The sequence below is a fragment of the Chiloscyllium plagiosum genome, unplaced genomic scaffold (genome assembly GCF_037043375.1).
Source record: "Chiloscyllium plagiosum isolate Xiang-an unplaced genomic scaffold, Cpla_swu_hap1 HiC_scaffold_27, whole genome shotgun sequence".
Classification (NCBI taxonomy): domain Eukaryota; kingdom Metazoa; phylum Chordata; class Chondrichthyes; order Orectolobiformes; family Hemiscylliidae; genus Chiloscyllium; species Chiloscyllium plagiosum.
Genome location: NW_028270165.1, coordinates 77,569,030 through 77,640,427, shown reverse-complemented (window position 1 = coordinate 77,640,427; position 71,398 = coordinate 77,569,030). Strand labels below are relative to the sequence as shown.

At 46.7% G+C, this 71,398-nt stretch overlaps 3 protein-coding genes, 1 long non-coding RNA gene and 1 pseudogene across 4 annotated transcripts; 1 reads left to right on the top strand and 4 right to left on the bottom strand.

Moving 5' to 3' along the window:
- The first annotated feature begins 5,814 nt into the window (after positions 1-5,814).
- LOC148144618 (uncharacterized) lies at positions 5,815-6,963 on the top strand. The gene has a single exon (XM_087974962.1). The coding sequence runs from the start codon at positions 5,815-5,817 to the stop codon at positions 6,961-6,963; it is 1,149 nt and encodes a 382-aa protein (XP_087831088.1).
- A 6,510-nt stretch (positions 6,964-13,473) lies between these two features.
- LOC148144615 (uncharacterized) lies at positions 13,474-55,775 on the bottom strand. Its single transcript, XM_087975424.1, has 4 exons — positions 55,731-55,775; positions 43,965-44,013; positions 43,521-43,894; positions 13,474-14,058 (listed from the first exon to the last, which is right to left on the bottom strand). The coding sequence occupies exons 1-4, from the start codon at positions 55,773-55,775 to the stop codon at positions 13,474-13,476; spliced, it is 1,053 nt and encodes a 350-aa protein (XP_087831550.1).
- On the bottom strand, positions 14,217-25,648 carry LOC148144617 (uncharacterized). The gene is made up of 3 exons (XR_015751555.1): positions 25,471-25,648; positions 20,949-21,018; positions 14,217-14,519 (listed from the first exon to the last, which is right to left on the bottom strand). It is a non-coding gene; the product is annotated as an uncharacterized LOC148144617 (long non-coding RNA).
- On the bottom strand, positions 39,584-41,309 carry LOC148144616 (uncharacterized; annotated as a pseudogene).
- Positions 55,776-56,433: 658 nt separating the features above from the next.
- On the bottom strand, positions 56,434-69,291 carry LOC122543540 (uncharacterized). Its single transcript, XM_043682343.2, has 2 exons — positions 69,077-69,291; positions 56,434-57,958 (listed from the first exon to the last, which is right to left on the bottom strand). Exon 2 carries the CDS (start codon positions 57,630-57,632, stop codon positions 56,943-56,945), a length of 690 nt encoding a protein of 229 aa, XP_043538278.1. The 5' UTR covers positions 57,633-57,958; positions 69,077-69,291; the 3' UTR covers positions 56,434-56,942.
- Between the last annotated feature and the right edge of the window lie 2,107 nt (positions 69,292-71,398).

The window sequence follows — 71,398 nt, the reverse complement described above, 5'->3', positions numbered from 1 at the left end:
TCATGAGGTTATGGATAAGATAAACAGACAAGGTCTTTTTCCTGGGTGGAGAGTCCAGAACTAGGGGGCATAGGTTTAGAGTGAGAGGGAAAAAATTTAAAAGGGACCTCGGGCAAATTTCTCATGCAGAGGGTGGTGCGTGCATGGAATGAGCTGTCAGAGGAAGTGGTGGAGAATGGTAAAATTACAACATTTAAAAGGCACCTGGATGGATATATGAATAGGAAGGGTCAAGAGGGATATGGGCCAAGTCCTGGCAAATGGGTTAAGATTAGGTTAGGATAACTGGTCGGCATGGACCAGTTGGACCGAAGGGTCTGTTTCCGTGTTGTACACCTCTCTGACCATACTTCAGGACTCTGACATTGTTCGTGAAAACCACTTCGGTAATCTGCCCAATTTTAAAACTATAATACACAGGAGCAGAATGAGGCCATTTGGCCCATTGAGTCTGTTCCACCAGTCAATCATGTCTGATGCCTTTCTCAAGGAGAAAGTGAGGACTGCAGATGCTGGAGATCAGAGCTGAAAATGTGTTGCTGGAAAAGCGCAGCAGGTCAGGCAGCATCCAAGGAGCAGGAGATCGACGTTTCGGGCATGAGCCCTTCTTCAGGAATGAGCATTCCTGAAGAAGGGCTCATGCCTGACACGTCGATTCTCCTGCTCCTTGGATGCTGCCTGATATGTTTCTCAACCCCATTCTGCTGCCTTCTCCTCATTAACCCTTGATCCCCTTACTAATCAAGAACCTATCTATCTCTGTCTTAAAGACCCTCAATGACAACCTCTACAGCCCTCCACAGCAATGTGATCCACAGATTCACCACCATCATCATCTCAGTTCTAAGGGCATTCCTTCCCCTTGAGCCTGTGTCCTTGGGTCCTAGTCTCTCCTACTGGTGGAAACATGTTCGCCACATCCACTCTATCCAGTCATAGAGTCACACAGCGCAGAAACAGACCCTTCGGTTCAACCAGTCCATGTCGACCATAATCCCAAACTAAACTTGTCCCCCTGCCTGACCCGCTGTGATCTCCAGCATTTGTTGTTTTCAGGATGGATTCCAGCATCTGTAGCAATGCACTCCTAACTTTTGTACCCAGTTGGCTAGCTCTCCCCAGATCCCTTCAGACTAAACATTACTAAACAATCCACTGTGCAGTACAGTGAATAAAGTTCCCACCCCACACCACTTTCAGCACGTGGGTGGTATGGTGGATCAGTGGTTAGCACTGCTGCCTCACAGCACCAGGGACATGGGTTTGATTCCAGCCTCAGGTGAATGTCTGTGTGGAGTTTGCACATTCTCTCCACAGTGACTGCATGGTTTTCCTCCGGGTGCTCCGGTTTCCTCCCACAGTCCAAAGGTGTGGAGGTTAAGGTTAATTAGCTGTGCTAAATTGCCCCATAGTATTCAGGGATGCGTAGGTTAGGTGCATTAGTTGGGGGTAAATGTAGAGTGATACAGGAAGGGAAATGGTGTGGTGGGTTACTCTTCGGAGGGTCGGTATGTACTTGTTGGGCCAAATGAAAGTTATCTTTGAAAGTTGCCACCCAGGTAAATAGTGCGGTGAAGAAGGCATATGGCGTACTGGCTTTTATTGGTAGAGGAATTGAGTTCCGGAATCCTTAGGTCATGTTGCAGTTGTATAAGACCCTGGTGCGGCCACATCTGGAGTATTGTGTGCAGTTTTGGTCGCTATACTATAGGAAGGATGTGGAGGCACTGGAACGGGTGCAGAGGAGGTTTACCAGGATGTTGCCTGGTATGGTAGGAAGATCGTATGAGGAAAGGCTGAGGCACTTGGGGCTGTTTTCATTGGAGAAAAGAAGGTTTAGGGGTGACTTGATAGAGGTGTACGAGATGATTAGGGGTTTAGATAGGGTTGAACATGAGAATCTTTTTCCATGTATGGAGTCAGCTATTACAAGGGGGCATAGCTTTAAATTAAAGGGAGGGTTGGTATAGGACTGATGTTAGGGGTAGATTCTTTACTCAGCGAGTCGTGAGTTCATGGAATGCCCTGCCAGTAGCAGTGGTGGACGCTCCCTCATTATGGGCATTTAAGCGGGCATTGGATAGGCATATGGAGGATAGAGGTAAAAAATTGCTGTGCTCTTCCAGCACCACTGATCCAGAATATGGAGGATAGAGGGCTAGTGTAGGTTAGGTGGGCTTGGATCGGCGCAACATCGAGGGCCGAAGGGCCTGTACTGCGCTGAATTCTTCTATGTTCTATATTCTATGACCGCTTTCTGCACTGCAGGGTTTCTATTTGGCATTCCCCCAGCTCTTTGCATTTCCCAATGAGGAGGTGGAGAGGGGAGAAATAAAGTTTTTTTACATGGGATGAAAGTTCAGTGAGTATGAAGCAAAAATTAAATGCAGTGCTTTGCTTTTACTCGAGCTGTGTAACTTGTTGGGGGAGTGGAACAGGAAGGTACAGTGTCTCAGTGGTTAGCACTGCTGTCTCACAGCACCAGGAACCTGGGTTCAATTCTAGCCTCGGGGTGACTGCAATATCCACAGACATTCTCCCCACTGGTGTCTGCGTGGGTTTCTTCCGTTGCACAGATTTCCTCCCATAGTCCAAAGATGTGCAGGTTCGGGTGAATTAGCCATGTTAAATTGTCCATAGTGCCCAGGGATGCGGAGGTTAGGGTGGATTGGCCTTGCTAAATTACCCATAGTGTTTAGGGATGTGCAGGTTAGGTGCATTAATCAGGTGTAAATGCAGAGCAATAGGGGTAGGGGAATGGATCTAGGTGGGTTGCCCTTCAGAGGGTTGGTATGGACTTGTTGGGCTGCTTCCACACTGTGGGGATTCTATGAAGGGAAGGGATTTTTGCAAACTGTGCTTTTCTCCCGTTCTGCTTTAGGGTAATGCAGTGCAGGCCAGACTGCTGGCCGTCCAGTGTAGGCGCAGTGTGGGTTCCACTGTTGACCTTGCCTCATTGTTGACGTCACAACGCGGAAGTGGCCCTGTCAGTTTCAGAGTGAAACTCCCTCCCTTTGGGCAACTCCTCAGTGATTGGAAGGAGTGATTGGGGGGAGGAGAGATGGGTAAATCTGTTCACTTGTAGCAACTGGAGTGAATCCAGGGAGGGAGCAGACTCTGCAAACTCAGGTGTGTGTCTTAATTACCTGGGCGAAAAGGGACAGAAAGATAGAGTGGGAGAATGGAGGGATAGACATCTTTTCTATTTCTATTTTTAAAATCCACCCAATTTTCAGAAATAAATGCAACAGTACAAGTACAGCACATGCAATATTCCTCATTGCACTTTCAAGCCGGCTGCAACGGTTTTGCATCCTCTGTCTTTCCTCTGCCTTGGCTCCAGCACATTTTGTTTCCTTCCCCATCTCCAACCCCGTCCCGAGGCATTGCTTCCAAGCTGACCCTCAAATGTTCGGTTTGTTCCTCCATTCTTTCTCGGTTGTCTTTTGAGGGTTTTGAAAACTTTGCCAATGTTCTGAGTATAGGAGTTGGGAGGTTATGTTGTAGCTGTACAGGACATTGATTAGGCCCCTTTTGGAATATTGTGCGCAGTTCTGGTTTCCTCCTATTAGAAGGATGTTGTGAAATTTGAAAGGGTTTAGAAAAGATTTACAAGGATATTGTCAGGGTTTGAGCAGAATAGGCTGGGGCTGTTTTCCCTCACACTTCAGAGACTGAGGGATGACCTTATAGATGTTCATAAAATCATGAGCATCATGGATAGGGTTGATAAAGTATTGGGGAATCAATGGTTCATTATTCAATCGAAACTTTGATTTACTGTAAAGTTTGAACTGTGAGCCTGCATTCTTGGCCGGCTGAAGGTTGCAGTGGCTGTATGTGTGACAAAGATTGCAGATGTTCTTGCCCAACCTTGGAGCTGTTCTTGTCTCATCTCCTCCCTGTTCTTAGATTGGGCTGTTTTCTTTTATATAATGAAATATTGTTAACTGTGCTGCTTTATCCACTTATGACTGTGTACAGTACAGGATGTGGTAACATTTAGTCATAGAATCATATTTTCTCCCTAGTTACCCTTTTGTCCTTAATGTATTTATAAAATCCCTTTGGATTCTTCTTAACCCTATTGGCCAAAGCTTTCTCATGACCCCTTTTTGCCCTCCTGATTTTCCTCTAAGTATATTCCTCCTACCTTTATGTTCTTCGAAGGATTCACTGAATTTCTCCTGTCTATACCTGATATATGTTTCCTTCTTTTTCATAACCAAAATGTCAATTTCTCCAGTCATCCAGCATTCCATGCACCAACCAGCCTTTCCTTTCACCTTAACGGGAATATACTGTCGCTGGACTCTCGTCATCTCACTTCTGAATTTCTCATTGCCCATTTTCCAGTCGCCCCTTTACCTGCGAACATGTGCACCCAATCAGCTTTTGAAAGTTTTTGCCTAATACCGACAAAATTAGCCTTCCTCCAAATTAGACCTTCAACTGTTAGATCTGGTCTATCCTTTTCCATCACTATTTTGAACCTAATAGAATTATGGTCACTGGCCCCAAAGTGCTCCCCCACTGACACCTCAGTCACCTGCCCTGCCTTATTTGCCAAGAGTAGGTCAAGTTTTGCACCTTCTCGAGTAGGAACATCCACATACTGAATCAGAAAATTGTCTTGTACACACTTAACAAATTCCTCTCCATCTAAACCCAGTCTTTGTTTGCAAAGTTAAAATCCCCTACCATAATCAGCCTATTATTCTTACAGATAACTGAAATCTCCTTACAAATTTGTTTCTCAATTTCCCGCTGGCTCTTATGGGGTCTATCATACGACCCCAATCATGTGGGGTTGAGAGATTTGTATATTAGTCATACACATGAGGGTGATACAGTATACTGCTTTTATGCTACAATGACAGATGTGTCAAGAGTCACCAAGAGGAAGCTGAGTGCTACTCTGGTGACGACCGCAGATTTCTCACTGGCTGAGCTGAAATAAAGAGCTTGTTGAAAGTTTTGCATAATGCAAAACCTTTTGAGTTAACAGGGTAAATTGACAAGGTGGGATGGGATGGGGTGAGTCCAGAACTAGAGGGTAAAATAGGGTGAGGGAAGGAAAGATTTAAAAGGAACCTAAGGAGCAACTTTTTCATGCAATGAGTGGTGCTTCAAGGAATGAGCTGCCAGAGGAAGTGGTGGATGCTGGTGCAATTATGATATTTAAAAGGCATCTGGATGGGGAAATGCATAGAAAGGGTTGAGAGGTATATGGGCCAAGTGCTGCCAAATGGGACTAGATTAGGATACCTGGTTGGCATGGATTAGTCGGACCGAAGGGTCAGTTTCTGTGCAACACAAAAGAGTGTTCCGCAGAAAGTAGAATTGCTTGTTTGGAATTTCTACCCTGGACTGACAATGACGGCTTTTGTAATCGCTTTTTAGAGTATTTGAAGATCTGAAGACACAAGTTTCAAACTCAACAGATGAAGGGCTTATGCCTGAAACGCCGACTTTCCTGCTCCTCAGATGCTGCCTGACCTGCTGTACTTTTCCAGCCCTGCAGTTTTTGACTCTAACTGTCCAACGTCTGCAGTCCTCACATTCACGTCAATATCTGACAGTTACTCCATCCACCGGGACCGCAACGATTTTCCACTATGATTCTGTGAGAAGGAGCAAAGCTTTTTGGTTCCTGTTTCAGTACATTGTCAGCATCATTGGGACTGAATGAGAGACTCCCCCCACTGTTGCAGCTACTGAGTGTGGAGCCTGAAACAGTTATACAGCCTGGAAAGTGGAATTCACAGTGGGGAAGGGCTGTACACGCATTTGTGTGCGGCTGAAGCTTCGGCCATGGAGAAACCGTGCAAGTGTGGTGACTGTGGGAAAGGCTTCAGTTTCCCATCTGCACTGGAGACACATCGGCGCAGTCACACCAGGGAGAGGCCGTTCTCCTGTCCCAAGTGTGGGAAGGGCTTTACTCGCTCCTCCCATCTGTTGGATCATCAATGGGTCCACACTGGGGAGAGGCCATTCTCCTGCCCTGAGTGCGGGAAGGGCTTCACCCACTCCTCTCACCTGCTGGCCCACCAGTGGGTCCACACGGGGGAGAGGCCCTTTCCCTGCTCAGAGTGCGGGAAGGCCTTCAGCAAATCCTCTGACCTGCTGAAGCACCAGCGGGTCCACACGGGGGAGAGGCCCTTCAACTGCCCTGTGTGTGGGAAGGCCTTCAGTGATTCCTCTGCCCTGCTGAGGCACCAGTGGGTCCACACCAGGGAGAGGCCATTCTCATGCCCTGTGTGCAGGAGGGGCTTTACTCGCTCCTCCACTCTGCTAACACACTGGTGGGTCCACACAGGCGAGAGGCCCTTCATTTGCTCCGAGTGTGGGAAGGCTTTCAGCAATTCCTCCACCCTGCTGTCCCACCGGCGGGTCCACACGGGGGAGAGGCCCTTCAGCTGCTCAGAGTGCGGCAAGGACTTTACCCAGCCCTCCCACCTGCTGACCCACAGGCAGGTCCACACCTGGGAGAGGCCATTCTCCTGCCCAGAGTGTGGGAAGGGCTTTGCCGTCTCTTCCGCCCTGCTGACCCACCAGCGGGTCCACACGGGGGAGAGGCCCTTCAGTTGTCCTGAGTGCAAGAAGGCCTTCAGCAATTCCTCTGCCCTGCTGAGGCACCAGCGCGTCCACACCGGAGAGAAGCCGTTCTCCTGCCCCGAGTGCGGGAGGGGCTTTACCCGCTCCTCCACACTGATGACCCACCGGGGGGTCCACACAGGGGAGAGGCCATTCAGCTGCCCCGTCTGCAGGAAGGCCTTCAGCGATTCCTCTATACTGCTGGCCCACCAGCGGGTCCACACCAGGGAGAGGCCGTTCCCCTGCCCTGAGTGTGGGCGAAGGTTCATGTTTGCCTGTAACTTGCGGAGGCACCAGCAGGTACACCAGCGCTCCCAACAATCGGATTCCACCGGTGACGCTGCTGTGGGTCACCCCCAGGACTGAATCTCCTGCCCATTGTGACAGTGGGTGTGGTGGGAGAGGCGGGCTTTTTTTTTGTTTTCTGCTGGACTCCACACCGCCCCATGCTAGCCGCCCCCCCCCCCACACACACACACATGCTCAGGGGCAGCACAGTAGTTATCACTGCGCCAGGGACCCGGGTACGATTCCACTCTTGGGGTGACTGTCTGTGTGGAGTGTGCATGTTTTTCCCCCCACCCAGTGTCTGCATGGGTTTCCTCAGAGTCCAAAGATGTGCAGGTGAGGGTGGATTGGCCAAGTAAATTGTCCCAAATGAATCCCTCCCAGCGATACTGTTTAAATATGCTGAGTCGGACAAAGTATCCCATCATTTGAAGAAGTCAGAAGTCACAACACCAGGTTACAATCCAACAGGTTTATTTGAAATCAAAGCTTTCGGAACATTGCTCCTTTGTCAGGTGAAGGAAGGAGCAACGCTCCAAAAGCTCATGAGTTTAAATGAACCTGTTGGACTCTAACCTGATGATGTGTGACTTCTGACCTTATCCACCCCAATCCTCTCAACCTCCTCTGTTCCCACAGAAAAACATCCCAGCCCATCCAGCATTAATTCCAATTTGCTAATAATGGCGTTGTGATGATTTCAGCTCTTTCCGTATGTCAAGGATCGCTCATTTCTAAGCCAATGTATTGCCTCTTAAGTTCACCTGATCTTAAAAACAAATGGCATCCTATTCATTAAAAAGTCTGTTTTCCATACAAAGTCAGTCCTGGTCAGAAAGTAGCCAATGGTGTCTTATATGCCCAGAGGTTGCTTCTGACCAGGTTTGTACACTCTGAGACGTATGAGTAAAACTTCACAATAAAAGACTAATGCAGCCTTTATTCATGACTCATTATTAAACACACTTCCTGCATTTACAGATGTGATTGAGAGGCTTCTTTGTCATAATTCTGAGAGTCAGTGTGGCTCTGTCACAGCAGAGGGGAGGGCTCTTTCAGACAGAACATGGCTTGCAGAAAATTCTCCCATGTCAAACAAGCAAAGTCAATGTGTTTGTAACAAGTTGCGAAACGTGAAAGGGTTCAGAAAAAGTTTACAAGGATGATGCCAGGATTGAACGGTATGAGCTATGGGAGAGGTGGTGGAGGAAGCCTAGGGCTTGCATGGCCTTGGCAGAGTGGGTGCAGGTTTTGCAATTCCTGTAGTGGCAGGGGAAGGTGCCACGAGGGGAGGGTGGGTTGTTTGGGAGGTGGGAGTGGACCTGAACAGGCAGTCATGAAGGGAACGGTCTTTGCGGTAGGGGTGGGGTCCGTTTGTAGGTGGCGGAAATGTCGGATGATGCGGTTTATGTGGAGGTTGGTTGGGGTGCAAGGAGAGGATGGGGGGGGGGGGGGGTTCTGTCCTTGTTGCAGTTGGAGGGGTGAGGTTTGAGGGCAGAGGTGTGGGACGTAGATGAGATGTGTTGGAAGGCATCTTCAACCACGTGGGAAGAGAAATTACGGTCTTTAAAGGAGGAGGCCATCTGTTCTGTGGTGGAACTGGTCCTCCTGGGAGCAGATATGGTGGAGGTGGAAGAATTGGGATTACGGGATAGTATTTTTGCAGGAGGTGGAGTGGGAAGAGGTGTAATCCAGGTGGCTGTGGGAGGCAGTGGGTTTGTAAAAAATGTCAGTCGTCAGTCGTCATTGATGGAGATGGAGAGATCCAGGAAGGGGAGGGAGGTGTCAGAGATGGTCCAGGTGACCAAGGTCGGGATAGAATGTGTTGGTGAAGTTGATGAATTGCTCAACCTCCTCGCGGGAGCACGAGGTAGCGCCGAAGCAGTCATCAATGTAGCGGAGGAAGAGATGGGGAGTAGTAACTACAGAAGATGGATTGTTCTACACAGGCAACAAAGACACAGGCATAGCTGGAGCCCAAGGCTACCCCTATTGTTTGGAGGAAGTGGGAGGATTCTAAGGAGAAGGGTGAGGACCAGTTCAGCCAAACTAATGAGTGTGTCAGTGGAAGGGGACTGGTGAAGATGTCAGGAGAGGAAAAAATGGAGGGCTTGGAGGCCCTGGTCATAGTGGATGGAGGTGTAGAGGGATTGGATGACCATGGTGAAGATGAGGCACTGGGGTCTGGAGAAATGGATGTCTTGGAGGAGGTGGAGGGTGTGGGTTGTGTCTCGAACGTATGTGGGGAGTTCCTGGACTCGGAAGGAGAGGACAGTATCGAGATAGGTGGAGATGAATTCAGTGTTGAAACTTTATTGCTGGAACAGCACAGCAGGTCAGGCAGCATCCAGGGAACAGGAGATTCGACGTTTCGGGCACAGGCCCTTCTTCAGGAATGAGCAGAGAGTGTTCAGCAGGAGAAGATAAAAGGTAGGGAGGAGGGACTTGGAGGAGGGGCGTTGGAAATGTGATAGGTGGAAAGAGGTCAAGGTGAGGGTGATAGGTCGGAGTAGGATGGAGGCGGAGAGGTCAAGAAGAAGACTGCAGGTCAGGAAGGCGGTGCCGGGCTGGAGGGATTCGGCTGAGACAAGGTGGGGGGAGGGGGGATGAAGAAACTGGTGAAGTCCAAGTTCATCCCCTGTGGTTGGAGGGTTCCCAGTCGGAAGATAAGACGCTCCTCCTCCGACCGTCGGGTTGTTGTGGTTTGGTGGTGGATGAGTCCAATGACCTGCATATCCTCGGTGGAGTGGGAGGGGGAGTTGAAATGCTGTGCTACAGGGTGGTTGGGTTGGTTCGTCCGGGTGGCCCAGAGGTGCTCTCTGAATCGCTCCGCAAGTAGGCGGCCTGTCTCCCCAATATAGAGGAGGCCACACCGGCTGCAGCGGATGCAGTAGATGATGTGGGTGGAGGTGCAGGTGAATCTGTGGCGGATATGGAAGTTTCCTTTGGGGCCTTGGAGAGAAGTGAGGGGGGAGGTGTGGGCGCAAGTGTTGCACCTCCTGCGGTTGCAAGGGAAGGTGCCGGGAGTGGAGGTTGGGTCGGTGGGGGGTGTGGATCTGACAAGGGAGTCGCGGAGGGAGTGGTCTCTACGGAAAGCTGATAGGGGAGGGGAGGGAAATATATCCTTGGTGCTGGGGTCTGTTTGGAGGTGGCGGAAGTGACGGCGGATGATGCGCTGTACATGGAGATTGGTGGGGTGGTAGGTGAGGACCAGTGGGGTTCTGTCCTGGTGGCGGTTGGAGGGGCGGGGCTCAAGGGCGGAGGAGCGGGAAGTGGAGGAGATGCGGTGGAGGGCACCGTCGACCACGTCGGGGGGGAAATTGCGGTCCTTGAAGAAGGAGGCCATCTGTGTTGTACGTATTTTGAACTGGTCCTCCTGGGAGCAGATGCGGCGGAGACGAAGGAATTGGGAGAATGGGATGGCGTTTTTACAGGGGGCAGGATGGGAGGAGGTGTAGTCCAGGTAGCTGTGGGAGTCGGTTGGTTTGTAGTAGATGTCCGTGTTGATTCGGTCACCTGAGATAGAAACAGAAAGGTCTAGGAAGGGGAGGGAAGAGTCCGAGACTGTCCAGGTGAATTTGAGGTCGGGGTGGAAGGTGTTAGTGTAGTGGATGAACTGTTCAACCTCCTCGTGGGAGCACGAGGTAGCGCCGATACAGTCATCAATGTAGCGAAGGAAAAGATGGGGGGTGGAGCCAGTATAGTTGCGGAAGATGGATTGTTCCACATACCCTACGAAGAGGCAGGCATAGCTGGGGCCCATGCGGGTGCCCATGGCTACTCCTTTTGTTTGGAGAAAGTGGGAGGATTGGAAAGAAAAGTTGTTCAGGGTGAGGACCAGTTCGACTGACCGAACTGGTCCTCACCCTGAACAACTTCTCTTTCCAATCCTCCCACTTTCTCCAAACAAAAGGAGTAGCCATGGCCACCCGCATGGGCCCCAGCTATGCCTGCCTCTTCGTAGGGTATGTGGAACAATCCATCTTCCGCAACTACACTGGCTCCACCCCCCATCTTTTCCTTCGCTACATTGATGACTGTATCGGCGCTACCTCGTGCTCCCACGAGGAGGTTGAACAGTTCATCCACTACACTAACACCTTCCACCCCGACCTCAAATTCACCTGGACAGTCTCGGACTCTTCCCTCCCCTTCCTAGACCTTTCTGTTTCTATCTCAGGTGACCGAATCAACACGGACATCTACTACAAACCAACCGACTCCCACAGCTACCTGGACTACACCTCCTCCCATCCTGCCCCCTGTAAAAACGCCATCCCATTCTCCCAATTCCTTCGTCTCCGCCGCATCTGCTCCCAGGAGGACCAGTTCAAAATACGTACAACACAGATGGCCTCCTTCTTCAAGGACCGCAATTTCCCCCCCGACGTGGTCGACGGTGCCCTCCACCGCATCTCCTCCACTTCCCGCTCCTCCGCCCTTGAGCCCCGCCCCTCCAACCGCCACCAGGACAGAACCCCACTGGTCCTCACCTACCACCCCACCAATCTCCATGTACAGCGCATCATCCGCCGTCACTTCCGCCACCTCCAAACAGACCCCAGCACCAAGGATATATTTCCCTCCCCTCCCCTATCAGCTTTCCGTAGAGACCACTCCCTCCGCGACTCCCTTGTCAGATCCACACCCCCCACCGACCCAACCTCCACTCCCGGCACCTTCCCTTGCAACCGCAGGAGGTGCAACACTTGCGCCCACACCTCCCCCCTCACTTCTCTCCAAGGCCCCAAAGGAAACTTCCATATCCGCCACAGATTCACCTGCACCTCCACCCACATCATCTACTGCATCCGCTGCAGCCGGTGTAACCTCCTCTATATTGGGGAGACAGGCCGCCTACTTGCGGAGCGATTCAGAGAGCACCTCTGGGCCACCCGGACGAACCAACCCAACCACCCTGTAGCACAGCATTTCAACTCCCCCTCCCACTCCACCGAGGATATGCAGGTCATTGGACTCATCCACCGCCAAACCACAACAACCCGACGGTCGGAGGAGGAGCGTCTTATCTTCCGACTGGGAACCCTCCAACCACAGGGGATGAACTTGGACTTCACCAGTTTCTTCATCCCCCCTCCCCCCACCTTGTCTCAGCCGAATCCCTCCAGCCCGGCACCGCCTTCCTGACCTGCAGTCTTCTTCTTGACCTCTCCGCCTCCATCCTACTCCGACCTATCACCCTCACCTTGACCTCTTTCCACCTATCACATTTCCAACGCCCCTCCTCCAAGTCCCTCCTCCCTACCTTTTATCTTCTCCTGCTGAACACTCTCTGCTCATTCCTGAAGAAGGGCCTGTGCCCGAAACGTCGAATCTCCTGTTCCCTGGATGCTGCCTGACCTGCTGTGCTGTTCCAGCAATAAAGTTTCAACTTTGATCTCCAGCATCTGCAGACCTCACTTTCTCCTCGGAGATGAATTCAGTAGGGCAGGAGCAATGGGTTGGCCAGGGTGGTCAGGCTTGTGGATCTTGGGAAGGAGGTAGAATCAGGCGGTGTGGGGTTCCTGAACTATGAGGTTGGAAGCTATGGGTGGGAGATCTCCTGAGGTGATGAGGTTGTGTATGGTTTTGGAGATGATGGTTTGGTCATAGGAGGTGAGGTCATGGTCGAGGGGGCAGTAGAAGGTGGTGTCTTCGAGTTGGCACTTTGTGGTGTAGAGGTCAGTGCGCCAAAATACCACTGCACCCCCTGCTGGTCTGATGGTGAGATTAGAACAGATGGAGTGGAGGGCTGCACATTGTGAGGGTGAGAGGTTGGAGTGGGGAAGGGTGGGTAGACAGATTTAGGCGGTTAATGTCTCAGCAGCAGTTGGAAATGAAGGGATCGAGAGTGGGTAATAGGCCAGCATGGGGTGTCCAGGTGGATGGAGTGTGATGGAGCCAGGTGAAGGGATCCTTGGCAGGTGGGCAGGAGTCCTGATTGAAAAGGTAAGCCCAGAGGTGGAAGAAGTGTTCGATGTCACGACACGTATTGAATTTGTTGATGCGTGGACAGAGGGGGATGAAGGTAAGGCCTTTGTTGAGGACTGATCATTTGTCCTCAGGTGAGGGTGAGGTTTTGGGGGGTGATGGTGAAAACTCGGCAGGGCTGGGAGCTCGGACCTGGTATAGGTGTGGAGCTGGGAGTGGGGGCAGAGCCTGTCACTGGAGTGGGAGTGTTGGTAGGGGGAATTGGGAGTGGAGTCCTTAGCAGGGGTGATGATCCCCTCCGGGTTCTGGGGGAGGGGGTGGGGATGGGGATGGTGACAGTGGGAACCAACCAGCCTGGTCTTGTGCTGGAGACTGAATGGGACAGAGACAAATGTACCTATTTCAGATCTATCTGCAGTGGTTGGACAAATATTATGGAGGAGAAAGTGAGGTCTGCAGATGCTGGAGATCAGAGATGGAAATGTGTTGCTGGAAAAGCGCAGCAGGTCAGGCAGCATCTAGGGAACAGGAGAATCGACGTTTCGGGCATTAGCCCTTCTTCGGGAATGAGGAACGTTTGTCCAGCAGGCTAAGATAAAAGGCAGGGAGGAGGGACTTGGGGGAGGGGCGTCGGAAATGTGATTAGGTGGAAAGAGGTCAAGGTGAGGGTGATAGACAAATATTATGGTCTATCCAAGATAAAAAATGTCTTTCATCTGCTTTTGCGGAACGTTTCCATACGGAAGGTGCAGTCCCGGCTCCCTCGAGAAATAAAGTGGGTGAGAGAGCGGCCAAGCTGGCAGAAAAGGATCCCACCTGACCCTCCCACTTCATCCATAAAACAGGGTTCAAGGTGTGACTCTCAGCGGCAGTAACAGCAGTAACTCCCCCTGCACCATCTTGTGAAGTTGCTGGTGTCTCCACAAGTTGCACAACGGGGTAAAGCCCTTTCCGCACGCAGCAGGTGAATAGCTGCTCCTTGGTGTGGATGCGCTGGTGTTTGCAGAGGGTGGAGGAATTGCAGAAGCCGTTGCCACACACTGAGCAGGTGAATGGCTTCTCCCTAGCGTGGACACGAAGGTGGAGCAGCAGGTGGTACAACCAAGTGAAGCCCTTCCCACAGACAGAGCAGGAGAACGGCTTCTCCCCAGTGTGGATCCGCTGGTGCAACAGCAGGTGCTGTGACTGAGTGAAGCCCTGCCCACACACGAGGCAGATGAACGGTTTCTCCCCAGTGTGAACCTGCTGCTGGTATAGGTGGTGATGTGACTGAATGAAGCCTTTCCCGAATGAGTGCTCGTGAACGGCCGCTGCCCGTTGTGCAAACGCCGATGAATCTCCAGCGCAGATGGGAAACCGTTCCCGCATTTCCACAGTTTCTTCATGGTGCGAGTGTTCACGTCTCTCTGGGTTCAACGATCAGTTGAAAACTGGCTCATGCTTACAGCATGTTTATGGTGTTATTGGTGAACCCTCTGATAATTGGAACACACTCATTCAGTCTGTAAAGCCTGAACTCTGGTGTGTGGGATTCTGTGATTTTTCCAGTCACACTGAAGTTTAAAACCTAATGAAGCAGACAAAGCTTCTCCTCGGTTCAAGGCCATCAATATCCACGTCTGTGGTGAGTGAAATGACTGCCAGACTTTGACATGACGTTAAGTCTGAGATTTCTGACTCCAACTTCATCTCTTGTAATATTCCTGTTGAAAAGAGATTAAAAAGGTCATCACTGTCAGCCTATGACAGAAAATCCAAACACACAATTCTAGTTTCTGTGGAACATTCTTTCCCCTCTTAATCCCCAAGATCTTTGTGTAGATCTAGATTACTTACAGTGTGGAAACAGGCCCTTCGGCCCAACAAGTCAACACCGACCCGCCGAAGCGCAACCCACCCATACCCCTAACCTAACACTATGGGCAATTTAGCATGGCCAATTCACCTAACCTGCACATCTTTGTGACTATGGGAGAAAACCGGAGCACCCGGAGGAAACCCACGCAGACACGGGGAGAATGTGCAAACTCCACACAGTCAGTCGCCTGAGGCGGGAACTGTAAACCAGCAGGGTAATAGGGTGGACTGCATGCTCCATGAAGATTTCACAAGGACTTCAGTTGCTGAACGGACATCTATCACACGATATTGACGACCTTACTGAAGATCTACAATATGCTGCGGTGCAATATAACTGCAAATCAGGTTTATAGAACTACAAACATTCCATCAAATATGTAACATATAACCCAGACTTATCTCTGTCTTATATTAACGCACGGTTCTCTTAAATTTGAGTCTTCTGGGAATCTAACTTTCAAGTGTGAACTTTGTAAAGGAAGCCGCCTTTTTGGACACCTTCAGTGTCACACTGACTATTACTGGAAATACATCCAATACTACACTATGATTCATGATCAATGACAAGAGGCAAATCTTTACCCTGTCAAAATTTTCTGTTGCATAAATGATGCGATTAACGCAATGCTTTTTTGCCAGTCATAGAGTTGTACAACACGGAAAGAGACTCTTCAGTCCAACTTGTGCATGCTGACCAGATGTCCATAATTAATCTAGTCCCATTTGCCAGCACTTGGCCCATATCCCTATAAACCCTTCCTATTCATAAACACAGCCAGATGCCTTTTAAATTGTACCAGCCTCCACCACTTTCCCTGTGAAAAGGTTGACTGCAAGGTCCCTTTTAGATTTTTCCCCTCTCACTCTAAACCTATGCCCTTAGTTCTGGAATCCCCCACCCCAGGGAAAAGTCTTTGTCTATTTACCCTAGCCATGCGCCTCAGAGAAAACAGCCCCAGTCTATTCTGCCTCTCCCTGTGGTTCTAACATCTAAGTGAATCTTTTCTGAGTCCTTTCAAGTTTCACAACATTCTTCCTGTAGAAGGACACCAGAGATGCGCACAATATTCCAGAAGTCACCTACTGAAACTGACCTTTGCAGAGTCTGCCCCATGCTTGGATTCACATTCTCTGCCTCCAGTTGCTATAAATGAACAGTGCTACCCCACCCCCCGCCCCGCCACCCCCCTATTCGCCCTCCCTCTCAGGATGGGAATGGAAAGGGGGGGAGACATTGCTTCGCTCCCAGATTTTGCCCAGAGGGCATGTTTTAGGTAGCCATTCGGATCCACGGTGGTCGGTGGTGATGTTCCCACATTTCCAGGCTGGCCGTCTCACATTGGACAGTGACGCATAAATCTCCCGGTCAATGGGGTGCTGTGTCCAGGGATGGGGAGCCTGGTCCTCCCAATCAGAGTCCCCCTATTGTCTGAATGCTGAAGTTGAACCATGAGTTTCAGAAACTGCTACTGCTCCTCTCTCTCTCTCTCTCTCTCTCTCTATGTAGGTTGAGCTTCACCCCATACTGCAACTTCCTTCCTCTGTCCAAACATCTTTGAGCACAGAACATTTTTGTTGAAGGATGGCATCTTTCCTGACCTTCACAATTAAAGGGGTGTCTTCCAACTGATAATCAAAGGGACAGTCAGTCAGAGGAGGCAGGGTCAGGCCTTGTGTGGCATATGTGACAGCTGCAACAAGAGACCTAACTCCTGTACTCAATGCTCTGATAAAAGTAAGCATGCTGAACGCCTTCTTCAAGGCCCTGCCTATCCGTGACTCCACTTTCTAGGAGCTATGAACCTGCACCCCGAGATTTCTTGGTTTGAAATAGTGCATACAAAACAGATTTGGTGCTCATAGGTATAACATTATTTGGTGCTAATCTTGACTCTTATTCGCTATCTTATCTAGATACATATTTTATGGCTCTCTAATAGTATACTTTTGTTATTCTTTTCTGCCTTCAATATAGCGCTGAATCTATTTCATACTCCAAGTGCAGCCTCACCAACCTCCTGCATAACTGCAACATAACTTCCCAACTTCTTTACTCAATGCCCTGACTGAAGAAGGCCAGTGTACCAAAAGATTTCAACAAAGATTCCATTTTCAGTGAACTGTAAACCTGAACTCTAAGATCCTTCCATTCTATTACACTCCTTAAGGTCCTACCCCTCACCGTGAAACTGCTACCTTTAATTGATTATCCAAACTGAAGGAGTTCACACTTATCTATTTTAAACTCCATTTGCCATTAACCTTAAACCTATGCACTCTAGTTTTGGACTCCCCACCACTGGGAAAGGGCCTTTCCTATTTACCCTACCCATCCCCCTCATGATTTTATAAACATCTATAAAGTCACCCCTCAGCCTCCAAAGTTCCAGGGAAAATAGCTGCAATTTGTTCAGCCTCTCCCTATTGCTCAAACTCTCCAACCGTGATATTGTCCTTGTAAATCTTTTCTGAACTCTTTCAAGTTTCACAACATCTTTCCGATAGCACAGAGCTCAGAATTGCATGCAGTATTCCAACAGCGGTGTAACCAATGTCCTCTCTGAAGAGGATTTAAAAAAGAATATTTACACCCATCATATTATAAGGAAATCAAGTTAGTTGGGCGTGACTTTTCCATAGCAATTTGTTTTGGCTGTCCTTCATTAACCTATTCAGTTAATAAAAATATATTCTGTGGGATGTGATTGTTGCTAGCATGTCCAACATTTGCTCACCATCCCTCATGGCCCTTGGACCAAGTAATTGACTACATGCTAGAAGGCTGTTGAGAGTCAACCAAGGTCTGGGGTCACATGGTGTGTGCGCAAGGTTGATGAATGGTAGATTTCCCTCCCTAAAAAGAGTTTTGCAACAATCAATAATAAAGGTTGGAGAAACGCAACAGTTCCGCAGCATCTATTAAGAAACTACAATGTTAATGTTTCGAGTCCAGTGGCCCTTCAAAGCTTGGCTGGACTCAAAGCATTAACTGTTTGCTCTCCACAGATGCAGTCTGACCTGCTGCATTTCTTCAGCAATTTTGTCTTTAGTTTCTGATCTGCAATTCATTGTTTTAATCAATAATAGTTTCCTGGTTGTCAGTACTGAGACAAACTCTCATTTCCAGATCTTTTTATTAGTTGAACATAAATTCCACTCGCAGCCATGCTAGGATTTGAAGTTTTGTTCTCGAAAGACCTAGATCTCTGGGTTACTCAACCAGTATCGCTAGACCACAATCTTCCCCTCAGTGACAATTTTATCCTGAATATTTTCCTTTATTCATTCATAGGATGTGGCACTTTGTCTCCCAGAAAAACTAAGTGCCATTTTATAAGGCAGCTAAGACTCAATCACAGTACTGTGGATCAGGAGCGATGCATTCGCCAAGCTGGGGAAGGACTAAAGATTTCTTTCCCTCACAAGGTTATCAGTGAAAAGATAGGTACTTATGACAATTAATAAGATCACCAAAGCAGCAATAAGCTTTATAATCCAGACATATTAACTAATTTCAATTTGCCATAGCAGCATCAATTTAAAACTTCAGATGTTAAATCCAGTGACAATGCCAAAATGCCACCAACTCCCTACAATCTTTAAGTTTCCCAACATTGACTGGCCTGGAGTTGACAGCTATATCCTTTTCTCCTTTATTAATTACTATTCAATCCATTGAGTTGACTCTGCCATTTACCCAGATCACGACTGTTTTGATAAACATCTTTTTTATTTTCCTGGCGTTTCCCCATAATCCTCAATTCCCTTACTGATTAAAAAAAATCTATCTCAGCCTTGAATGCACTGAACAACCCAGGCTCAACAGCCCTCTGCAGTAACAAGTTCCACAGATTTACTGCCCTCAGGAGAATTTTCGATCTATCCTAAATCTGCAATCCCTTATTTGGAGGTTATTCCCTCTGGTCCTAGACTCAGCCACAAGGGTAAACTTTTCCATACCCAGCCTGTCAAGTCTCCTCAAAATCTTGTATGTGACAAGACTTTTCCTAACTTCAAATAAGCACAGGCTCAACCTATTCACTTCTCCTCATAAGACATCCTTTCCATACCTGATATCATCCTCAACAACCTTCTCTGGACTGCCTCCAATGCCAGTATATCTTTCCTTGGGTAGCGGACCCAAATCTGTTCACACTATTCAGTTGTGACCTGACTGGTGCCTTACATAGAGTATAAATATTGGAGGTTATAGTGAACCTATTTAAAGGCCAACCTATTACTCAGTGAACCTGGATGAAGACATTCATGGATGTAGGCTTCCAAATCCCTTTATTCTACAGCTTTGTCCCTTTAATATTCAGCTCTTCTTTTCCTGCCAAAGTGCATAACATCATATTCCCACATTATATTCCATCTGCCAAGTTTTTGCTCATTTGCTTAACTTGTCTATATCCCTCCGCAGCAATTTCATGTCATCCTCATCAGCTGCCTTCCCATCAACTGTCTTTTCTGCAATCTTGGCAATAATACATTCACTTTACTTATCCAAGAAATTCGTATACATAATGTAAATAATTTTGGACCCAGCACTGATCCCTGTGGCATACCACTAGTTACAAGTTGGCATCCTTATCGCTACTGTATCATTAGTTAGACAATCCTCTATCCATCCTAGTATACTGCCTCCAACACCTTGGGCTCTTTGCTTATTTCATGAGATGTGAATATCATTGACTATGTCAACAACTCTTCCCTAACTGTCCTTGAAAAAGTGGTGCTGAGCTGCCTCTTAAATTGCTTCACAAATATGATGTGGTCTGCAATAAATGTTCGGGAGCGAATTCCAGGATTTGCGTCAACAACAAAGAAGCAATGACATATTTCACAGTTGGAACACTGTACAATCACTTTTCTGTTCTTGGTTGTTGAGGTCATGGTTTGGAAGGTGCTTTTGAAGAGTCACCACTTAATCAAGCCAGAATGATAGTCTCTGGGCACAATCTGTCATTTTGACTTTTCTCATCAATCTACATTCTTTCCAGCCAAGTTTTCAGTCACATCAAACTGCGACGCAATGCCTCCTGTTACGGCTTCAGTCAACCACAATAATGTGAAGATTCTTGGGATGATTTTCTACATTCCAAGTGCAATATAAGTACTGATCATTTCTTCCATTTTTGATGGAACAAAGGCAGCGCATTGGTAAATAATTATAGTTAGTGCAAACACAGTGAGCCAGAGATAAAGATTTATCCTGTTCACCAAAATGGCCAAATTTCACTCGGGTGCTTGTAACGTAGATAACATAACAAAGAGGTTCATAGGTGGAGAAACAGGGCATTGAGGAGGAATGACATGATTGCTTTTGACCACCTCCAGCATTGTCAGAAAAACACATTGAAAGGATTCTTAAAAGGTGGGCAAAGACGTGGTGTGGCATAACACTTCAGACACCGCAAAGTATAAGACCATTTTCTAGTGGAAGAAAAATACATTTATTTCTAAAAGAACTGGGAAAGAGAAGAGGGGAGGAAATCTGAATTGGGACCTACTTCTTATTTGTTGAGGATGTTGCTTTATCACTGTTTTGATTTGGATCATAATTTTAAAATACGCACTACTGTTTTCAAATCTTTCTGTCGGCTTGCTCTTACCACACCTCCAACATCCTTCATCCCCACATCTCTCAGATTTCTCTGATCTTCTAATCTGATCTCATGTCTTTCACTGGTTTTCAAAGCTCCGCTACTGGAAGTAATGCAATCAGCTATCTGGGACCAAGCTCTAACTAAATACTTCTCTCCTCAAAAGGTACATCTCTTGCCCTAATATCTCCGCATGTCAAATTTTGCTTGATAACATCCCTGTATGTTGCCTTGAAATGCCTTACTACATTAAAAGGCATTTTAACCCAAGTTGTAATGATTCATTTATGAAAATTTTCTATTATTTTGTCCAACCAAGTACAATTAAAATCAACCACATTGCATTAATTATTTTTAAAGTAAACAAAATTACTGACATCTGTCAGAGGTTCACCAGAGAAGTATAAAGTGACAAAGGTAAGAATACACGATTACCTACCATATTTTGGTTGTATAAATCTTGGCCTGCCAGAAGTATTTTCTAAAAGATTTTAATTAAATTAGGTGACTGCATGAAACAGTTTGTTGGTCAGGCTTGAATCATCGTCCTCAAATGAGACAATGCCATTAATATCAGTGAATTGCTTTTTTTTAAAAAAGCACAAGTGTTATAAAGGTGTAGAAGTGTGCCGTACCTTTAAGGAAGTTAAAAGCTAGCAGAACTACCTGATAGGACAAGTGTTCTGAACACGATACAATATAGCCTTTTGGTCCAGCAGCTGGAGTAGTTGGTTGCCTGTAGACAAAAACAAATTTGAATTAGCCGATCAGTTTAAATTATACCCCAAGAAAAACACAAACTCCAATCAAGTTTAAATCTAGTATATTGACAATATTAAAAACCAATGACACAATCTGACGCTTTGGGGGTATAAGACCAGGAAAATATGAACAGTTGAGGGAGAACTGCCAAGCCTCCAACATCTGCAGATTTCCTGGAAAATTAGCTCTCTTAAAATGTACCTTTATCAGAGATAGCAAAATAGTTTTCTGCGTTCGTGAACCCAAATGGGCTACATCAGTTTAAAGTGATGTCCTTTGGATTGAAAAATACACCCGCCACACTCCAAAAACTCATGAATAGAGTTGTGGCTGGGTTAAACTGCACAGAGTATTTGGACGATGTAGTGATCTTTAGTCAGTCCTGGAAAGATCACATGCCAGAGTTCTTTGAACGACTACAAGCAGCAGAACTGGTAATAAACTTAAATAAAACTGAATTCACGAAAGCAGAGGTGATATTCTTTGGCCATAACATTGCTCATAGAAGGTTGACCCACAGAATGCACAGACGAAGGCCACTGAGGAATTTCCATGACGACCCTCGAAAAAAAAGATGCTTCGATTCTTAGTACTCAGCGGATTCTATCGGAAGTTTGTTCCAAACTTCAGCAGTGTAGTTGCACCGTTAACTGATTTGCTGAAGAAGAATACAGTTTTGGTGGACAGAACAGTGCCAGGAGGCATAACACCATTTGAAATCAATATTAACCACCAAACCAGTTTCAACTACAACTTTTCAAAACCTTTTAAAGTCACCATCGACGCTAATGACATCGCAGTTGGAGCTGAACTCCTACAGGAAGATGAGGATGGGATTGAACTGCCAGTTGGTTACTTTTCGAAGATGATAAACATCCACCTGAGGAAATACTCCACAATCGAAAAAGACCTACTGAGTGTGGTACGGGCCTTACAACACTTTAACATGTATGTCACCAACAATGTTTTGGAGACATTTGGAATCACAACCTCTTACATTCTTAGAACGAGAGTTGGTAATCATGTGTATTCCTACATTTGTTATTTATACTTTTTTGGTGAACTTCTGACAGATGTCAGTAATTTTGTTTACTTTAAAGGAGAGTCCACAGCCTGTGGAGGGGCTGGGTATGGAGTTAATACCTGATCTCAACAAAGAATTTGCCTCTGTGGGTCAAGTTTACTCAGAAAGAACAGGAGGTTTTATTGGACTAGTAATTGTAGTATTGAGAGTAAGGTAAAAGATGGGTTTAGATAAATGAATTGTAAATAGTTGTTAGTTAATTATTCTCAGTTAGACTTAAAAAATTAAAGGTGTTAATTTTTACTTTAAATAGTGACTTTGGGGATAGTTATTTGCCTCTCGAATTTTAAACGATTACAGCACGGTTTAAATCATTTGTGATGCAGGTTTAAATTAGCAGGTGGGAGTTTACCCCGTATTGTAACAAGTTCTCAATTTATGTTCACAATTTACTGGTATTCACATTCAATGTCAAACTCTGACATCAGAAATAAAATTACACCATTGTCTTACAATAAACCAACAAACAAATTAATAGCATAGTGAATACCACGTCTGATTAATATGAAATGAAATTTGACCAAAAATATTTTAAATCAAGGTGGCACCATTACAGAAGGTGCTGCTCCAGGGAGTGTATTTTACCTACAACTGCTCAATATAAACAAACACTCTGACAGGACCCTCCGGTTTTAATGTAAACCATAGCCCCATACAGTAGGTACCATTTAAATAAGTTAATAGATACAAGCCTTGAGCAAATCCAGCCTCCAGCCGGACCCCCCGCTTCTTGGAGCTCGGACCTTCCTCCAGCTCCGGGGGGTTGTTGAGCTCCTGGGCTCCGGCCGCCGCCGAAGAAGCCGCGGGCGCCGGCTCTCTCTCCTCCACCGCCGACATTTTTAATTTGTTTTCTCGTTCACCCCGTAACCGTCACCTCCCCCTTCCCGGGCCCCGGGAATTATACACAAATAAACAATAAACCCCACCGGGGACTGTCTCCTTTTCTTCACAACTTTTGTTTGAAAAGTTCCAACTTTGATTTGAAATGTATTTTAAAGGTATTTTCTGAGGTAAACGATGCCCGTCTGAGGGGAAATGACGAAACTGGTGAAGAACTGGTGAACTTCACCAGTTTTCTCATGTTTCCTCCCTCCACCTTACCCCAGTCCCAAACTTCCAGCTCAGCACCGTCCTCCCTGCCAATCTCCCTTCCCGTCTGTCCGCTCCACCCTCCTCTCTGACCTATCACCTCCATCCCCACCCCCATTCATCTATTGTACTCTTTGCTACCTTTTCCCCAGACCTTTCCGCCCACCATCAATTTATTTTTCCACCCTGGAGGCTCGCTGCCTCCATTCCTGATGAAGGGCTTTTGCCCGAAATGTTGATTTTCCTGCTCCTCGGATGCTGCCTGACCTGCTGTGCTTTTCCAGCACCACTCTAATCTAGACTCTGATTTCCAGTATCTGCAGTCCTCACTTTTGCCTAGAGGGAATGGATGTGCCTCTGCAAAGCCAAGAGGGTGGAGCCAAGAATTCGGAGAGAATTGTTGGTGGAGGCATTGGAGGTATTGCAATAATGGAGCATCAAAGGCCCCAGTCCTGAAGAAGGTTTACACATGAAACGTAGACTTCTTCCAGCCTCCTGCCTGTCAACCCGAGGGAAAAGACATCTTATCTATACCCCTCATGATTTTATAAACATCCATAAAGTCACCTCTCAACTTCCTAGGCTCCAGTGGAAAAACGTCCCAGCTTCTCCATGTGACTCAAACCCTCCGTTCCCAGCAACATTCTGGTAAAGTAGGGAATGGAAATTGTATCAAATCACATATTTGTGCTGTCTGAAACAATTTAGCTGTGTTCTTGCCTGAGATAATGAGAATCTTTGGTGTAAGTAATTAAAAATCCAATTATTTTGGTCACAAAATTGAACAGTCATTGTGTAACAAAAAGATCTACTCTGATAGGGAGGTACTGGTCATTTCTAGGATAAGTGTACAGTTTGTGGATCAGGGAGATGAAGTTTCATTCACCTGAGGCAGAGTAGTATCTGTGATAAATAAAACAAAGAACTGCGGATGCTGGAAATCTGAAACAAAAACAGAAATCACTGGAAAAACTCAACAGGACTGGAAGCATCTGTAGAGGGAAAGCAGAGTTAATGCTTCAAGTCCAACGACACCTCAACAGGACTCTGAAATTGTTCATGAAAGCCACTTCAATCATCTGCCCAGTTTTAAGGCTATAATATACAGGAGCAGAATGAAGCCATTTGGCCCATCGCGTCCGCTCCACCAGGTCATCATGGCTGGTATGTTTCTCAACCCCATTATGCTGCCTTTTCTCGTAACCCTCGATCACCTTACTAATCAAAAACCTATCTGTCGTAAATGCCCTCAATGACTTGGCCTCCACAGCCCTCTGCAGCTGAGATTCACCACCCTCTGGCTGAAGAAACACCTCCTCATCTCAGTTCTAACGGGCATCCCATCATCCTGAGCCTGTGTCCTCAGGTCCTAGTCTCTCATACTCATGGAAACATCTTCTCCACATGCACTATATCCATCATGAGTGGCACAGCATGGAAACAGACCCTTCAGTCCATGTCGACCAAGATCCAAACTAAATTAGTCCCACCTGCCTGCGCTTGGCCCGATAACGCTCTCAACATTTCTTATTTATGTACTTCTCCAAATGTCTTTTAAACATTGTGGACTGCACCTGCATCCACCACCTCTTCTGGAAGTTCACTCCACACGCGAACCACTCTCTGTGTAAAAATGTTGCCCCTTGTTTTATACCTTGCTGCTATCAGCTTAAAAATATGTCCCCTTGTCTTGAAATCCCTCAGCCCAGGGAAAAGGCCCCTGCCGTGCATCTTATCAATGCCCCCCCCCCCCCCATGACTTTATAAATCTCTACAATGAAGAGTATCTGGAGTCGAAATGTTAGCTCTCTCTGCATGGAGGAGAAAGTGAGGTCTGCAGATGCTGGAGATCAGAGCTGAAAATGTGTTGCTGGAGAAGCGCAGCAGGTCAGGCAGCATCCAGGGAACAGGAGAATCGACATTTCGGTCATAAGCTTATGCCCGAAACGTCGATTCTCCTGTTCCCTGGATGCTGCCTGACCTGCTGCGCTTCTCCAGCAACACATTTTCAGCTCTCTCTGTGCATGGATGTGACCTACCTGCTGTGATCTCCAGCATTTCTTGTTTTCAGAACTGATTCCAGCATCTGCAGCAATGCACTCCTAAATTTTGTACCCAGTTGGCCAGTTCTCCCCGGACCCTGTGAGATTGAACCCTACTCAACAATCCACTGTATGGTACAGTCGACAAAGTTCACATCCCCCCCCCACACCGCCACCTCTTTCAGCACACGTAGACAACACAGTGGCTCACTTGTTAGCACTGCTGCCTCACAGTGACAGGGACCCAGCTTCGAGGCAAATATACTGAGTTTGTACATTCTCCCATGTGTCTCCGTGTGTTTCGTCCAGATGCTCCGATGTGTTCCCACAAATGTGCAGGCTAGGGTAGACTGGCTGTGTTAAATTATCCATAATGTTGAGGGATATGCAGGCTAGGTGCATTAGTCAGGGATAAATGTATAGTAATGGGGTAGGCGAATGGGTGTGGATGGGGACTTGTTGGGCCAAATGGCCTGTTTCCACACTGTAGGGATTCTATGTGGCATTCCCTCAGTTCCAGAGTCTCAGAACACTTTGCATTTCCTGTGGGGGAATGGAGTGTTGTGGGGGGGGGGTAAAGTGTTTTACTTGGAGAAAGTTTTGGTGAATGTGAAGCTAAAATTAAACACAGTGCTTCCTCCGGGTGCTCCAGTTTGCTCCCTCAGATGTGCAGGTTAGGGTGAATTGGACATGCTAAATTGTCCCATAGTGTCCAGGGATGTGTAGGTTAGGGTAGATTTGCTGTGCTAAATTACTCATAGTGCCCAGAAATGTGCAGACTAGGGTGCAGAGGCTATGCTAAATTGCCCATAAGTGTTCAGGCTTGTGCCAGTTAGGTACATTAGTAAAGGCTAAACATAGAGCAATAGGAGTAGGGGAATGGGTCTGGATGGGTTAACCATCGGGCTGAATGGCCTACTTCCACATTGGAGGGATTCTATGAAGGGAAGGGATTTTTGCAAACTGTGCTCTCCTCCCGTTCTGCTGCAGGGCAGCATAGGCGCAGTGCGGGCCAGACTGCCGGGCGTCCGGAGCAGGCACAGGGCGGGTTCCATGGTCAGCCTCGCCCCCTCCCCCTTTCCATTGCTGACATCACAACGCGGAAGTGGCCCTATGCATTTCAGAGTGAAACTCTATCTCTCTGGGCAACTCTTCATCCTGGGAAGGAGGAAATCTGTTCACTCGTAGCAACTGGAGTGAATCCAGGGAGGGAACAGACTGTAAACTAAGGGATGTGTCTTAATTACCCGGGTGAGGAAGGACAGAAGGATAGAGATTGGGAAGGGGGAGGGGTAGATATCTTTTCTGTTTTTATTTTTAAAATGCACCCGATTGCCACAGATAAATGCAACAGGTACAAATACAGCACATGCAATATTCCTTATTGCAGCTTCAAGCTGGCTGCAATTGTTTTGTATCCTCCCTTCTTCCTCTGCATTCACTCCAGCACATTCAGCTTCCTTCCCCTTCCCAGAGGCATTGATGCTGCCAAGCTGACTCTCAAAAGTTCAGTGTATCCCTCAATTCTTTCCCTGTTGTATTTTGTGTTTTGAAAACTTTTCCAATCCTCTGAATATTGGAATTGGGAGGTTATGTTGTGGCTGTACAGGATATTGATTCACCCACTTTTGGAATATTGTGTGCAATTCTGGTAGCCCTCCTATCGGAAGGATGTTGCTAGGGTTTGAGCTGAACAGGATGGGACTGTTTCTCCTCGCGAGTCAGAAGGTGTGGGATGACCTTATAGACAATCACAAAATCATGAGAGGCATGGATAGGGTAAATACACAAGATGTTTTTCCTGGAATGGGGGAGCCCAGAACTAGAGGGTAATAGGTATAGGGTGAGGGGGGTGGGGTGGGGTGGGGGGGAGACACGTTTGAAAGATTTGAAAGGGACCTCTTCTTGCAGACGGTGGTGCGTGTAAGAAATGAGCTGCCAGAAGAAGTGATGGATGCTGATACAATTACGACATTTAAAAGGCATGTGGATGGGTATATGAATAGGAAGGCTTTAGGAGGACACTGGCCAAGTCCTGGCAAATTAGAATAGATTAGGTCAGGCTATCTGGTTGGCGTGGATGAGTTGGATGGAAGGGTTTGTTTCTGAGCTGCATATCTCTGATTCTGGCTTCCCAGGTTTGTATGTTCAATTTCTCTCTGGTGTCACTATCTTGATGTCTCACATTTCCGTCCCTTCCCGGGCGGGGGGGTTAACCATTTCATGTCTGGTTGATTCTCAAGAAGCTGCATTGCAGGTTCATCCTGAATTTACTTAACTTTTTTTTGCTTCCCAAAACCTGCTCATTGTCAGCAGTATCACAATGTGATGGAAGATATTAACTTTCAGGTGGAGTTATTCAAAATTGTCAGTCTTGATGCTTTTGCTTTTCCGCCCCTGTAAGATCCTGAATCAGCACATCAGCACCTTCAGGAGAATTAGTTAAAGCAGAGTGAGAAGGGAGGGAGAGAGAATGAGTGTGTAGTGGTGCTTTCATTTTCATGGAATTACAAAAGAAAATAATGTTCCGCAGAAAGTAAAACTGCCTGTTCTGAAGTTCTACCTTGGACTGACAGTCAGTGATGACTTTTGTAATCTCTTTTTACAGAGTATTTGAAGATCTGAAGACGGAAGTTTCAAAATTAACAGATGAAGGGTTTATGCCTGAAACGTTGACTCTCCTGCTCCTCGGGTGCTGCCTGACCTGCTTTTCCAGCGCTGCACTTTTCGACCCTGACTCTCCAGCGTCTGCAGTCCTCACTTTCATGTCAATATCTGACAGTCACTCAATCCATCGGGACCGCAACGATTTTCGACTATGATTCTGTGAGAAGGAGCAAAGAGTTTGGTTCTTGTTTCAGTACGTTTTCAGCATCAGTGGGACTGGATGAAAGACCCTAATGTTGCAGCACACTGAGTGTGGAGCCTGAAACAGTTATATGGCCTGGAAAGATGAATTCATGGCAAGGAGGGGCTTTACACGCGCTCGTGTACAGCTGAAGCTTTGGCCGTGGAGAAACCTGAGGAATCCCACTCTGTGGAGAAAGCGTGTAAATGTGGCGAAAGCGTGTAAATGTGGCGACTATGGGAAAGGCTTCTGTGCTCTGTCTGCCCTGGAGACTCATCGGTGCAGTTACAGAGGGGCAAAGCCCTTCTCCTGCCCAGAATGCGGGAAGGGCTTCAGTGATTCCTTCACCCTGCTGAGTCCACGCCAGAGAGAGGCCGTTTTTCTGCTCAGAGTGCGGAAAGGGATTTACCCAGGCTTCCCAACGGTGGGGCCACAACGAGGAGAGGCCCTTCAGCTGACCCTAGTGCAGGAAGGCCTTCAGCAATTCATCCGCCCTGCTGAGGCACTGGCGGGGCCACACAGGGAGAGGCCGTTCACCTGCTCAGTGTGCGGGAAGGACTTCAGTCAGGGGGCATCCTGTGAATGCACCAGCGCGTTCATACCGGGAAGCGGCCATTCACCTTCCCCGACTGCAGGAAGGGCTTCAGTCAGCTGGGTAATCTGCAGGAGCACCAGCGGGTCCACAAGGGGGAGAGGCCGTTCACCTGCTGTCAGTGCGGTAATGACTTCAGCCGCTTCTCCTACCTGCAGAGGCACCAGCGAGTTCATGTGCCATCGCAGGGGGAATTGAAGGAGCGTCAATCTAGTGCCATTATGGACCGGACTATCAACCTAGTTCTGGGGAGTCTGGAGTTCAAAACCCCACCGAGGCAAATGGTGGAACTGGAATTCGGTCAGAAATCCAGAGTTCAGAATGTAACGATAAAACCATTGTCAGGGTAAAATAAAAACCCCATCTGATTCACTCAGTGGTCCCAGCTGCATTCTTTACCCAGTCTGGCTGACATGTGACTCCAAACCCACAGCAGTATGGTTGATTCTTAACTGCTATTGCCCCCCCCATCCCAGCCAATGAGCAGGGAGAAACTTACCTGGATATAGCGTATGGGTTGAAACTGCTGAGTGAGGCAATACTTCAGCAACTTAGCAATAACAGCAATCTAGGTTTGTTCAATATATCATTTCAGTTGCATGACACTAATCTTTTGCTACAAATTCTGTGCCTTACGATCCTGCTCCACAGCTATCTGATGAAAGAGCAGTGCTCCGAAAGCTAGTGCTTTCAAATAAACCTGTTGGGAGTATAACCTGGTGTTGTGTGATCTTTAACTTTATCCACCCCAGTCCAACATGGGCTCCTCCACATCGTTTCTAGTGAATATAGCCCACGTCTGCTGTTGCTGCCAGTAAACTTTACAATGCTGATGAAATGATGAACCTGCAGTCCTGAAAAATTTACAATTTCTAACAGTACTAGCTACTCATTGACTGCTCCTTCTGATACATGACATTGGAAACTCAGTGCTGGAGGCTGAAAGAAATGAGCAGCTTTAAAACAAAAACCTGTTGGATCTCACAGCTTTTAATGAGTCAGGTAACTTTTATTGCGACCCAACTTTGTTACAGCTTCAGAACTCCCCAGCAACAAGGTGTAGAAAAAGTAGCTTTTTTACAAAACAGCTCTAGGTCAAAGTGCACCCCCCCACCCCTCCAAAAGCCAATGAGCAGGGAGAAACTTATTTGGATACAGCGTATGGGTTGAAGTTGCTGAGTGAGGCAATATTTCCTACAAAGGATCCAATTACAAAGGGACAAATGAACTGACCGCTAGTAAAGTTTTGGGGGGGAGGGAGGGAGGAGTGTGTGCACTTTGACCTTCAGCTATTTAAAGAAAAAAGCTACTATTTGTATGCCTTGTTGCTGGGGAGTTCTGAAGCTGTAACACTCATTGAAAGCTATTACATCCAACAGGGTTTTGTTTTAAAGCTGCTCATTTCTTTCAGCCTCCAGCACTAAGTTTCCAATGTCGTGTATCAAAAGGAGCAGTGAATGAGTAGCTAGTATGGTTAGAAATTGTAAATTTTTCAGGCCTGCAGGTTCATCGTTTCATCAGCATTGTAAAGTTTACTGGCAGCAGCGGGAGACGTGTTTCTCATGAAGACAGCCTAATGTGGAGGAGCCGGTGTTGGACTAGGGTGGATAAAGTTAAAAATCGCACAATACCAGGTTCTTTGATATGTTTATTCGGAAGCATTAGCTTTCAGAGCATTGCTGTTTCATCGGGTAGCTGTGGAGTAGGATCATAAGGCACAGAATTTGTAGCAAAAGATTACGCTGTCGTGTAACTGAAATGATATATTGAACAAACTTAGATTGCTGCTAAGTCTTTCACCTTTTGAAATGGATTGCAGGTTTCGGTTCAGTAATGTGTAAATTACGGAACTTCTTTTAAGTCACATTCTCGACGTAACTTAAGGTGACATTTTAGCTCAGACAATGCATTAAAGATGTGAAGTTGAGTCTGTCCGTATCCCAATTTTGAGTCAGGCTGGTTCTATTTCCATAGTAGGAATTCATAAAATATTACATGGATTGACTGCCTGTAGATTGTACACTTTTTGAGCAAAATTGAATCTATCTGCAAATATAATTCTGCAAATTCTGGCTCAAAGGTGGAAGACAGAGGGTGGTGGTGGAGGGTTGGTTTTCAGACTGGAGGCCTGTGACCAGTGGTGTCCACAAGAGTCAGTGCTGGATTTGCTACTTTTCATCATTTATATAAAATGATTTGGATGTGAACATTGAAGATACACTTTGTAAGTTTACAGATGACACCAAAATTGGAGGTGTAGTGGACAACGAAGGAGGTTACCTCAAAATACAACAGGATCTTGATCAGATGGGCCAATGGGCTGAGGAGTGGCAGATTGAATTTAATTTAAATAAATGCGAGGCACTGCATTTTGGAACAACGAATCCGAGCAGGACCTATATACTTAACGGTAAGGTCCAAGGGAGTATTGCTGAACAAAGAGACCTTGGAGTGGGCAGCGTTTGGTATGCTTTCCTTGTTGGTCAGAGCATTGATTATAGGAGTTGGGAGGTCATGTTGTGGCTGTACAGAACACTGGTAAGGCCACTTTTGAATTGTTGTGTGCAATTCTGGTCTCCCACCTATGGAAGTTGTGAACCTTGAAAGGGTTCAAAAAGGTTTACACGGATGTTGCCAGAGTTGGACGATTTGGGAGATAGGGAGAGGTTGAATAGGCTGAGGGGTTGTGGTGTAAAATTCCAAGCAGTGGAATGTGGTGAAACGGTTAAAAATTATGTCCCAATACATGTGTGAATCTAACCGGAATGGAGGTGTTGCTTAGTCCCGTGTGAATCTTCTTATCTGTATGTAACCAGAATGGAATGTGTTTTTTAGCCTTGCTCTGCTGTTCACATGAATGTTTATATCTGGAAAAGAGTATATCAGCTGGAAAAGTCTCCAGTTCGGTGAGTCTGCTCCGGGGTTACGTTTAACCGCCGAGCGTGGGTTGTTGGCAACCGCTCTACGAGAACTGACGGCTCCCAGTTTTGGTAACATGTAGAGTGAGTATAAGCCAGACCCGTTGTTTGGACCTGGTTGTGGCGACGATGCGGGGAATAAAATGCCCATATTCTAGCAGACTCGCCTCTTGGTCATTTGTTCTGTGTCAGACTACTCTCCTACGAACCTGACCTTGAGAATTTTTTAAAACAGGGGTCACCGTCTCGAGGTTTATAAAATCACGAGGGACATGAATAGAATAAATAGACAAAAAGTCTTTTCCTGGGTGGGGGAGTCCAGAACAAGAGGGCATAGGTTTATGATAAGTGGGGAAAGATATAAAAGGAATCGGAGGGGCAACTTTTTCATGCAGAGCGTGTAATGTTATAATTACAGCATTTTAAAGACATCTGGATGAATAGGAAGGGTTTAGAGATATATGGGCCAAACGCTGACAAATGGGACTAGATTAGATTAGGACATCTGGTCTGCCTGGATGAGATGGACTGAAGGATGTGTTTCCATGCTGTACATCTGACTCTAAATGCAAATTCACCACAGACTTATGTGTGCTTGTGTGCATGTGAGTTTGTGTGTGCGAGTGTGCATGTTTGCATGTCTCCACACTTGGTAAAGTGTGAGTATAATTGAGTATAAGCCTGTGAGAGGGCGTGTATGTGTGCGTATGTCTGAGAGAGAGAGTGTGTGTATGAGAGAGATATGGATAGAAGTGAGGGGTTGCATTTTGGTAAAATAAACAAGGGTAGGACTTGTACAGTTAATGGTAGGGCCCTGGGTCTTGTTGGAGAAACCCCCCCACCCTGCCCATTACATCGTTCACTAGTACACAGGGAGGTTAAGAAGGCGTTTAGCACAGTTGCCTTCCATTGTTCACACCACTGAGCACAGGAGTTGGGACGTCATGTTGAGGTTGTCTCGGATGTTGATGAGGCCACTTTTACAGTACTGAATACAGTTCTGGTCACCCTGTTATAGGAAGAATACTATTAGAGAGGGATTGGAAAAATTTAAGGATGTTGCCAGGACTGGAGGGTTTGAGTTATAAGGAGAGGCCGGGACGTTTTCACTGGAGCGCAGGAGGTTGAGGGGTGACCTTATAGAGATTTATAAAATCATGAGGGATGTAGGTAAGGTGAATAGCAAAGGTCTCTTCCTTAGTGTGGGTTTGTGTTCAAAACCAGGAGGCATTTTTTTAAGGTTAGAGGAGAGAGATTAAAAAGGGACCTGAGGGGCAACATTTTGACACAGAGGGTGGTTTGTGAGTGAATGAACATCCAGAGGAAATGGTAGACACAGGTACAATTACAACACTTAAAAGACGTTTGGATGGGTACACGAATGGAAAAGTTTAGACGGATATGAGCCAAACGCAGGCAAGTTTAGTTTGGAAATACTGGTCAACATGGATGAGTTGGACCGAAGGGTCTGTTTCCGTGCTGTGCGACTCTATGACACTAAGAACCAGAAGTGATCTTATTGAAATCAATAGAATTCTGAAAGGGGCTTGACAGGGTAGATGCAGATAAAATGCTCCTTTGGGGGTGTCATAGAATCCTCAGTGAAAGGGTAGACCATTTGGCTCACCAAGTCCATACTGACCCTCCAAAGACCATCCTACCCAAACCCAACCACTACAGTATATTTCCCAATCTGTGTATGGCCAATCCACCCTAACCTAAACCTGATAATTCAAATGTGTCAGCAGCGATCGTTTCAAGAGTTGGTGGTTTCCGGATGCAGAGAAGGCTTTTGACTGGGTGGAGTGGCTGTATCTTTTATATATCCTGAAGCGGTTTGGGTTGGGTGAACTGTTTACTAGATGGCTAAGGGTCCTTTACAGTGATCCTATAGCAGTAGTTCTCACCATTGGTGTAAGGTCTAATAATTTTAACACTGGTAGGAGCAGTCAGCAAGGCTGTCCCCTTTCACCTTTACTTTGCACATTGGTGATTGAGCCGCTGATGGAGGCTATTGTAGGGACCCGAATATAGTTGCCCCAGTGGTGGGACCAAAGGTGCACAAGATCACGTTATATGCAGATAATGTTCTTATTTTTCTCTTGAACCCACAGTTTCAGTACCCCATTTGATACAGTGCATCAATTCATTTGGCTCTTTCTCAGAGGTTACAAGATAAATTTTTCAAAGTTGGGGGGGGTGGGCCTTAGGTGAATACCTGACATTGAGGGTAGGTTTCCCTTTAAGCGGGTACAGGGAGGTTTTCTTTACTTTGGCCTTTCTATTACCCCTGTCTTTCAAGATTTTCAGAGATGGCCCTTCCAACATAATGGTGAGGTAGAGTAGCTCTTATCAAAATGAATGTTCTTGATTGCGAATTTTACCCTCTGTGGATGCTCCCTTGGCTTTTTCCCAGGCAAACATTTCGGAAATTGAATTATTGGTTTAGTTCTTTTATTTGGCGCCATAGGTGGCCCCTTATTAAGCTTGCAAAACTGCAACTGCTCCAGGGATTGGGGGGTGGGGGTGATGGATCTCCCAGATATCAGAAGACATCAATTAGGTTCCCTTCTATCTTTTGTAAGTGATTGGACACGTGAGGATATTGAGGCCTCTCAGGCAAAATGTCCTTTTATCAACCTGTTGTTTTTAAAAGTTGCGGAACATTGCCATAACCCAATAGTTACCCTCCATCTGCCTCATTGCCCTCTACTGTTAAAGCGTAGAGGGCAATGAGGCAGATGGAGGGTAATATATGTAAAACTTCTTTTCTTACTCCCATAGATGGCATGCCAGGTTTCTGGCAAGGGATAATGAACCCCAGGTTTTAACTTTGGGCAGACAGCGGAGTTTCTTGTTTGGGTGATTTGTTTGAGGGTGAAGTGATGATGTCTTTTGGTCAAGTAATTCGTAAGTATGGACTATCGAGTAGGGACCACTTTAATTTCTTTCACATTAGAGATTTTATTCGAAAAGGGACTACGCTTTTGACTGAGTGTTATAGATCTGATACAGAGAAGTGGGTGCTTCATGCTCAGAACACTCTCTGTGAGTGCTCTATCATCTGCTGTGGTGGAGGGGTGTTTCTTGGGTGATATTGAGAGACTACGTCAGGTCTGGGATAGAGAGTTAGGAGTTAAGATCACTTCGGAAACATGGGAGGATATTTGTGAGAATGAGAGGAAGATTTCGATCTGTAATAGGACACATACTATGCAGTTAAAGATTCTTCATAGGTGTTCATCTGGCCCCAGATCATCTCAGGAAATTTAAGGAGGGAGCATCTTCAATGTGCCCCAAGTGTAAAATAAGCACAAGTACCCTCACTCATTGCTTGTGGTCCTACAAGTCTCGTATATATTGGAGCACTGTGGCAGGAACAATACTTAGGGTCTTGGGGACCAATGATAAGGTGGACCCGGTCTCTCTCTCCTCCTGGGGTTACTAAACTCATATTCCTAAACATCCTCACTTTTTGTACGAGGAAGAACATTCTGATGTGCTGGGTGTCTGTGAACACCCCTGGGTCTATCAGGGTGGCGTAAGTTAATTATGGAACATGTTCCTTTGGACTTTCCCACAAATATGGTACATGAAAAATGGAAAGTCTTTATAAACTATGGCGTCACTTTCTGAGTTACCTGAAAGCAGTTTTGTCTGCCATTTTAATTAGGGTCTTTGTTTAGTCGGGACGGTTTGGTTTAGTTAAACCTGATGCCCGGAGAGGAAGAATTTCAAACAAATGTTGGTGTAATAATTAATGCTGTCAAAGGTCGAGAACTATGGTCTTGTTGCGCTGAGCGGCACTATTTATTTATCTGTAATGCGAATGGTTTTGATTTGCTTTGCTGAGTAGTGTAGCAGCTGGTTTATTGTTGTTATAATGTTATATTTTCAAAGTTTTGAAATTTTATAATTTTGTACAGAGGTTTTCAATGAAACTTTGTTTTAAAAAGTCTAATGCTTTGTCTCTGTGACACTGTTCTCAGTCAAGGATAGATTCCCCATCACCACCAAGCCCCTGAACCAATATCTAATTAAAGAAACTGCCAACATCCAGATAAGTAGAGAAATAGCAGCTGTATTTAAGTGCCGTTATTACAATACTGTACACCCAATACACATTAGGAAATAGACACCTGCCATTTTTGCAAATCCACCTAGAACATGAATTATAATTTATATTTTGGAAGAACAGGATGGTTACAAGTTACAAGGTTTTATGATTAAAAAGGGTTACAGGAAAGGTGAAGCTTCAGAGATCAGACGCAGATTAAAACACCCGTGAACAACCTCTCTCATCTACTAAAACAATATCTTGTTGAATGCAGTTGGACATCTCTTACTTTTGTTTAGAGCTTTATCTCCTTCACCGTCAGGACCGACCACCTAAGGTGCTGGGTATTTGGTTCGGAGGGGCTGGGGGCGTGCGCCAAGTCTTGGGAGGAGTGTATCAGCAAAGTGAGGCAGAAACTGGGCAGATGGAAGCTACGGTCGCTCTCCATCGCGGGAAAAAACCTGGTCATCAGGTGTGAGGCACTGTCATTGCTGTTATACGTGGCATAGGTCTGGCCTATTCCCAGACCCTGTGCCACTGCAGTCACCCGGGCCATCTTCCAGTTTATATGGAGGTCAAAGATGGACCGGGTCCGAAGGGACTCGCTGTGCAAAGATCTGGGCAACGGGGGAAAAAATACACCCAATGCCACCCTCACCCTGATGGCCACCTTTGTGTGTGGCTGCATCAAGCTGTGCTTGGATCCCCGGTACGCAAACACCAAGTGTCACTACGTACTGAGGTTCTACCTGTCCCCGGTGTTGCGAAGGATGGGCCTGGCCTCGCTGCCGCGGAACGCTCCGAGTAGTTGGATCGTTCCGTATCACCTGTCCTTCGTGGAGAAGTTTATGAAGAAAAACACCTTTGACCACAAGTCCATCAGGAAGTGGTCAGCACGTAGTGTCCTTGAGACCCTTCGGGAAAAGGAGGGGGCGGATCCTATCGAGCGGTTCCCTGAGCAGACTGTCAAAGCCATTTGGCAGAATGCCTCATCGCCAGAACTTTCCAACAAGCACCAAGACATGGCTTGGCTGGTGGTGAGAAGGGCTCTGCCTGTGAGATCCTTTATGCTCGGACTCTCAGCCGCACCGCACGCTGCCCTCGAAGCGGCTGCGGGGGGGACGAGACTGTCACACACCTCCTTCTGGAATGTGCCTATGCAGAGGAAGTCTGGAGAGAATGCAGTGGTGTTTGTCGAGGTTCGTCCCGAGCAGCGCCGTGAAGCGGGACTCCGTGCTCTACGGCCTGTTCCCCGGGACGCACACCGAGATGAACATCAACTGTGCCTGGAGGATCATCAACTCGGTGAAGGACGCTCTCTGGGTGGTCCGAAACCTGCTGATCTTCCAGCTGAAGGAGTTGACCCCAACTGAGTGTTGCAGACTGGCACATTCCAAGGTCCAGGACTACATGTTGAGGGATGCGCTGAAGCTTGGGGCAGATGCTGCCAAGGCGCGGTGGGGAAAGACCACTGTGTAAAGTCTGCCTGCCTAACGAAGAACCATGCAGTCATTTGGGCTCTGCTGACGCCTCAGCTAATTATATGGGCATATAATGGAAAAATGTACAGACCTGTGAAAATATGATAAATTCTGATCTCTGTATGTACATGTTTACATAAGTATGGCATGACCAACTGTACAGACCATCAAATTATTTTATGAATAAAGTATATTTTTGAAATAAAAAAAAACTTGGGCTCTAGGGGTACAGTGGTCGTAACCCACGTTCGCAAGGAAGGTGTTCCCGTTAATTCAACAGAACAGGACTTATTTCAGACAGAGGTTTTTTTGCGGCACAGTGGTCGTGTCCCTACCTCTGAGCCGAGGCCCAGATTCCAAACTCCCTGCTCCAACAATGTGTAGTAACATCGTCAATCAATTTTTTTTTAGTCATAAGTCACACGACACCCGGTTATAGTTTCATGCGTTTACTTGAAATCATAAGCACTTGTGAAGTTATGAAAAAAAAGTGCAGGAAAAATAATTCAGATAAATGGTGATAAAAGACAGTGCATTTCAACAGTCAATTACCTATTCGCATTCCTATTTCTGATCTTCTTAATACATGACTGATAAAGTATGATGGAAGTAATAGCTAAAAGCGTCCATTTTGTGAATTTCCATTTTGTCATAATAATTTGCCTTACAAAATGGCTAAGTACAGTGACCATGAGAATGCACAAATCTTGGCATAATTTTGTGTCTGTCCTTTCCAAGACAGAGTTTCCATAACCTAATGAATAGAATGCTGATAGTAGCTTAGGCTTTATCTGCATTAATGCAAATGACACCAGATGTAGAAAACATTAATAGCTTTGGTTTAATCTATGACTAAATTCCCGGTCGCTAATGAGGTGAGCGGTGGCCTTCCACCGCCAGAACCAGCCCAAACCGCGATTCAAGTTACAGGTAAAAACCGAGCATGTTTAGCAACCTCATGATCCATATACCCCATGTGCCAACCCCAACTGGTTGGGATCAGGATATCCACTGGAGGCAGAACCTCCCTCAGATGCCAGTCCAGCGACAGCCACTACATAACCCATTTGCAAGGGTGCCCTGGAAAGGGGGACAGGCAGGCCCCAGTACTACACCTTTGGGACAGATAACAAGACAGCAAAATCCCCAGGCACAAATGGCAAGCCCTTGTTTTAACTGTGGGAGATATGGCCACTGAAGAACGAAGTGTCCTTCTCGTTACCTTGGAACTGGTGCGGGAATCAACATGCTTGCATCCTAGCAAAGGGAAAAATCTGCAAATATATATACACTGACCCTCGTTGTGCTTTTGGCGTGGCCCACGATTACGGAGTCTAGGGGAACACAGAGGATTTTAATGCCCACGAGGCAGGCTGTAGTAATGCTGTTTTTGTCCAACAAGTCTGGCAGTTATCAAATGTTCAACTCACGCTGGTGCAACTGATGGTCTCCAAAGGAAATGGGCGGGTAGATGCTGCTGTCAAACAGACAACCTTACACCCTAAACTTCTGGTCCCATTGGGTTCCCAGCAAAACCTGGTTAGACACAGTATAAGGATGGGTATGCCAGACCTGGGCGAGATACAAAAATTACAGGGGGGAACTCTTGCTGAGGAACACAAACTGTAGATTCAAATGGGGTGCTGCCTCGTATACTCAAAAGCTGTGGGTTACCCATGCAGGACAAGCTTGCATTCCTTCTTATCTCCTATGTATCTTAATTGATGATGTGCATAACTGTACACACTTGGGCAAAGTACTAACAATGGTTAGTACTTTGTTACAAACCCAGATTTCCAGAAAGCTGCTGAGAAACAAGCTAAAACACGTCTCATTTGGAAAAAGGCAAATGCTGGAAAAGGGATACCACCTTCTTGCCTGATGGGCCTTTTACATGTCGAATACTTGATTTTTGTCGAATACATTGTTATAAATATTGTCAAGCAATAATAGTTGTATTTAGTAGATGGATCAAAGCCATCCCAACAACTGATAATACCATTACGAATGGTGAAAAAGTGGGAAAATATCTGCATAAATTAACCAAAACCTTTCAAAGTTTATATTCACAGGTATGCCAAGCTTATCATTTTAGAGAGATTACCCTGCTATAAAACCTGGAGATTTTGTCCTGATTAAGAACTGGGACCAGGGAAAATTGGAGCCAAGGTGAAAAGGACCATTTCAGGTGTTGCTGACCACCCCCATGGCTGGGAAAGTGCAAGGACAACTCTGCTGGATTCATCGAACTGACTGTATTTACTGTCAGTGAAGGAACAGACAAGGACTAAGAAAAAATGCGTTAGATACCAGTGACTTTGAGGAGATTTATTTTGGGGGCCAAAGGCTTTCATGCTAACACTAATTTTTCCCTGGGGGGGTGCCCAAGACAATCTATACATCATCATGCCTTTTTGTATTTGGCTTATCAAAAGGAGCCCAAATGATGGGAAAAGTAACTGGTTGTTGGGTATGTGCTCATGTACTGCCCCCATTCCCAGGGAGTATCCCGCCAGTTGTCAATGCTTTTCAGGCAGTCCTTATCCTTGCACTTAGGAATCAGGACCGTTCGACTCTTTCTTAGTGAATCAGGTATCGTGCTTGACTATCGTGCTCCATAGGGAGAAGAGGTGGGGTAGATGAGTTTCCTCTTGTTCATGGATTGTTCTTATGTCCTGCAGTTTCAGGCCGTCTGGTCCAGCGGCACTGCACTCATCTATCCGCTTGATGGCTGCTTCAACCTCTTCCACTTCTATAGGTTTCATCAAGGACCTGTCATCAACTTTACCAGTGTATGAGGCATACACATTTATGTTTAATTTTTGGTTTGGTGCTGACAGTTTCGCATGGAAACAAGTCTCCAATTCCTCTTTTGAGAGAGGACAAGTGGATGAGGTCGGTGCCCCCATGATCTCACGAGCTAGTTGGCGCCAGTTAGTTTTGTAGAGCTGCTGTGTCGCTCTAGACAGCGCTCTACATGCTGCCCACCGTATTTTGGCTCCGGTATTGCTACCTGTCTTTCTGTCTCTTTTGGCCCGATCTTGTTGAGGCCTCTTGCGTTTGCTCTGTCCTTTCCTACTATTCATTAGCAGGTGAGTAATACTTTCCACTAGTCCAATCCCGAGGGCAAGGGGATCCGGGTCATTCCTCGCGCTCAAGAGCTCCTCAGCCTGTGTAAGCTGGTCATCTATGTCCCTATGTTTAGGGATCGAAGCCGGTGTTCTTCAGCTGGCTCTTTGGCGCAGGTTTTGATCGTTGGAATTTTCCTGGACACTCTCTGCCTCTGATTCAGGCAAGTCTATGGACTCGTTTAGGGTCGGGACCTCCGTCGGGGTGTTTGCCAGGAGTCTGCGTTTATCTGAGATTTATTTCGGGGTTTTTGTTTTACGGATGCTGGCGATGGATTTATTTATAAACTTGCATCCTGCGAATCTCACTTCTAGTTCCCTCAGGAGTGCCACCTCCTCCTGTGACCATACGCGATCACTTCTCCCAGGTTTGCCCTTGACTTTGGGTGCAGGTTTGAGGCGTTTCTCGTTCCCTAGAATCGGGTGTCTGTGCCTCTCGTGTTGACCAAGGCCCGACTGAGTAGAAAACCGTTGGTCACACGCGCTGCACGCAAAGTCCCCTGTTGGGGGTTGTTTTTTGCCTTTGTATTTTGGATAGTGGCAGGCGATTGCATGGTATTCTCCTGCTTTGTCGCAGCGTGAACATTTTGTTCGAACATTCTTTACTCTGTGCACTTTAGTCAAATGAATCTTGAACAGGCTCACCGTGGGGAACAGCCCATCGACGGGGTAGTGGATAATTACCTCCAGGACAGATGTTCTGTCATATACTGGCTCGATAACAACTCCTTCCATGAAGGCAGTTGTCTCGGTTGTTTCCTTACTGGTTTTGTTTATAGTCGTTTTGTAGTCTGTGCCGTGTATTGAGTCTTTATAACTTCTGTTGTAGAAGGTTTGGCTGGTTATGCTTGTCTCATCTGTAGGGTGGGCCGCACTTACGGTACCTTCTTCAACGTTATCTGGGTCATCTGTTACTAGGCAAGCCGGCTCCCTGAGAGGGGTGTCCGGTCTCAGCTCCATGTAAGGTAGGAGATATCGTCTCAAGGTCCTTGTCTCGGTTTGAACCTTGTTGCGGGTTTTAAACATGCACAACTTAATGACTTATCACAGCTCGCAGTTGCGGACGAGGCTGCGGGGAGGTTGTTTTTCCAGGACGCTTCCCAGCCGGACTGCTTCATAGATAATGGAAGACTCATAATTTATTTGAGATCAGGTCTGCGTGGACCACGGCCATCTCATACTTTTTCTGGTCGTTTGGTCACCCAGTAGCCAGGATGACTGCGCTTACTGGCAGGGCCAATGGGGAGGCACGACACAAACTATGCGCCAAAAATATGTGAAAATGTCATAGTCGGCAACTAAGACTAAGTTTGTCTAAGAGAGTCATAGTTATTCCCGCCGGGGAGTAGTATGGGGACCAGTCGATACTCTCTCACTAACCCATCGATTGAACCTAATCAAAATTTGACTAAATTTGGTTTTTTACTATTTAATTGATCCTTAGTCCTTAACATAAGGATCCCTTTGGAAGGGCTCTATTTCCAGGGCATGGGAAGATGGATATTCTCGCTTAACTGCCTATAATGGCATCCATTTTGTTTGTAGACTCAAGGCCTATCCATGGCTCCCTCCAGACTGGTGGGGATGATGTAAAAGAGTATGTTGTTCCTCTTAGACAGGTTGCCTTCACTCCTGAGGACCAAGAGGTACCTCTCTGCTCTCTTCTCATTTATTGGAATGGCTCTCCTCCAATAATGCTTTCATTTTCAGGGCTCTGAATTAAGCAAATGAAGAATAATACTGGAAATTGTCACCAATAATACAGCAAATGCCCTGGCTAATATCAATGCACAAATGGTCACAATCAGAACAGTAGCCCTTCAGAATAATTTTGCCTTGGACTTTCTATCGGCTACAGAAGGTGGGGCATGTGCCATTGTAGGAAAGGAATGCTGTACTTACGTTCCTGACCAATCCTCCAACATCACTGATCTCTCAAGGCACATTATCCTGGAAGTTCAGAAACTTGAAAATATGACTTATGGGGAGATGGGTAGTCTCACAGGATGGTGGCCATTTAAGGACTTCTTTGGAAATATCGGAGCTTTTTTTCCTCATTTTGGCACTATTATTCTTCCTGTAATTATCTGCATTCTCTTATTCAAATACTTGTGGTCTCTGATGTCAAGATGCATTTGTTGTAACCTGTAGAAATGGCCTGATTGATCGTGAAATGATCAAAAGGAAGGAATGATAAAATATTGGGGGAAATAATTAAGATTCTCCATTTTGTAAGTTGCCATTTTGAAATAATAACTTGACTTTTAAAATGGCCAAGCTCAGCAACCATGGGAACGCATTAAGGAATGCACGAATTTTGGCAAAAGCTAGCGTTTTCTTTTTCCCATGACAGTTGCTATAACAAAATAGCTACAATACAGATTGTAGCTAAGGTATTAATCTATAACTGACGTAAATAATGTCACATAAATGGCTTTAGTTTAACCTATGGGAAACAATGCTGAAAGCATTCATTATCTGGTTCACATGCAGTGACGCAAATGGAAACATGTCAGCAGCTTTGCTTAGCAACACTAAATTTCTTAATTATCTAATGAAAACCTAATTAATAAAGGAACATTATATGGTGAGAATGAGAAAATAAGTTAATAACGCACATCAGGGGTATAAATTATGCTGTCTCTTTACTAAGATTTAGAGATATGTTATTAGCATTTTCAGGGATATCTATGTCTGATACTCTGGAATATTAACTATTAATCGCTCACCAGCTTAATTACAATAATTAAGCTGGTGAGCGATTGTGGGCGGCACGGTGGTGGCACGGTGGCGGCACGGTGACACAGTGGTTAGCACTGCTGCCTCACAGCACCAGAGAACCGGGTTCAATTCCCGCCTCAGGTGACTGACTGTGTGGAGTTTGCACGTTCTCCCCGTGTCTGCGTGGGTTTCCTCCGGGTGCTCCGGTTTCCTCCCATAGTCCAAAGATGTGCAGGTTAGGTGAATTGGCCATGCTAAATTGCCCGTAGTGTTAGGTAAGGGGTAAATGTACGGGTATGGGTGGGTTGCGCTTCGGCGGGTCGGTGTGGACTTGTTGGGCCGAAGGGCCTGTTTCCACACTGTAATGTAATCTAATCTAATCTAATAATGTGTGCTTTTTTGTAACTTACTTGTGGTCTGAGAATTTCTGAGTTAACACCCAGAACTGGATTCTAGTCCAGTCAATAATGGCACTTAGCCTTCGATCCTTCAATCCCCCTACAATGCCACGTGAACTCGCTGGTGTTTCTGCAGATGGGAGGAGCGGGTGAAGCCATTCCCGCACTGAGAGCAGATGAATGGCCTCTCCCCGGTGTGGACCCGTTGGTGTCTCCGCAGGGCGGATGAATTATTGAACCTCTTCCCGCACATGGAGCAGGAAAACGGCCTCCCCTTGGTGTGGATGTGCCGGTGCGTCAGCAGGGCAGATGACTGGGTAAACGCCTTCCCACACATGGAGCAGAGAAATGGCCTCTCCTTGGTGTGGATGCGCTGGTGTGTCAGCAGGGCAGATGACTGGGTAAACGCCTTCCCGCACATGGAGCAGGAAAACGGCCTCTGCTTGGTGTGAATGTGCCGGTGTGTCAGCAGGGCAGATGACTGACTGAACCCCTTGTCGCACACGGAGCAGGTGAACGGTCTCTTGCTGGTGGGTCACCTGGGTGGATAAATGAATGAACGTCTTCCCGCACACGGAGCAGGTGAACGGTTTCTCCCTGGTGTGCCTGCACTGATGGCGTTTGAGAAAGGACAGGAATTTGAATACCTTCCCGCAGTCCCCACATTTCCCCACAATGAAGGACCACTCACGCACAGAACATGTTCAGTTTCTTGCCACTGCCATTCATCAGGATTGCTCTGCAATTCAAGAAGATCATATCTGTGCTGCTGTGGCCTTAACTCCATTTCCTGCCTGTTCTCCATAACCTTTCATTCCCTTGTCACTCAAAATTCTCTTCAATTCAGCCTTGAATACATTCAAAGAGTTTTGTCTCAATTTTTCCCTGTGGGGGAGCACGGCAGAAACTAACAAGAGAATAAATTCTTCATCTCTGCCTAAAATGGGATCCCTTTATTAGTAAGCTGGCTCATGAAGTTCTAGATTTTCTGACAAGGAAGCATTTTGTCCGAATCTACCCTGACAAGTTCCTCCCCCCCCCATCTCAGCATTTTATTGGTCTAAATAAGGTCACCTCTCATTCTTCTACACCCCAGTGCACAACTGGAAAGTTTACAGATGATGTGAAACTTGGAAATACTGTACACTGTTCCCTGGTATATTCTCGATGGCAAAGTGTTGACCAGAATCCACTTTAAGACCAATCATTATTGTTAGAAATAGGGAAAAGTGTTGTTTTTGCAGATAAGCATACAGAAAGGGGGTACAGCAAGAGAACTATTAACTCTGCAGGTATTTAGGGAAGAGTATCTCTAATTGTGGTTAATTAAATACTAACTTTGGTGTGTAATTATTATAGCAAATAATTCTTTTTAAAAATTATGTTTTCAGCAAAAAGCTGAGATAACCGAAATGCTTGGGTTATACAAAATGATACAAGTTAATGAAATGTCCGAGGATGGAATGTACCAGCAGAATTGATACAAAATGTTAAACCAGATCTTGATGTACTGTCGACAGCACTTACAGAGAGGAAGGTTGCCAACCTGGGGAAGGGGGCAATGGGCGTGGAGCATAGATGGGCAGAGGCAAAATACTAAGAGAGATTGGGTAATGCAGGAGTCGGGAGAGGTGACCTCATGCAGCTCAAAAGTATAACTGTGTAGTAGTTTGAATAATCATCGCTTCAATTGCTCTCTGCAATTGGGGTCCTTTCTTGCAAGATCGTAGAATAAATTGTTTTGTTTCCAGTTTTGGTGGTCTCGTTTAAATTTTATTGAATTTTGTTTCTAACATTATCAACATGCCTCTTGCACAATATCAGCCCTTTTGACATTTAGTACCTTCCAACTAAGCTGATCACAGCAAGACAAGAAGTTGAAGTTGAACAGTGTGCCTTTCGTCAGCAAAGTCCAAGTTGAAGTTTGCATTACACACAGTACTTAAAAAGGCATTTGGCGTACTTGCCTTCACTATTCAGTCCTTTGGGTATACAGAGTTGGGACGTTATGTCGAGGTTCTACAGGACATTGGTAAGGCCTCTTCTGGAGTACTGTATCCAGTTCTAGTCACCCAGTTACTGGAAGGATATTATCAAACTGGAGAGAGTTCTGAGGAAACCTATCAGGAAGGTATGAAGAGAGGCTGGATAGATTGGGCCTTTTTTCACTGGAGTGTAGGAGTGTAGGAGGTTGCAAGGTGAGAAGTTCATAAAATAATGAGAGGTATAGATAGGATGGGCAATTTCACGACTAGGGAGCACATTTTTAATGTGAGAAGAGAGAGATCTAAAAAGGACGAGGGCCAAATTTGTTTACATAGAGGGTGGTTCACATGTAGAATTAACTTGCTGAGGAAGTAGTAGATACTGGTACAATTACAACATTTAAAATAAGTTTGGGTAGGTACATGAATAGGAAAGGTTTGGAGGGATATGGGCCAGCAGCAGGCAGGACAGGTTTAGTTTGTGATTATGTTCGGTATGGACTGAAAAGTCTGTTTCTGTGCTGCGTGACTTTGTGACTACGACTCTATAACTGTAACTAATTATAATTTGCCGTGCTGGTAAATGCTAACCATTTCTTCGGGAAGCCTTTAATTGAGAGCATTAACAGAACAAATGAATCTGCCAAGTGAAGGAAGCAAAACCTGTCACTGTCTTCAATAGAGAAACCAAGCCAATCTTTCCAGTCTGCCCCTCTCCCTGGATTCATTTCCTTTGAGCTCCTGCAAGCCAACAATGGAACCCAGAATGAAAAAAAAAGGGAAACCGGGATGAGAAAAGAGAGTGTTGTATTCACAAATGATGTCCAGAGGAAGAAATTCGCAGCCTGGGGCGAAACTCAATCTTCATTGAGAGAGACAAGCGCCAGCAGCTTCAGAAGCGCATGGTCCAACTTCCGCGAGCTCTGATTGACAGGAGGACCAGGCTTCTCCCGGTCCTCCAGAGAGTCAATGGGTCAATCCCCGGGCGGCTGACGCCAGGGCTATTTGGAACACGGGGACATCACCGGCCGGCACCGCGGCTCCTATTGACTCCTTCAGGAAGTCCCCGCCCCCCATTGTAGACGTCACAATGCCGAAGATTACCTGTCAGTTTCAGAGTAACATCTGGGTAACATCGGGGGACAAAGCAATGTCTCCCCCTTTCCACTCCTCGGGCGAGGGCACAGGCATACACTTTTGTGCAACTGGAGGGAATCCAGAGAGGGAGCGGACTCTGCAAAAGGTGCTCAGATGCTCTTTGTCCCTCAGAGAAATGAAAGGTTATTTCATTTTCCCCTCAGTTTGACGTGTTTATTCGAATACAATTTGCACCTTGGAAAATGATTGCTTCTTTTCTCATGTTCATAATTAAAAAGGGTAGTTTCTCATGGAACGGTGCAGCATTTAAAATTGATATAAAATGTACATATATTTGGGCGGCACCGTGGTTAGCACTGCTGCCTCACAGCGCCAGCAATTCCCGCCTCAGGCGACTGACTGTGTGGAGTTTGCATAGTCTCCCTGTGTCTGCGTGGGTTTCCTCCGGGTCCCCCGGTTTCCTCCCACAGTCCAAAGATGTGCAGGTCAGGTGAATTGGCCATGCTAAATTGCCCGTAGTGTTAGGTAAGGGGTAAATGTAGGGGTATGGCTGGGTTGCGCTTCGGCGGGTCGGTGTGGACTTGTTGGGCCGAAGGGCCTGTTTCCACACTGTAAGTAATCTAATCTAATCTACTTCATGTGGTGTATATCTGACATTATTCACTGTTGTAAAAGCCTCATACCTACTGTTTTTCACCTTCTATTATGATGGAAACCCACTGGCCCATTCACACCAAGGTGAGGCCATTCTCCGGTTCTCAGTGTGGGTGAAGAGTCATTTAGGCGTCTGACCTCCTGACACACCAGCGCGAAAGCATTCATCGATTCTTCCGGCCTGCTTAAACACTAGCAGGTCCACAATGGGAAGAGGCTGTTTACCTGGTCCGTGTATGGGCAGAGGTTCAGTCAGATAGATGACCTGCAGAAGCACCAATGGGTACATGTGGTCAAGAGGCCATTCACTGCCCTGAGCGAGGGAAGGGCTTCAGTCAGGTCAGCAACTTGTAGAAGCACGAGGCGCTTCCACATGGGAGAGAGGCCGTTCAGGTGACCCGAGTGCAGGAAGGGGTTCACTCACTCAGCTAAGCTGATAACCCACCAGTGGGTCCACACCTGCTCGCCGTGTGGGAAGGGCTTCACCTGCTCTTCCCACCTGCAGAGGCACCAGCGAGTTCATGTGTCATCGCAGGTGGGAGGAGCGGGTGAAGCCATTATTAACCGGACTATCAACCCAGTTCTGGGGACTCCTGGGTTCAAATCCTGCCACAGCAGATGGTGGAATTGGAATTTGGTCAGAAATCCGGAGTCCAGAATCTAATGATGAAACCATTTTTGGGGAAAGAAAATCCATCTGATTCACTCATGTCTTTCTACTGATGGAAACTGCCGTTGTGGGAAAGGATTCATTCAGTCGCCCCAGCCGCATCCTTTACCCGATCTGGCCTACACGTGACTCCAGACCTAGAGCAGTGTGGTTGACTCTTGACTGCGCACCCACCTCCCCACCCCCGGCAAATGAGTGGAGAAAAACTTACTTGGATACAGGGTATAAGTTGAAATTGCTGATTGAGGCAATACTTCCCTACAGGTTAAGACTGTACCTAGGATCCAATTATAGTGCTGACCAAGAGTAAGGGAGGTGGTGGTGGGGTGCACTTTGACCTTGAGCTGTTTTTAAAAAAAAGCTACTTTTTATACGCCATGTTGCTGGGGGGATCTGAAGCTGTAACAAAGTTGGGTTGCAATAAAGGAGACCTGAACTTACTGCCGGACTCAGGCTCTCATTGAAAACTGAGAGATCCAAGTTTTTTTTAAAGCTGCTCATTCCTTTCAGTCTCCAGCACTAAGTTTCCAGTGTTGCGTATCAGAAGGAGCAGTGAATGAGTAGCTAGTATTGTTAGAAACTGTTAAACTGTTCATCTCTGCAGCTACTGCATAATTTCATCGGCATTGTAAAGTTTAATGGCAGTAGGAGGAGGTGTGGGCTGTATTCACTAGAAACAAAGTTAAAAATCACACAACACCGGGTTATAGTCATCAGGTAGCTGTGGAGCAGGATCATAAGACACAGAATTTATAGCAAAAGATTCGAGTGTCATGCACCCAAAATGATATATTGAACAAACCTGGATTGCTGTCAAGTATTTCATCTTTTAGTCTGTAAATCCCAGAACTACTTTAAGTCACATTCTCGAGATAACTTAAGGCTTTATAAAACTAGGTGACATCTCAGCTCAGACGTGAAATGTGTGAGGTCTGTCAGCCAATCCTGAGTCAGAGTGATGTATTTCCAAAGTAGGAGTTGATAAAACGTGACATGGATTGACTGCCTGCAGATTGTTTGCTTTTTGAGCAAAATAGAATGTATCTGCAAATGCAAATACACCCTACAGACCTGTCTATATGTGCAGCTGGGGACAGAGCACACACAGAGAGTCAGCACAGGTGAGTGCCCATGACAGAATGTGTGTTTGTATGTGTGCATGTTTGGTAAAATGTGTGTGTGTGTGTTACATTTACATTGTGGAAACAGGCCCTTCGGCCCAACAAATTCACACCGACCCGCCGAAGTGCAACCCACCCAGACCCCTACACTTACCCCTTCACCTAACACTACGGGCAACTTAGCATGGCCAATTCAGCTATCCTGCACATTTTTGGACTGTGGGAGGAAACCGGAGGACCCGGAGGAAACCCACGCAGACACGGGGAGAATGTGCAAACTCTACACAGACAGTCGCCTGAAGCGGGAATTGTCTCTGGCGCTGTGAGGCAGCAGTGCTAACCACTGTGCCATCCACGCTCTCATGCCCATGAGAGAATGTGTGTTTGCATGTGTGCATGTTTGTAAAGTGTATGTGTGTGTGTGTGAGATGGAGTATAAGCCTGTGAGAGGGTGTGTGCCTGGGTGTGAGTGTAGGGTTGTGTGCTTGTGTGTCTGAGAGAGAGTGAGTGTATTGAGAGGGTATGCGCGCGAGAGACAGAGAGAGATCACCTGTAGTGTGACATGAACCCAAGGTCCCGGTTGAGGCCACCCTCATGGGTTCCAAACTTGGCTATCAGCCTTTGCTCGGCCACTAGAAATGATTAAGTAGTTACACAATGCACATTGGAGAAGGCAGGGTGTCTTTTAATTTGCAGAAGGTGGGAGGCTCTGCATGCTGTGATCCAGGTCAAACACGTGCTGGAGGATCTTTGTTCAGAGAAACGCAGCTAGAAGCCTGACTGCAGACATGTTGGGGGAAAGGGGGAAAAGTTAACCAGACACTTTATTCTGGGAGACAGTCATTCCCCTCCTGACAGAGCCTTCTGATTGGGTCAGTGGAAGGGTCAGGAGGGTGCGAGGGTGAGTCAGGCAGGTAAAGGGGATTTGAGTGAGGGCTGTGAGGGAGAGGAACTAACTGGCTGGATGGTGGGAGTAAGAACAACATTGGGAAGGGGTGGTGGTGGTAACAGACAGAATAGTGACTGGTATTGTGTCCGTTCTCTGCAGTTAGCAGCAGAAAGCCAGATGGCATCGGTGTCTGTCTGGGGATCAGGATTTGGGAACCAATGTGCTCAGGGCTGGAGAAGTGGGAAAGGGAGGTTGCAGCAGGTGTGGTCCAACAATATTAGGAGGAGAGAGCCTCTGCAGAGGCCGCATGAGAAGTGAGAAGTTACAAGTTACAAGTTCAAAGCAGAATGTTAAAGTTCTGGGCAGCACGGTGGTTCAGTGTTTAGCACTGCTGCCTTACAGTGTAAGGGACCCAGGTTCGCTTCCACCTTTGGGCGACGGTCTGTGTGGACATACGATATATTGAACAAACTTAAATTAGATTTAAGTATCAGTTGCATGACACTTTTGCCATAAATTTGGTATCTTATGATCCTGTTCCACAGCTATTCACCCTATCGATGCTCCTGATGAACTTCTATAAGGTCACCATTGAGCCTCTGACACTCCAGGGAAAACACCCCAGCTTATTCGGCCTCTCCCTGCAGCTCAAACCCTCCAACTCTGGCAACTGCCTTGTAAATCTTTTCCAAATTCTTTCAAAATTTCACAATATCTTTCCTGGAGCAGGAAGACCACAAATGAACACAGCATTCCAAAAGTGGCCTAATCATTGTCCTGTACAGTGGCAACATGACCTCCCAACTCTAATACTCAATGCACTGACCAATAAAGACAAACATACCAAATGCCTTCTTCACTATCCTGCCTACCTATAACTCCACTTTCAAGGAACTATGAACAAGCACCACAAGGTCTCTTTGTTCAGTGTCCGCTTAACTCCCCCACAACATTAACTGTGTAAGTCCTGCCCTGATTTGCCTTATCAAAATGCAACACCTCATATTTATCTAAATTAAACTCCATCTACCACTCCTCAGCCCATCAGCGCATCCAATCAATTCAAATTTATATTGAAGTTTCTTTCCTCTCTCATTCCCTAAAAGCTGATAATCTCCATCCCACACATTCTCCCTCCATTCTCACTTTGCTGAATCTAATCCCTGCTGTACCTCACCCTGAAGGGTCTGGTACATGCTGATTAACAGGCCCCCACTCAGGGGGGATCTAATTGAAACATATAGAATACTGAACAGCCTGGACAAAGTGAACGTTGGGAAGGTGTTTCCATTGGTAGGAGAGACTACGAACAGAGGGCACAGCCTTAGAGTAAAGGAAAGATCTTTAAGAATGGAGAGGAGAGAAATTCCTTCAGCCAGAGAGATAGGTTGGGGCATAAGACGTTGAAAGGTGATCTTATAGAGGATTGTAAAATTATGAGGGGTATGGATGAGGTGAATGGCAGGTGCCCTTTTCCAAGGGTGGGGATTTCAAGATAAGGTCGCAAATTTTGAAGGTGAGAGGAGAAAGATTTTAAAACGATATGAGGAACAACAGTTTTATTTTAACACAGAGAGTTATTTTGTGTGTGGAATGAATGTCCAGAGGATGTGGTGGATGCAGGTACAGTTACAACATTTAAAAGACATTTAGATAAGTACATAAATATGAAAGGTTCATAGGGACATGGAACATGCGCCAAATGCAAGCAGGTGGGACTAGTTTAGTTTGAGAATATAGTCAACATGGACTAGTCAAACTGAAGGGTTTGTTTCTGTGCTGTTTGACTCTGTAACTGTTCTGTATTGGTCTGAAAACCTTACCTTCCCTCATAACCATCCACTAATTTGTTGTTCAAAAAATCAGGTGAACTCAGCCTTGAATATTTTCAATGACCCACTAGCTACAGGAAGATATTCCCACTTCTGAACTCAATTCCTCTTGCTAATGTGCCCCTTTACTGCTCATTGCTTGTTGCACCTGTCTGACGACTGGCACTGACTAATGTAAAAGGACACTGAGGCCCATTTTTACATCCACATCCCTGTTGAAGGGCTCGTGCCCGAAACATCGACTCTCCTGCTCTTCGGATACTGCCTGACCTGCTGTGCTTTGCCAGCGTCCCATTTTTCGACTCTGATCTCTAGTCCTCACTTTCTCCACATCCCAATATATCACCGTTTAAACAATGCACCTCCTTTCTGCTTTTTCTTTTCCCACAGGAAAGGCTATCATTTCACATTGTGGTAATGCATTTGCCAATTGATACACAAAACGTGACCAACTTTTCCAGAGTCTGTCCGCTCCCTGGATTCATTCCCTTTCCTTTCAGTTGCTGCAAGTTAACAATGAAACCCCAGAATGAGAAAAAGGGGAGGGTGAGAAAAGCGTGTTGTACTCACAGATGTTGGAGAGAGGAAGGAAGTTGCAGCCTGGAGTGAAGCTCAATCTTCATTCAGAGAGAGAGAGAGAGAGAGAGAGAGAGAGAGATGAACAGCTAAAGATTCGAAGAACATGGGTCCAATTGCCGAATTTAGATAGTGGGGTGCTCTGATTGGCAGGGGGACTTGGTTGCTTCCGATCCTCCAGGGCTCTACATTGGACCATCAAAAGTCGGTAAAAACAATGACTGCAGATGCTGGACACCAGATGCTGGATTAGAGTGGTGCTGGAAAAGTACAGCAGGTCAGGCAGCATCCGAGGAGCAGGAAAATCCATGTTTCGGGCAAAAGCCCTTCATCAGGAATAGAGGCAGAGAGCCTGCAGGGTGGAGAGATAAAAAGTAGGTCGCCCGCCATTCACAGTGCTTTGCCGACGCTGAGGCGCTTAGGCAGTGTGTTTTGTGGAGGTGCTTGTGTTATTGACAGATTTGAAGTGTCCAAATGCCAATAAAAGGAAAAAAGCCCACAATTTCCCCCCCACCTCGACATTGTATTCCTTTTGTATGTCTTTTCCGCAGGGCAGGGGAGTCCCAAACCAGAGGGCATAGGTTTCAGGCGAGAGGGTGAATTTAACATGGACCTAAGGGGTAACTTTTTCACGTAGAGGGTGGTGTGTGTATGGAATCAGCTGCCAGAGGAAAGGCATCTAGATGGGGGTATATGAATAAGAAGAGTTTAGAGAGATATGGGCCAAATGCTGGCAAATGGGTCACTAGATTAATTTAGGATATCAGCTTGGCATGTACCCGAGGGTTTGTTTTCATGCTGTGCAACTCTATGACTATTTCTACATAGTCAGAAACATATTTGCAAGACTACAAGTAGGCCATTCACCCTTAACAGCCTGTCGTGAACTGTGGCCTAACTGCACATACTTCAATGCAAGTTTCAGAAAGGTGTCTGCAGCTATTAATTATGTTTCTGAATATATCATTTTAACTCTCTCAATTTTAAAGATCAATCATTTCTCACACATTCCAATCTCCCAGGTAGAGTTAGCACCATCCATTCTCTCTCTCTCCTGCAAAGGGCTTGACACAGCAAACAAAGAGGGTACAAGGCATGAGAAAGAACAGAGGGTCAGTGGAAGAGAAGAGAGAGAGAATGGACAGGGGACAGTAGGTGAAGGGGGAGCAAAAGACTAGGGATATAGTGAGAGGGAAGGGATAGAGGGTAGGGCAGAGAGAGAGAAACACACTGGGAAACAGAGGGTGAGGGGGTAGGGAAAGATTTGGGGGGCAGAGGGTGTTGGAAAAGAGAATGAAGGCAGAGAATGAGGGAGAGAGAGAATGGGGGTGCAGAATGCGGGGAGAAAAAGAATGGATGGGGGTGCAGTGGCTGGCGAGAGAATGGACAGGGAGGCAGAAGGTGGGGATAGAAAGAGAATAAGTGGGGGGAGAGGGACTCGATAGGGCCAGAAGGTGGGGAGAGAGGGAATGGATGGGTTGGAGAGAGAGGGAATCGTTGGGGTTGGTCAGAGGGTGGGAAGAAGGGGAATGGATGAGGTGGGGTAAAGTTTGGGGAGAGGGCCTGGACATAGGGATGGAGATGGGGGCACAGGGAGAGAGAGGGAATGAAAGGGGGGACAAAGGTTAGGGAGAGGGATGAGGTGTGACAGAGATTGGGGAGAGAAGGAATGGCTGGGGTGGGGTAAAGTTTGGGAGAGGGAATGGATGGAGGGAACGGAGGGTGGGGAGACAGAGAGGGAATGAAAGGGTAGGAAGGTGGATTGGACAGAGGACATATGGTGGGGAGATAGCATGGACAGGGGTGAGATGCGAGAGAGAGAGAGAGAGAGAGAGAGAGAGAGAGAGAGAGAGAGAGAGAGAGAGAGAGAGATAAAAGGACAGGAAGCTGAGGATAGGGACAGAGAATGGATGGGGAGCTGGAGGAGACAGACAGACAGAAAATGGACGTGGTGCTGTGGGAGATAGAGAAAATGATGGGGGAATGGACAGCGGGCACTGGGTGGCAGGGGGAAATGGACAGCGGGTGCTGTGGGGATGATTGGGTCTGAAGGGAGGGGATGTTGGTGAATGCATCCCACCACTCCCAGCATCCCCTTCTCTGCACATGCACAGTGCAGATTTTTGTGAATGACACGAGAGAGTCTGGAACACTGTGTGAGCACAGTCATCTTTACATCCTGGCATCAGCAAACCATTGCTTTTCCGTTTTAAAAACTAAATAAAGATGTGGGTGATATCCTTGGGATGGCAAAAAAATGGCTAAGAAACTGAACCAAGAGTCAGCACTGTCAGAAGGGAGCTGGGCAAAAACAGGAGGATAGAAGGATGAATTTAGGTGAGTATCCATTGAAAGGTAAGGAATTGGGAGACAGAGATATCGGGAAAAAGATAGAGAAGGCTGTTCCATAAAAGTCAGAATTCTTTTATTCTATTTTCTGCCCTTAGCAGAAGAGGATTTGCTGTTCAGGCACAGACAAGAAAATTACTCAGGGCCTGAATATCAGCATCATTTGAATTCAGAAGGGGATATATTTGCCTACAGGAACTGATTTCAAATATCAACGTGACGTGAGAAGCCCTCTGATTACACACAGTCTGTATGGGAGTGCTCCAGGATTCTGATTGTGGAGAGAACTTTAATGCTTTAGTGTAATGTGGACTAGTGTTCTCGCTGTAGATGAGCCCTTCATTGGATCATTGAAGCTGCCGAGATACAATGACCGCATTGTATCCAATCCTGTGGAAGCAAATTCCATTCCTCAAACAGACTGGAGTGTCACCAGGACTGGGGAGAAGCCAATCGATTGCTGAGCGCTGCAGAGGGGATTCCTTCAGTCCAAGACTGTAGGTGGCCCAGTGTTTAGCACCGCTGCCTCACAATGCCAGGGACCCTTTAGGTGACTGTCTGTGTGGAGTTTGCATTTTCCTCCACCCTCCCGTGTCTGCAGGGTTTCCTCTGCATGCTCTGGTTTCCTCCCATGGTCCAAAGATGTGCAGGTTAGAGTGGACTGGGCATTCTTAATTCAGGGATTAGCCGCAGGAATGTTTGGGTGGGTCCAGGTGGGATGCTCTTCAGAGGGTCACTGTGGACTTGTTGGGCCTAGGGTTTGTTTCCACAGTGTAGGGTTCTATGAGTCCCCCAAACATGTCTGCAGCCTGACTTCCAGCTCCATCTCTTTGAGCCGAAGGTCCTTCAGCATATGTTTGCCCTGGATCACAGCATCCAGAGCCTCCCACCTTCTGCAAATCAAAAGACAAGTCCCACCCTACACTCTCCAATGTGTGTTGTGTAACTGCTTAAATCGTTATTAGTGGCCCAGCAGAGACTGATAGCCAAATTCAGAACCCATGAGGATGGCCTCAACTGGGACCTTGGGTTCATGTCACACGACAGGTAACTACTCCATACACACTCTATCGCATACTCACACAGACGCCTCCCTCAAATACACACACACACCCTCTCACGGGCTTATACTCCATCTCACACACACACTTTACCAAGCATGCATACACGCTATCATACACACGCACACTGTCTTTCATGCTCGCACACTTATATACAAGACTTTGGGGTGAATTTTAATTTGCAGAATTATCTGAAGATACATTGTATTCTGCTGAAAAAGCACACAATCAATCATGTAATATTTTATAAATTCCTACTTTGGAAATAGAACCAGTCTGACTCAAGATAGACCTTAAGTCATTTCGAGAATATGACTTTAAAGTAGTTCTGGGATTTACATATTAATGAACCAAAACCTGCACCCATCCTAAAAGATGAAAGACTTAACAGCAATCTAGGTTTGTTCAAAATATAATTTCTGTTGCATGAAACTGCGATTATTTGCTATATTTCTGTGTCTTATGATCCTGCTCCACATCCATCTGATGAAGGAGCAATGTTCCAAAAGCTAGTGCTTCCAAATAAACTTGTTGGACTATAATCTGGAGTTGTGTGATTTTTAACTTTGTTTCGAGTGAATACATCCTCCACCTCCCGGTGCTGCCAGTAAATGTTACAATGCTGATTAAACACTGCAGTACGTGCAGAAATGAAAAATTTACAATTTCTAATGATATTATCTACTCATTCACGGCTCCTTCTGACTCATGACATTGGAGACTTAGTGCTGGAGGCTGAAAGAAATGAGCAGCTTTAAAACAAAAACCTGTCGGATCTCACAGCTTTCAATGAGAGTCTGAGTCCAGGGGTAAGCTCAGGTAACCTTTATTGCAACCCAACTTTGTTACAGCTTCAGATCTCCCCAGCAAAAAGGTGTACAAAAAGTAGCTTTTGTTTTCTTAATCAGCTCAAGGTCAAAGCGCACACAATCCTTCCAACTCCACTTCCTTTACTGTTGGTCAGCACCGAGTTGTCTCCATTTTGCGGGGGGGGGGGGGGGGGGGGTCAAGAGTCACCCAAACTACTGTTGGTCTGGGGTCACGTGTAGGCCAGACTCAGCAAAGGATGCAGCTGGGATGACTGAGTGAATCCTTTCCCGCAACGGCAGTTTCCTTCCCTAAAATGGACGTTAGTGAATCAGATGGGAGATTTTCCTCCCCGAAAATGGTTTCAGCATCAGATTGTGAACTCCACATTTCTGACGAAATTTCAATTCAGCTGTCTGCTGTGGCGGGATTCAAACCCGGGAGTCCCCAGAGCTGAGTTGATAGTCCAGTCAATAATGGCAATCGGCTATTGCTCCTTCAATCCCCCTGCGATGGCACGTGAACTCGCTGGTGACTCCGCAGGTGGGAGGAGCGGGTGAAGCCCTTTCCACATTGAGAGCAGATGAATGGCCTCTCCCCGGTGTGGACCCTTTGGTGGATCAGCAGTGTAGATGACTGAGCAAACCCCTTCCCGCACACGGAACATGTGAACGGCCTCTCCCCGGTGTGGATCCGTTGGTGCCTCCGCAAGTTGCCCACATGACTGAAGCTCTTCCTGCACTTGGTGCAGGTGAATGGCCTCTCCCCAGTGTGGACCCGCCGGTGCGTCAGCAGAGTGTAGGAATCGACGAATCCCTTTCCGCACTCAGAGCAGGTGAATGGCCTCTCCCCCATGTGGACCCGCTGGTGTTTCAGGAGATGGGATGCATCAATGAATCGTTGCCCACACTGAGAGCAGGAGAACGGCCTCTCCCCGGTGTGAACCCGCTGGTGCGTCTGCAGCCGGGACGACTGAGTGAATCCTTTCCCACAATGGCGGCAGATGAAAGGCCTCTCCCCGGTGTGAACCCGCTGATGCGTCTGCAGGTTGCACAGCCAACTGAACCTCTTCCCGCACACTGAGCAGGAGAACGGCCTCTCCCCGGTATGAATGCGTCTGTGGGTTTCCAGTGCCGATGGGGAAGCGAATCCTTTCCCACAGTCCTCACACTTCCACGGTTTCCCCATGGGGGGAGCTTTCCTTGTGTCACTCTGGCTTTAAAATTAAAAGCAGAACAGGTATGCAGTCTCTCTCCACCGTGAGGCATGAGATTTTGATCCCTCAAGTTGAGTAAATGGTTTGAAGCACTTCTCACAGTCAGTGCACTGATTCTCCCTATGCGGGTGTCTCAATATTCTCTCTACCACACCAGTATCTAAAATATCTCACGCAGACAAAAGCAAACATGTCTTCTTCATTTGAACAGTTGCTGATATTCAAGCACCAATGATTCAAGTGGCTCTGTCAGAAATTGATTTATCATTTGCTTTCAGATTTCTTTCTGCATGTCTTCCTGCAAAAAAAAAATCACAAATTAAGAGATCACTGTCAGTACTGTTAAATGAACATAACATTGGTGGCAATTCCTGTAGATTGCCAGATGTCTGCTGATCACATATTATCCAGGATACAGAAAACCCTCATGCAGCCAGATAGCCTTAAGTGTCTATGAAGGAAAACTTCATTTAGGTGACAATGAGCTGGAACAAGCTGCCTCCAAAGGTGCTGGAAATGGAGCTGAATCAAGGACATGATAATGAAATGTCAATGCTGCTTGCGAAAAGAGTCCTGGAAAGCCAGTAAAGTTGCTGAATGACTTCCTGCTGTCCGATTAAATAAAAAAGATGCCAAGACCTACAGGACGGTACGCCATTACTGTATTACAAGGTGAAAAATCATAGCTATGAAGGGTTAACAACAGCCAACAATATCAGATATACACCATATGACGCAACATATGCCAACATTTGAAATCAATGCGCCAATCCCTTAAATGCTCCTCAGTTTCATGATAAACTACCCTTTTAATTGTGAACATGAGGAAAGAAGCAATCCTCTTCTCGGTTGCAAACTTTATACGTGCCAAACAGAGGGAATACACAATGAGAATACCTTTAAAAGGGACAGACAGCATCTGAGCACCTTTGCAGAGTCTGCTCCCTCCCTGGATTCACTCCAGTTGCTACAAATGAACAGTGTTTCCCCCCCCCCACTCTCTGCCTCCCAGGATGAGGAATGGAAAGGCGGAGACATTGCTTTACTCTGAGATGTTGCCCAGCGGGAAGGAGTTTCACTCTGAAACTGACTGAGCTACTTCCGAGTTGTGGCGTCCACAATGGAGGGGTGGGACAGACAGTGGCCTCGCACTGTGCCTGCCCTGCCCTGCAGCTGAGGCACGTGGGGAGGGGAGGACACTTTGCAAACTCCTTTCGCTCTCCTCCAAGTCAATGCGGTTTGAGTTCAAGCAAAGCATGGAGTTTCATTTTAGCTTCACGCTCACAGAAAACCTCCTCCTCTGTGAAACCAACACTTTACTCCCCGTCCAACCATGGAAATAGCGATTTATGAGACTCCAGAGTTGGAATTCCTCCCATACCTGCTGTAAGGGGTTTGGTAGGAAACTGTTTATTTTATGAACCATTTCAATTCAACCTCATCTTTGCCATTCAAATACTAATTTTACACGGAGGGTGGTTCATGTGTGGAATGAACTTCCTGAGGTGGGTGCGGATACAATTAAAAGACATTTGGATAAATATATGAATAGGAAAGGTTTGGAGGGATATAAGCCAGGATCAGGCAGGAGAGACGGGTTTAATTTGGGATTATGGTTGGCATGGACTGGTTGGACTGAAGGTCTGTTTCCATGCTGTATGACTCCATGGCAGGTTCACAGTTCCTTGTAAGTGATTAGATTAGATTAGATTACTTACAGTGTGGAAACAGGCCCTTCGGCCCAACAAGTCCACACTGACCCGCCGAAGCGTAACCCACCCATTCCCCTACATTTACCCCTTTACCTAACACTACGGGCAATTTAGCATGGCCAATTCATCTAACCTGCACATCTTTGGACTGTGGGAGGAAACGGAGCACCCGGAGGAAACCCACGCAGACACGGGGAGAATGTGCAAACTCCACACAGTCTGAGTCGGGAATTGAACCCGGGTCTCTGGTGCTGTGAGGCAGCAGTGCTAACCACTGTGCCCACTGAAGAAGGTGTTTGGTTTGCTTGCCTTTATTGGTCAGTGCCCTGACTGGAGGAATTGGGAGGTCATGTTGCAGCTGTACAAGACATTGGTTAGACCACGTTTGGAGTATTGCATGCAATTTTGGTTCCAGTGACATACCATACACCAGAGATAGTGACTGAAATTGACTACAATACAGAATAAAATGATTAAAACCTGCAGTGCAGAAAGAGGCCATTTGGCCCATTAAATGCATTGGGTAGAGGTGGTGGGAGCTCATTTTGCAGCTGTTCAGGACATTGGTTTGGCTACTTTTGGAATATTGCATTCAATTCTGGTCTCCCTGCTATAGGATAGGAAAGCTGTTGTGAAACTTGAAACGGTACAGCAAAGATTGATAAGAATGTCGCCAGTGTTGGAGGGTTTGTGGTATCAGGCGACGCTGGATAGGATGGGGCTGTTTCCCTGGAGTGTCGGAGGCTGAGGGTGACCTTATATAGGTACATAAAATCATTAGGGGCATGGATAGGGTAAATAAGCCAGAGGAAGGGTGGAGGCTGGTACAATTACAACGTTTAAAAGGCACCTGGATGGTTGTGTGAATAGGAAGGGTTTGGAGGGATATGTGAAAAATGTTGGCAAATGGGTCACTAGATTTATACAGAAGATCTTGTCAGTATGGATGTGTTCAAAAAGTCTATTTCTGAGCAGTATATCTCTATGTCTATTTGATAACAGATGCTTTATTTCTGTTGATGTAAATATTGTTATAAATCATAGCTGGGAACAAATAGTTAGAAATATGGGAGACAGAATTCCTCAAGTAGGGTACGATAAGAATCCTGGGAGATCCCTAACTCTGATTTACTATCTAATGAACAAACGTTAAGCACGAGCACCAATTGTGTGTTTATGTCTAATTTTGTTTCATTTTTCTTATTTCATTCCCTATGATGAGTCTCTGTTTGGATGGTTGACAGGCTAAGAGACTGTCGGTTGGGCCTTGATCGGCAATGTTTTATTGTTCTGGAAGGTATAAAGGTGGGGGGGGGTCAAAGCTTCAGCAGAAATCTAGCAGAGCTGAGAACAGACAACACCTTATCCTGTGGAAACAGGGAGATCAACAGAGGACAGAGAAATCAGGACATGCAATCCGAGCTGACACCAGACTACCCTGTGATCAGTGCTGTGATTAGCAATGCCAACCCTCTACCTTTACCTAGCTTTCCACTCGACTTGAATGCCATGTACTCCCTCGATATTCAGAATCCAATACTTGTCATTCCTAAAGCTATGTCTCTGTAAGGAGTCTCAGATCATATCCTCTTCAGCGTGTGCAGTCAATTTATTCACTTTCTTTTAACAATGCAGCACACATTCGGACATACAGTCTTCACTTTAAATTTTTGCGATCTTTTGCATCCAGCTTTGATTACTGGTACACTTACTCTCCGTGTCCCTTTCTATCATTCTCTAATGTTCGCTTTCCACATCACTACATTGCCTTGATTTGAATTCCCCAATGCCTTATCTTCACCATGGACATCTAGTCCCTGTTCACCTTCATCCCCCATCACAAAAGACTCAAAGCCCTCCACTTCTTCCTTTCTCGCCATACCAACCACTCCCCTTCCACTGACACCCTCCTTCTGAACTGGTCCTCACTCTGAACAACTTCTCTTTCCAATCCTTCCACTTCCTCCAAACCAAAGGAGTAGCCATGGGCACCCGCATGGGCCCCAGCTATGCCTGCCTCTTCATAGGCTATGTGGAACAGTCCATCTTCCGCAGCTACACTGGCACCACCCCTCACCTTTCCCACCGCTACATCGATGACTGTATCGGCGCTGCCTCGTGCTCCCACGAGGAGGCTGAACAGTTCATCCACTTTACCAACACCTTCCACCCTGACCTCAAATTCACCTGGACCATCTCAGACTCCTCCCTCCCCTTCCTAGACCTCTCCATTTCTATCTCGAATCAACACGGACATTTACTACAAACCGACCGACTCCCACAGCTACCTAGACTACACCACCTCCCACCCTGCCCCCTGTAAAAACGCCATCCCATATTCCCAATTCCTTCGTCTCCGCCGCATCTGCTCCCAGGAGGACCAATTCCAATACCGAACAACCCAAATGGCCTTCTTCTTAAAAGACCACAATTTCCCCCAGACGTGGTTGACGATGCTCTCCACCGCATCTCCTCCACTTCCCGCTCCTCCGCCCTTGAGCCCCGCCCCTCCAACCGCCACCAGGACGGAACCCCACTGGTCCTCACCTACCACCCCACCAACCTCCACATACATTGTATCATTCGTCGTCATTTCCGCCACCTCCAAATGGACCCCACCACCAGGGATATATTTCCCTCCCCTCCCCTATCAGTGTTCCGAAAAGACCACTCCCTCCGTGACTCCCTCGGCAGGTCCACACCCCCCACCAACCCAACCTCCACTCCCGGCACCTTCTCCTGCAACCGCAAGAAATGCAAAACTTGCGCCCACACCTCCCCCCTCACTTCCCTCCAAGGCCCCAAGGGATCCTTTCATATCCACCACAAATTCACCTGCACCTCCACATCATTTACTGCATCCGCTGCACCCGATGTGGCCTCCTCTATACTGGGGAGACAGGCCGCCTACTTGCGGAACATTTCAGAGAACACCTCTGGGGCACCCGGACCAACCAATCCATCCACCCTGTGGCTCAACACTTCAACTCCCCCTCCCACTCCACCAAGGACATGCAGGTCCTTGGACTCCTCCATCGCCAGACCATAGCAACACGACGGCTGGAGGAAGAGCGCCTCATCTTCCGCCTAGGAACCCTCCAACCACAAGGGATGAACTCAGATTTCTCCAGTTTCCTCATTTCCCCTCCCCCCACCTTGTCTCAGTCCCAACCCTCGAACTCAGCACCGCCTTCTTGACCTGCAATCTTCTTCCTGACCTCTCCGCCCCCACCCCCACTCCGGCCTATCACCGTCACCTTTACCTCCTTCCACCTATCGCATTTCCAACGACCCTCTCCCAAGTCCCTCCTCCCTACCTTTTATCTTAGCCTGTTTGGCACACTTTCCTCATTCCTGAAGAAGAGCTTATGCCCGAAATGTCGATTCTCCTGTTCCTTGGATGCTGCCTGACCTGCTGCACTTTTCCAGCAACACATTTTCAGCTTTGATTTGGATTGGCCATGAGAAATGCATTTTTATACATTCACAGTAATAGAAGCAGAAGCAGGGCATTTGGCCCATCGAGCCTAGTCCACCATTAATTAAGATCGCGGCTGATCTATCCATCATCTCAGCTGCTCTTACCTGCATTATCCCAACCACCCTAAATTCCCCTACCATGCAAACTCCCATTGAACCGAGTCTTGAATATGGCTGCTTCTATTGCTTCCTTGACCAAAGAATTCCATAGATTCACCACTCTCCGGGAAAAGCAGTTCCTCCTCCTCTGCCCTAAACCTAGTCCCCCCAATCTTGTGGCCTCGTCTCACCCACCAGCAGAAACAATTGGATAGGGTGGGTCTGGGTGGCATGATCTTCCGACGGGTCAGTGTGGACTTGATGGGATGAATGGCCTGCTTCTACACTGGAGGGCCTCTATGATTTACCAAAGTTGTGTTTGCCACAGATCACAGCACTCAGAATCTCCCACCTTCTGCAAATTGAAAGACAAGTCCCACCCTGCCTCTTGTGTGTTGTTTTACCTAACTGATAAACCGTTGAGTGAATACAGCCCACACCTCCCTCTTCTGCCACTAAACGTAACAATGCTGGTGAAACAATGCATTACCTGTAGTGTTGAAAATTGTAAGACTTCTAACGATAGCAGTTGCTGATGCACAGCATTAGAAACACAATGTTGGAGGCTAAATGTAATGAGCAGTTTAAAACAGAAACCCACCTAACCTTTCACTAGGCTCCCCATTCAGGACACTTTACTTACTGCCAGTAAACCTTAAAACACTTCAACCCCACATTGCAACAAATTCCCACTTTCCACCAAAATCCTGGGTGTCCTCACTCACTCAGTTGCTGTCGCACAAATGAAAAATTTCATTGTAACTTCTTCTGCTCCCAGTAAGGGCAAAACATCTTTGAAAGCTGCTCTGAAAGTCCAGTCTTCACTACACTTCTGCTTTCCTTTGATCCAGCTCGTCTGGACTGAACAGATATCCTAAATTAACATAGTCCCATTTGCGAGTACTTAGCCCATATTCGTCTCAACCCTCCCTATTTATGTACTCATCCAGATGCCTTTAAAAATGTTGCAATTATAGGGCCGCCACCACTTCCTCTGGCAGCTCATTCCATGCATGCATCACCCTCTGCGTGAGAAAACTTCCCCTAAGGTTCCTTTTAAATCATTCCCCTGTCAGCTCAAACCTGTGCCCTCTAGATTCCCCTACTCTGGGGAAAAGATTCTTGGCTATTCACCCTATCCATGCTCCTTATGAACTTCTATAAAGTCACCCCTCAGTCTCCAATGCTCCAAGGAAAACAGCCCCAGCCTATTCAGCCTCCCCCTATAGCGCAAACTTTCCAACTCTGGCAACAGCCTCGTAAATCTTATCCAAACCCTTTCATAGATTTGCAACATTTTTCCTTTGGCAGGGAAACCAGCACTGAACAGTATTCCAAAAGTGACCTAATCAATGTACAGCCACAACATGACCTCCCAACTTCTATACCAAAATGCACTGACCTATCAAACAAGCACACTAAACACCTTCTTTGCTATCCTGTCTACCTGTATCCCACTTTCAACAAAATATGAACCTGCACTCCAAGGTACCTTTGTCCAATTAACTGTGTAGATCCTGCTTTGAACTGCCTTTCCAAAATGGGGTTAAGAAAATTGTCAGCCGTGATTGAATGATGGAGCACACCTGAAGGGCTGACTGGCCTAATTTCTGCTTCAATGTCCTATGTTCTTTTGCTGTTCTGGACACAGAGTCTGAGATTTGGGAGTAGGAATAGGCCATTTGGTCTTTCCAGCCTGCACCAGCATTGAACAGTTCATAACTGGATATAAATATACCTGCATCTAGGTGGTTCAGGCCGGGACTATTTTCACTGGAGCATCGGAGATTGAGAGGTGGCCTTATAGAGGATTATAATATCATGAGGTGAACGGCAGGTGTCCTTTCCCTCAGGTGGAGGTTTCAAGATTAGGGAGCAATTTTTAAGATGAGAGGAGAAATATTTTAAAAAGACATGAGGGGCACTTTTTTACTTAGCCAGACAGTGGTTTGTGTGTGGAATAAATGTCCAGAGGAAGTGGTGGATGCAGGTACACCTCCAATGTTTGGATAAGTACATGAATAGGAAAGGTTCGGAGGATATGGGCCAAGCACTGGCTGGTGGGACTAGTTTAGTTTAGAACATAGAACATAGAACAATACAGCACAGAACAGGCCCTTCGGCCCACGATGTTGTGCCGAACTTCTAACCTAGATTAAGTACCCATCCATGTACCTATCCAAATGCCGCTTAAAGGTCGCCAATGATTCCGACTCCACCACTCCCACGGGCAGCGCATTCCATGCCCCCACCACTCTCTGGGTAAAGAACCCACCCCTGACATCTCCCCTATACCTTCCACCCTTCACCTTAAATTTATGTCCCCTTGTAACACTCTGTTGTACCCGGGGAAAAAGTTTCTGACTGTCTACTCTATCTATTCCTCTGATCATCTTATAAACCTCTATCAAGTCACCCCTCATCCTTCGCCGTTCCAACGAGAAAAGGCCGAGAACTCTCAACCTATCCTCGTATGACTTCCTCTCCATTCCAGGCAACATCCTGGTAAATCTTCTCTGCACCCTCTCCAAAGCTTCCACATCTTTCCTATAGTGAGGCGACCAGAACTGCACACAGTACTCCAACTGTGGCCTAACCAAAGTCCTGGGCTCCAGGCTGAATATTTACCATCTACCACCACTCTCTGCCTTCGACCGGTTAGCCAGTTTTCTATCCAATTGGCCAAATTTCCCTCTATCCCATGCCTCCTGACTTTCCGCATAAGCCTACCATGGGGAACCTTATCAAATGCCTTACTAAAATCCATGTACACTACATCCACTGCTCTTCCCTCATCCACATGCTTGGTCACCTCCTCGAAGAATTCAATAAGACTTGTAAGGCAAGACCTACCCTTCACAAATCCGTGCTGGCTGTCCCTAATCAAGCAGTGTCTTTCCAGATACTCATAAATCCTATCCCTCAGTACCCTTTCCATTACTTTGCCTACCACAGAAGTAAGACTAACAGGCCTGTAATTCCCGGGGTTATCCCTATTCCCTTTTTTGAACAGGGGCACAACATTCGCTACTCTCCAGTCCCCTGGTACCACCCCCGTTGCCAGTGAAGACGAGAAGATCATTGCCAACGGTACTGCAATTTCCTCTCTTGCTTCCCACATAATCCTAGGATATATCCCGTCAGGCCCGGGGGACTTGTCTATCCTCAAGTTGTTCAAAATGTCCAACACATCTTCCTTTCTAACAGGTATCTCTTCTAGCTTACCAGTCCATTTCACACTCTCCTCTTCTACAATACGGTCCCTCTCGTTCGTAAATACTGAAGAGAAGTACTTGTTCAAGACCTCTCCTATCTCTTCCGACTCAATACACAGTCTCCCACTACTGTCCTTGATCGGACCTACCCTCGTTCTCGTCATTCTCAGGTTTCTCACATACGCATAAAATGCCTTGGGGTTATCCTTGATCCTATCCGCCAACGATTTTTCATGCCCTCTCTTAGCTCTCCTAATCCCTTTCTTCAGGTCCCTTCTGGCTATCCTGTATCCCTCCACTGCTCTGTCTGAATCCTGTTTCCTCAACCTTATGTAAGCCTCCTTCTTCCTCTTTACCAGACATTCAACCTCTCTCGTCAACCAAGGCTCCCTCACACGACCATTTCTTTCCTGCCTGATAGGTACATACATATCATGGACACGTCGTATCTGCTCTTTGAAAAAGTTCCACATTTCCACCACATCCTTCCCTGACAGCCTATGCTCCCAACGTATGCTCCTCAAATCCTGCCTTACAGCATCGTAATTTCCCTTCCCCCAATTATAAAATCTACCTTGTTGTGCGCACCTATCTCTCTCCATAACCAAGGTGAAAGTCACAGAATTGTGGTCACCATCACCAAAATGTTCACCCACTAACAAGCCCACCACTTGTCCCGGTTCATTACCGAGTACCAAATCCAATATGGCCTCCCCTCTGGTTGGACAATCTACATACTGCGTTAGAAAAGCTTCCTGGACACACTGCACAAACACCGCCCCATCCAATCTACTTGATCTAAAGAGCTTCCAATCAATATTTGGGAAGTTGAAGTCGCCCATGACTACTACCCTGTGGCTTCTGCACCTTTCCAAAATCTGTTTCCCAATCTGTTTCTCCACATCTCTGCTGCTATTGGGGGGCCTATAGTAAACACCCAACAAGGTGACTGCACCTTTCCTATTTCTGACTTCAGCCCATACTACCTCCAGAGGCAGATCCCCCTCAAACTTCCTTTCTGCAGCCGTTATACCATTTCTAATTAGCAATGCCACCCCCCCTCCTTTTTTCCCACCCTCCCTAATCTTACTGAAACACCTGTAACCAGGAACCTCCAACAGCCATTCCTGTCCCACATCTATCCACGTTTCCGTGATGGCCACAACATCGTAGTCCCAGGTACCGATCCACGCCTTAAGTTCACCCACCTTATTTCTGATACTCCTTGCGTTGATGTATACGCACTTGAGCCCATCTCTGTGTCCGCTAGTAGTCCCTGTCAGTGCTACCTTCTCCACAGCCCCCCTACAGTCTTGGGCATCCTGACAAACAGCTAACCTACTTGCTGGACTACAATTCTGGATCCCATCCCCCTGCCAAATTAGTTTAAACCCCCCCGAAGAGTGCTAGCAAACCTACCCCCCAGGATATTGGTGCCCTTCTGGTTCAGGTGCAACCCGTCCTGTTTGTACAGGTCCCACCTTCCCCAGAATGCAGTCCAATTGTCCAAATATCTGAAGCCCTCCCTCCTACACCAGCCTTGCAGCCACGTGTTCAACTGCACTCTCTCCCTATTCTTTGCCTCACTGTCACGTGGCACCGGCAACAACCCAGAGATGACGACTCTGTCTGTCCTAGCTTTTAGCTTCCAGCCTAACTCCTTGAGCTCTTGAATGACCTCCCCACCCCTCTTCCTACCTATGTCGTTGGTGCCAATGTGCACCACGACTTCTGGCTGCACACCCTCCCCCTTAAGGATTCTGAAGACACGGTCTGAGACGTCTCGGACCCTAGCACCCGGGAGGCAACAAACCATCCGTGAGTCTCGCCCATGTCCACAGAACCGCCTGTCCGTCCCTCTAACTAGAGAGTCCCCTATAACTAGCGCTCTCCTCCTCTCCCTTCTGAGTCTCAGAGCCACAGACCCCTTCACTGCAGCTTACACCTGCAACACTGTTCCCCCCCAACAGTTTCCAAAGCTGTATATTTATTTTTTAGGGGAACGACCACAGGGAACCCTGCACTGCCTGCTTCTTCCCCTTCCCACCTCTAACTGTTACCCAGCTACCTCTGTTCTCCGGCGTAACTATGTCCCTGTAGCTTCTCTCAATCACCCTCTCAGCCTCTCGAATAATCCTCAGTTCATCCAACTCCAGTTCCAGTTCCCTAACTCGTTCGGTGAGGATCAGGATCTGACTGCATTTCCTGCAGACGAAGTCGGCAGGAGTATCGGTGGTCAGCTTGAGAACATAGTCAGCATGGACTATTTGGATTGAACGGTCTGTTTCTGTGCTGTATGACTCTGTGACTGTTTTGTACTGGTCTTAAAACCATTTTCTTGCTTTCCCCATAACCATCCACTTCTTTGATCTTCAAAGTCAAATTAACTCAGCCTTGAATACATTCAATGACCTAACTACAAGAAGACATCCCCACTTCTGAACTCAATCCCTCTTGCTAATATACCACTTGCTTTGCACATTGCTTGCTGCACCTGACAATCGGCATTGACTGGTGTTGAAGGACGCTGAGACCCCATTGTCCATCCACACATCATCGCTGATGAAGGGCTTGTGCCCGAAACGTCAACTTTGCTACTCCTCGGATGCTGCCTAACCTGTTGTGCTTTTCCAGCACTACACTTTTCAATTCAGATCTCCAGTCCTCACTTTCTCCACATCTCACCATTTAAACAATGCACCTCGTTTCTGCTTTTTATTTTACACAGCAAAGACTATAACTTCACCATGCATTTGCCATGTGTTTGCAAATTGAGACACAGACCTGGATCAACTTTTCCAGAGTCTGTCCCCTCCCTCAATTCACTCTCTTTCCTTTCAGTTGCTGCAAGTGAAGCCCAGAATGAAAAAAAATGGAAAATGTATTGAGAAAAGAAACTACCGTACTCACAAATGTTGGACAGTGGAAGGAAGTTACGATCTGGGGTGAAGTTCAATCTGCATTCAGAGAGAAAAGGAGCAGCAACTGCTTCTGAAGCTCACGATCCAACTTCCGCATTTCGACAATGGTCGGCTCTGACTGACAGGAGGACCATACTCCTTCCGGTCCTCCAATGGTCCACGGAAAGGAGCTCGCGCGCCGTGTCTGCGGACACCCAAGAGTATGCGCAGTGCTTTGCTGACACTGCCGGACATGCGCAGTGCTTTGCTGACACTGCCGGACATGCGCAGTGCTTTGCTGACACTGCCGGACATGCGCAGTGCTTTGCTGACACTGCCGGACATGCGCAGTGCTTTGCTGATGTCGCGGTGCATGCTCAGTTGATGTTAGTCAAAGTTAAAAATCACACCACACCAGGTTATAGTCCAACAGAATTTATGATCTTGCGATCTTATATTTCACAACCACCTCCGAAGCCTAGTGCTTCAAAATAAGCATGTTGGAGTACAGTAGTTTCTTTTCTCAACACATTTTCCATTTTTTTTTCATTGTTGACTTGCAGCAACTGAAAGGAAAGAGTGAATTGAGGGAGGGGACAGACTCTGGAAAATTGATCCAGGCCTGTGTCTCAATTTGCAAACACATGGTGTGTGATTCTTGTGAGGAAAGAAGCAATCCCTTTCTGGGGTGCAAACTGAGGGAGTACACAAGGAAAATACCTTTCAGAGGGTCAGAGAGTGTCTGAGCACTTTTGGAGAGTAAACTCCCTCCCTGGATACACTCCAGTTGCTACAAGTGAACAGCGTTTCCCCTCTCTCTCTCTTTCCTTCCCAGTGTGAAAATTCTAGTCCCATTTGCCAGCACTTGGCCATTATCCTTCGAAACCCGACCTGTTCATATACCCATCTAGATGCTTTTTAAATGCTGTAATTGTGTCAGATTTCTGACAGAATTCCATTTGCTGGTTGCCCACCTGACTGAAGTCCTTCCCGCACTCTGGGCAGGTGAACGGCCTCTTCCCTGTTGTGGACCTGCTGATGGTTCAGCAGGTCCCAAGAATTGATTAATCCCTTCCTGCACACGGAGCAGGTCAACAGCCTCTCCCCGTGTGGAATCACCCATGGGTCAGCAGTGTGGAGGAGCAGTTAAAGCAATTCCCATACTCGAAGCAGGAGAACGGCCTCTCTCTTGTGTGAAACCACCGGTGTCTCAGCAAGGCAGAGGAATTGCTGAAGGCCTTCCTGCACTCAGAGCAGCTGAAGGGCCTCTCCCCAGTGTAGACCCACCGGTGGGCTATGAGGCTGGAAGTCTGGATAAAGCCCTTCTTGCACTAATGGCAGCTGAAAGGCCTCTTCCCCCATGTGGATCTGCCAGTTTGCCAGCAGGTGGAAGGCCTGGACAAAGCCCTCCCTGCTCTCGGGGCAGGAGAACCAGCTGTCCACAGTTTGGACCTGCCAGTGCCTCAGCAGGACGGACAAATTGCTGAAGCCCTTCCCACAATTGGGGCAGAATAATGACCTCTCCCTGGTGTGACTGTGCCAATGAGTCTCCAGCATTTCCCACAGTTGCCACATTTTCATAGTTTCTCCACAGGGTGGGATTCCTCAGGTTTCTCCATGGCCGAAGCTTCAACCACACAAAAAATGCATGTACAGCCCTCCCCGCCCTGAATTCCTCTTTCCAGGCCGTATAATGCTTTCAGGCTGCACACTCAATGCCCTGCAACAGTAGGGTCTTGCATCCAGTCCCACTGATTTTGAAAAATTGCTGAAACAGGAACCAAAAAACTTTGATTCTGAGAGTAGGAGCATAGTCGAAAGTCATTGCGGTCATGATGGATTGAGTGACACTCAGACATTGACGTGACAGTGAGGGTTGCAGACATTGGAGAGTCCGAGTCGAAAAGTGCGGCACTGGAAAAGTGCGGCACTGGAAAAGCACAGCAGGTCAGGGAGCATCTGAGAAGGAGTGTCGAAATAAGGCATAAACCCTTCATCTATTGATCTGGAAAATTGTGTCTTCAGATCTTCAAATACTCCTCATTTAGAGATTCCAAAAGACATCACTGTCAGTGCAGGGTAGAAGTTCTGAACAAGCAACTCTACTTTCTACAGAACATTCTTTCCTTTTGTTATTCCACAAAATTGAAAGCACCATCCCACTCTCTCTCCCCCTCTGTTCTCACTCCGCTTTAACTACGTTTTCTGAAGGTGCTGATTCAGACTCTTACAGGGACAGAAAAGCAAAAAATGTCAAGACTGACATCTCTTTGAATTTAGGATAATTTCACCTGAAAGTTAATGTCTTTCATGACATTGGGATACTGCTGAG

Excerpts from the sequence above, each read along its gene's own strand:
- LOC122543540 (XM_043682343.2), bottom strand. The coding sequence starts at position 57,632 with ATGGGGAAACCGTGGAAGTGTGAGGACTGTGGGAAAGGATTCGCTTCC.
- LOC148144618 (XM_087974962.1), top strand. The coding sequence starts at position 5,815 with ATGGAGAAACCGTGCAAGTGTGGTGACTGTGGGAAAGGCTTCAGTTTC.
- LOC148144615 (XM_087975424.1), bottom strand. The coding sequence starts at position 55,775 with ATGAAAGACAGTGTGCGTGTGTATGATAGCGTGTATGCATGCTTG. Across the intron at positions 43,895-43,964 it reads CTGCTCCGTGTGCGGGAAGA|GGTTCAGTCAGTCATCTGCC; the intron begins CGTTCATTCATT and ends TGTGCGACAAGG. Across the intron at positions 14,059-43,520 it reads ATCTGCAGAAACACCAGCGA|GTTCACACTGGGGAGAAACC; the intron begins GTTCACGTGGCA and ends TACCAGCAGCAG.